At 51.6% G+C, this 70,102-nt stretch overlaps 1 protein-coding gene across 1 annotated transcript; it reads left to right on the top strand.

The window, feature by feature from the left end:
* Positions 1 to 843: 843 nt before the first annotated feature.
* Positions 844 to 34,184, top strand: TPCN2 (two pore segment channel 2). Its single transcript, XM_036765312.1, has 27 exons — positions 844 to 928; positions 1,665 to 1,787; positions 2,288 to 2,524; positions 6,948 to 7,012; positions 8,379 to 8,455; positions 9,646 to 9,823; positions 10,393 to 10,509; positions 11,939 to 12,045; positions 13,356 to 13,428; positions 14,802 to 14,901; positions 16,182 to 16,247; positions 17,466 to 17,530; positions 18,831 to 18,928; positions 20,045 to 20,126; positions 20,615 to 20,701; positions 21,246 to 21,365; positions 21,555 to 21,614; positions 22,690 to 22,818; positions 23,647 to 23,696; positions 26,097 to 26,196; positions 27,007 to 27,078; positions 28,157 to 28,233; positions 29,531 to 29,612; positions 29,711 to 29,793; positions 30,528 to 30,609; positions 31,974 to 32,068; positions 32,886 to 34,184. Exons 1-27 carry the CDS (start codon positions 844 to 846, stop codon positions 32,962 to 32,964), a joined length of 2,589 nt encoding a protein of 862 aa, XP_036621207.1. The 3' UTR covers positions 32,965 to 34,184.
* Positions 34,185 to 70,102: the final 35,918 nt, after the last annotated feature.

Below are 70,102 nucleotides of genomic sequence, written 5' to 3' on the forward strand. Positions count from 1 at the left end.
GACTTTGGATTGGGCTTCAGAGGACCTGGGTTCAAAGCCTGCCCTGATACTTGCTTCTTGGGTCAGTCAGAGTGGGTGAGTCCTTTGCCCTTCCTGGACCTGTGAAATGAGGCAGGAGGATTTGATATGTAAGGTGCCTTTCTGTTCTAGATCCATGAGCTTGTTATTATCCTATGAACCCCCCTCAGTGCAACCTGTATTTATTAAGAGCCTACTGTATATTCCTTACACTTGCTGAGTACTCCGTATAGGACCTCCTGTCTAATGGGCCCTGGCCATTGTCTTTGGCAGCTCGGTGGAGGATGGGTGCGAGAGGGGAGAGACTAGAGCCAGGGAGACCCACCAGAAGGTTATTGGAATAGTCTGACCTCAGGGGATGAGGGCCTGACATAGGTGGTGATGGGAATGCATACGGGATGTGTATGAGACTGAGGCTGGGAGTGTGCGCCACAGGGAGGGTGATGATGACCAAGATGGCAGCAGGGAAATTGGGAAGGGGGCATGGGCATGACTTCTGCCTTGGACCTGTTGGGTTGAAGTTGTTGGAGCTCAGGAGAGGGGTTAGGGCTGAATATATAGCTCTGCCTAGAGATGATGAGATGGTGATCCAATCTCTGGGGGCTGATGAAATCAGCACAGGAGATGGTATGGAGAAGAGGGGCCAGGGCAGAGGCTTGGGGGGCATCCAAGGTGAAGGGGCAGGACAAGGAGCCTGAGCGGGAGCGCCGTTTTATAGTTGAGGACATAGATTTGTCCAAGGTCACACACTGATCCCTTAGCCGGGTTTCTGAACTAGCCCAGGGTCTGTGGTTTTTCTTTCTTCCTGTACTCCTGGGCTTGTGCATGCTGAGTGGTTCCTCCGATGCTTCCTCAAGCAGAGAGGTGACCCTCAACCCCTGGAGGCTGTACCAGTGGGTCACCAGCCCTGGTCAGTGCTGCCAAGCTGGAATCGTGGGCCAGATTGGCCCAGCGATGGCCTGCGTCCCTGGGATTCAGACCGGCTGACTAACATGCCCCAAAGGCTGGCCACCAGGTGGGCAGGAACAAACCTCCTGGTCCAGGCACCTCCTTGTCTCCAGAGGCTTGGAGCTGCTGCCACCTCCAGGCTTCAGGAGCATTCATCCTGATGATATCATTGCTTTCTCAAAGGTCCAAGTCAAGGTGTCCAGCCTGGGATTCTTGGTGGAAACATCTGGCTGCTGGGTGCTATCCCAGACTTGTATTTTTAGAACCATCCCTTGTAGTCTTCCTCCCCCCCCCTTTTTTTTGAGGGGGTAGGCAGGGCAATTGGAGTTAAGTGACTTGCCCAAGGTCACACAGCTAGGAAGTGTGTCAAGTGTCTGAGGCTGCATTTGAACTCAGGTTCTCCTGACTCCAGGGCTGGGGCTCTACTCACTGTGCCACCCAGCTGCCCCCCTCCCTTGTAGCATTGACACGCCCTGTGTTGATCTAGCCTGGACCTCAGACCTGGAAAGGAAACAATCTAGTCTGACCTGTATTGGAGCAGGCTCTCCCTTCTTCACTGCTACCCAAATATGGGTCAGCTGGTCTCTCTTGAATACCCTGAATGAGTGGGAAACTCACTATCTCCCAAGGCAGCCCCATTCCTTCTTGGCTAGTTCTAATTGTCAGCAAATTCCCCTATCCTGAATCTGCCTCTGCAGCTTCTAGCCAGTGTTCAGAGTTCTCCCTCTGGGGCCAGGCAGAAGGCAGTGAATCCCACTTCATGTGGCACCCCCTGCCCCAACTGAGCAATCAGAAGAAGGGGCTGAAGGTGGGTGGAGAAGGTGACCTCTGTAGGAGCAGAGGTCTGGGGGCTGTTAGCCCTATCATGGATGTAGGGTCCGGGCAGAGCATTCTGGGAAGCCAGGAGGGCTTTCTGGAGCAGAGGAGATGGGACTCCGGCTGGAACTGAGAGGAAGGATTCGTGACTCACAGGACCACAGACTTCAAGCAGGAAGGAGCCTTGGCCTAACATCTCAGCTTACAGACAGATGCCCAGAGAGGCGAGGACACTTGTCCAAGGTCACACAGCAGCCGGCTGATAGGGCTGACTGTAGCACCTTGAGGGCAGGCTCCATGGATTTCTCTTCTGTCCCCCCATAGAGCCTACCCAAGTGCTGACCTCATAGTAAACCAGGGAGACGACATCCTAAACACCAAGGGTCAAGGTTCCCACCCTGGGAACCTTTTCTCTTTGGCCTTCTGGGTGGGAGGGCAGTGCTGATGTGTGCTGGTGTTGGGCTTAGACCTGGTGACCAGGTGGGGCCTGCTGCTGACCCTGCAGGCCAGGTGGCAGCTGCTGGGCCAAGGCAAGACCCCGCCTGGGTGCCCATGAAGTCCGTCTGCCTTGGGCTGCAGGTGCCAGAGCTCCCACCAGGTGCACGAGAAGGCCTCCTCATCACACAGGGATGGTGGCAGATAGCGGAAAGGGCACAGTGTGGCGTGCAGAGACACTGGGGCTTAAACCCTGGCTCGGGCACTTCCTGGCTGGGGGTGGGCCCTGTCGCAGCTTCAGTTTCCTGTGAGGACAGGAATGATCCCTGCACGGCCCACCTGCCAGCTTGTCACAAGAGAAGGTTGTTATTAATTTTCTGGGCCCAGCATAGTCAGGCGCTTGGTCTGTTTCTGTGGGTTGGAGTCGATTTGGACAGAGGCTCTCTGGTGATTAAGGACAGTGGCTGGTTGTGTGCTGGTTGGCAGACGATGCGGCCTTGGCCCTCAGGGTGGGGTAGGAGAGCCCTTCCTGTGCCGTGTGGGCAGAGGACAACGTCCTGCTGTGTAAGTGAATGGAAACCCATTTTTGAAATTCTTAGGATGTACCAAGAGTCATGTTGAACTCAGTATTATTGATGTCCAGGCTGTGTGACCTTGGGTAGGTCACTTCCTCTCTGCCTCAGCAATGGCCGATCCTTCCTGCTGCCTGTCTAGCGGCAGGCTCATCCCCTGTCCCACCAGTCCTGTCTTTCTGTTCATTCTTCTGTCTGTCGTTCTTTCCCACAATGCTTCTCAGGTGCCTGCTACAGGTGAGGCACATGCTGTTTGTGTTTCCAGTGGTGCAGTCTGTGCCATAGAGCAGAAGCCAGGCTGGCAGGGGCCCTGTGGGCATGACAGCCCGAGCCCGGCATCTCCACCCTGAGCTCATCTCCTCTCTTACTTTTGACCATTGATGGGTGCCTGGGCTCTCTATGCCCTTCCTTTGTCCACAGCGCACACAGCGCCAGGTCCCCCCTCCCCCAATGGCTTCTAGCCCTCACTCAGGCTCTCCCTCCACATCCTCCCTGCCCCCTCCCCCCAGGGGTATTGTGGGAAACAGCGTCCCTGCCTCCCACCCTTCACAGGACAGCCTTGTTCTAGGAGCCATAGTAGATGTGGGAGAGCAGACCAGCCTGCTCCCAGGGGCCCTCTGAGTGTCTCTAATCTGAATGGTTTGGTGAGATTCAGGCACAGAAAATGTGGGGTGTGTGGGGAGAAAGCAGGATTAAGGATGGGGTGGCAGGGTGCAGACAGGGGACCCTGGGAGTTTGGGGCAGGTAGTGTGTGTATGTGTGTGTGTATGTGTTGGGGGACTGGGAGCCCAATGTGGGGCTTGCCAGGGCCACAGCCTTGGGCAATTTGGACAAGACTGTCCCTGCCCATGCTGATGGTGCCATCTCTTCTGTTGGGCCCAGCAAACTGAAGGGGAACAGGTGGTTCATCCCCTGGACTGGGCCTCTGCCCGGGCAGGTGCTGGGACTGGCTCAAAAGGGCCGGAACCAAAACCACAAGGGGTGAGGGAGGGGCCAAGCAGCCCAACCGAGTCATCGCTGCCTCCCCTCTCCCACAACAGAAGAAGATGGTATTTGCCAGCTAACATGGATTTATATTCTCTCCCTCCTGCTCCCCTGCCCCCCAAAACAAATTTTAAAAAGAGGAAAAACCAAAGCCCTAGAACCCCCTAGTTTTCCTGCCAAGGACAGCCCCGGTGACCAGGGCTGGCAGTGTGGGCTTGTTCAGCTTTGGCAGGAAGTGAGTGGCCTGTTCGGTCTGCAGCCTCTGCATCCATGATTTAGCATTGCCATGGTCAGCATTCCAGTGGCTTTCAGAATTGTTTCTCTCTATGGGGCTATTGTTGTGGTGCAAACTGTTCCCCTAGTGCATAGGGCTCTTCTCCGTTTCCTCTAACATGGAACATTTCATCATCTCTTATGGCGCAACAGTATTCATCTACATTTAGATGCCACGGTTTGCATGGCGGTCCCCGCAGGGTGGGCACCCTCTTGTTTCCCATTTGGGACTCCCACAAAAGAGACGCTGCAGCTATTCTTGGCCTTATCTTTGGGCTTCTTTGGGGGTGCGGGCTGGGGGTCAGGCCAGGGCAGAGGCTGTGGGCAGTCTGGTAGCCTTCTGGTCAGTCCTGAGCGGCTTCCCAGAACAGCTGGGCCGGGTCACAGCTCCCCAGAAACAAGCACTCGGGGCACCTCTTCCCAAGCCCCTCTGGCATCTGGCATTTCCCTTTTCTCTTCTCTGTCAATCTCGTGTGTGTGACGTGGAACCCCAAAGTTGCTTTACTTTTCATTTCCCTAATTATTGGTCTTTTGGAACGCTTTTTTTTTTTTTACAAACCGTGGTTGAAATCTTGGATTTCTTCCTTTGAAAACTGCCTGTTTGCTGGGAATGGTGGTGCCTGCCTGGAGTCTGTGCTGCCGGGGAGGCTGAGGCTGCTGGAGCCCTGAGGTCAGGAGGCCTGTGTGGCAGCTGGGTGAATGCTGGTTGGGTGGTCACACACAGGTCAGCGCCAATATGGTCAGGCCTCTTGGGGTAGAGGGGAGAGCCAGCCCAGGTCAAAGCTTCTGGTCAGTAAGTAGGGGGATTGGGTCTGGGAATGGTCATGGTGCTTCCAGCCTGGGGGAGAGAGGGAGAGCCAGGCTCTGAAAAAAGGAAGGGAGGGAGGAAGGAAGGAAGGAAGGAAGGAAGGAAGGAAGGAAGGAAGGAAGGAAGGAAGGAAGGAAGGGTGAGAGAGGGAGGGAGGGAGGGGGAGGGGGAGGAAGCACTGTGGGTCGGGGGAAGAGGAATCCCGGGGCTGAGCCCATGGAGCCTGGGAGGTGGATGGAGACTCCCTGGGCAGAACCTCCCAGCCTCATGAGCTTTTTTTGTCCACATGGGCATTCCAGATCGCCCCACTCCAGAGACAGCTTCCTTTCTGGGCCAGGCTAGCCGCTAACCTTGGCCATATTCAGGAAACAGGGCTGGGAGCCCGGGAGTCGAGTTTCGGGGCCTCCCGGCCTCGCGAACCTTCGAACAGACTGGAGCAATGGGTTCTCCCAAGAACTGCAGCCCAGAAGCTCCCATTACCCAGGTCTCCAAAGTGAAGACTGTGGGGTTTTTTCCCAGTTCTGCCCAAATTGTCCGGCTCCTTCCCTGACTCCTCAGGGCTCTGACCCTTCCTGACATTAGACTATGGTTTTGTTCTCTTGCTCAGGTTTCACCCCTATCTTGTTCTTATATCTTTGAAGCTCCTGGTTGAAGGCTTCTTATATTTGTACCTAGGAGCTCGCTGAGCTGTACCTGGCATGGGACCATGGGGCTTTGGTTCAGCATGCTGCCACGAGCGTGGGGCAGGCCCTTCTTTCACTGCTGCCTGAACTTTGTGCTGTGCAGGGTGCTCCTTCACCCCCCAGGTCCCAGCCCTGGGACTCCCTTCTTACTTTCATGATCTGTTCTTATGGGGTCCCTCCTCACTCCCCTGACTGTCTCCAAGGGTCAGGGCATCCTGGGGGTTCAGGACCACTCGCCCTGCAGGGATGAGCTGTTTTGGTCTGGGCAGCACTGGGCAGTGTCAGGAGCTGCATGGCTGAGCGTTGGACCGCTGTGCCCTAGGCCAGCCCCATGGTTGTTCAGAGCTGGGAGGACTGCCCAGGGTCACACAAGCAGTAAGCAGCAGCACCTTCAGCTGGCACTGCCCTGGACTCTCAGGTTGGCAGCAGTACGGGCAGCCTCGCCACCCAGTGGGGGGAAGGCCATTCCTGAACAGGCTCTGCCAGGTAGTACAGTAAAGTTGACACTGCCCTGGAATGAATCATTCTGGTTTTGGGCAGAGCTGCTGGCCAAGGCTGTCTCCTGGGTGTTGGCCAGCCTGTGGCGTCAATGAGGCGCCTCATGGTCAAGCGTGCCTAGCCGGCTGAGCTGAGCCAAGAGACTCCTTTGGCCTGGTCTGAGGCCTCTGCTCTCTGAGAACCACCCGCCTCCCTTGGCCTGCCTCGAGTGACCTCCGAGCCCCTTCCCTGGGGTCTGTTAAGAGCTCGCCCTGATGAGCAAAGGCCTCTGGGCCCTGGCTTGTCTTTATTTCTTATGAAGGCAGGAAAGTTCCCATGAAAAAATCGTCATCAGCCTGGGCTGTGCGGAGCTTTGGAAAGAGGCTGGAGCTTGGAGTCAGGAGGCCTGAGTTCAAGTCTTGGCTCTCCCTCTTAGCAGCCCCATTAGCCACAGCAGCTTGTATTGCTAGGAGACACTGAGCCAGTGCAGTCAAAGGACCTGGATTCAAATCCTGCGGCAGATGCCTACTGTTTGTGTGACCTTGGGCAAGCTACTGGACCTTAGACCCAGCAGTTCCCTCATCCCTGCATGGAGGCCCAGGTGGCTCTAAGGTCATGTCTGGCTCTGCGTCCCTTCTTCTCTCTGAGGACTTGGTTTCCTCATCTGTAAAGGGGGCCTCCAAGGTCTCGCCCAGCTCCCGAATCTGTGATCCTCAGGAGGCACTTGGCCCACTTTACAGAGAGAGAAACTGAGCCCAGAGAGAGGAAGGGCGTTGTCCCAGGTCACCTGACATTCTTTCCATGATAATCCTTTGACTTCTCTCTCGGCCTCAGTTTCTCCCGCTGTAAGAACTCCTGGGGTGGTCCAGATGACCCCTCTCTCAGGATCTCGCTCTGATGTTCTGTGACTCGTTTTCTCCTCTCTGTGCCCAGTCGCTGACGCCCGCCGGGATCTTTGCATCAGCCAGGCCGCGGTGCTCATCGAGGATGCCATCCAGGTAAGGGCTGGCTTGCGGCTGCTCCTGCCCCTGCTGCTTGGAGCCTCTGACCGCCTCCCCACTGGAGGCGGTGGCGATGCCGGGAGCCCCAGAAGCCCCCGCCCCATGTTTGCCCTGTGCCTTTCCCTCAGCAGGGGGTGGTAGGAGTGTCCCCGGGGGCCTGGCTGAAGCAGCCAATTTCTGGTGAGTTGGGGATGTCGAGGCAGGGCAAGGTTCTCCCGGCCAGGCTGCCTTCCTTCCTGCCAGGGGTGGGCTGAGAGACCGTGGAGGGACCTGCCCCATGCCCAGGCATATGGGCACCCCTCGAGAAAGGACAGACGGTGGGCATCTTGGTGAGAGGAGAAGCCTGGCCCTTTAAGGGACTGTACTTCCAATAACTGTTTGCCATCTTAAAATTAAATTTGTATTAACATTAGTTAATTTTATTGAAAAGAGTTAACATTTTAATTTCTGTTACTGCCTTTTGTACTTCTCACCCCCATTCACTCCTGAATAGATCCCTGCCCCTCCCCCATGAGCCAGAGAGAAGAGAAGAAAAAAAGCAAAACTGTTAGCGGGACCTCAGAGGGTATGCAGCATTCTGCACCCATTGTCCCCCACCTGGCAATCCAGGGAGGGAGGGTTTTCTCTCCCTTCCCTGAATTGCAGCGTCCTTTTAATTTTTTTAATATGTATTATGTTTTATATATATGTGTGTGTGTGTGTATACGTATATAATATGCCTCCCAGTGCTAAACAGAATCTATCCGGAGTAATTTAATAATTTCTTACTGAGGCCTGTTGCATAGTTGGTGTAACTGATCCGTAATATTAACAGTAATTAATTCATTCTGCTAATCCTAACCGGTGAAGGCTGACTGCCAATGGCCTGGCGCTGCTGATGGTCGGCTCTCGCGGGCTGGGACCCGGGACTGCGGCGCTGCTGCTTGCGGGGTTTGGTCCTTTGCTTGCCAGACGTCTTGTCTGTCCCTTGTCCCTCCATGGCTGTCACCGTGCCCTTGTTTCTAATGCCTCGTTTTTTGCCTGTGAAGGCCCGAGTTTGACTTCGAGGATTAGCGTGTAGGGCGCAGCGGGACGGATCGGCTCAGTCTCTATTTTCTCAAGCCCCTGAGAGTTGAGCTGGTCAGGAGGCTGAGCCCCACCTGTGGGCTGTGTCACCCGGGCTCCCACCTGGGCTCCCACCTGGGCTTCTCCTGCAGGTGACCCAGGGTGAGCCAGCCCTGAAGGGGAGGGCGTAGACAGCCACGGGGAGGGGACCCTGAACCCCAGCTCTTCTCCCATCCTCTCCTCTGAGCCCTGTGTGTCAGAAGCTGTTTCCATCCCAGCGTGTGGGTGTCCCCTCACAGTGTCTGACTTCTCTTTCCAGTACCGGTCCATCAATCACCGCATGGACCCCACATCGCTGGCGCTGTACCGATGGCATTACTCACGCATCTGCCAGGGGTAAGAATTCCCTCGCTTCATTCGTGGTTTTCCCAGCAGGCTGTGCTGGGTTCTGTCAGGAGTCATAGTAACAGCCCCTGGTGGTCCCATAGGGGCTCCCCCTGTTTGCTGAGTGAATTTATTCCCCCGGAATGATCCTGGGAGGGCGGTCTGTGCTACAGGTGGGGGGATACCATTTTAGAGATAAAGAAACTGAGCCTGGGAGGTGTTGAATGAGTTGCCCCAGAGTGGAGATTCAAACCGGGGTCCCTGCTGCCTCCATCCTCGGGGCTCATCACGCCTCCTCAAATGACGGATGGCTATTGGCTCCTGCGGGCTGATGAGCCGAGCCAGGCGGGCTGGGAGCACCCAGCGAGGGGCCTCTGGTGCTCACCACCTGTGGGGCTTCCCTCGGCCTCATTCTCCCCATCTGGCCTCTGAGGCCTCTGTAGGGTCCCATGATGCTGTCAGGATGGGGGCGGGGGTGAGGTTGTGGGGCTGACTCTCTGCTCTAGGGCAGCCCAGGGACCCCCTGTCCGCCACCCTGCCCATGCTGGGGCTGGCCCTGGTGCTCTGAGGTGGGGAGCGTCCCAAGGCCTGGTGTTGGGGGGCAGAAGCATGTTCACACTGAGCGGGGGATTGGTGTGCAGTTAGATCTGCCCTGCCCGGGGATCCTGGCTCTGTCTTCCTTCCACACTTGTGGAGGCACAGGGCAGGGCAGGGCAGGGCAGGGCAGGGCAGAGCTCTGGTGGGGCTGGCTCTTGGCTGCCTCCTAGTCCCTGTCCAGGCAGTCTGTGGGCAGGACCCCAGGGCCTGGTCCTGGCTCTGGAGGGCAGCCATGCTGGACCATCCAGGGCGTCCTTGTGTGTTGTCTGAACTGGGCCAGTTCATCGAGGGTTTCAGAGTTTGGATCAGATCAGACCAGGATGACGGGGCCAGCCATAGACAAGCAGAGCAGGCCTTGCAGAGTCTTGCAGGGTCACTGGACGCAGGGCTGGGGTCGACCTTGGGCTGTCCTGCCCAAGGCCCAGAGAGGGTGACGGACTTACCCAAGGTCTCACAGCCAATAAGTTGTAGAGCAGGATTTGAATGTGATCTCTTGGGCTCCACAAGTGGGGCTTCTTCCCCTGCCCCACGACAGCCCGTGTGACGGTTGGCGGTGGCCGGGCTGCCCTCGTGGTGTTTTAATGGAGCCTCGTCTTCTGTCCAAGGGTTCTGACTTTCACCATTTTCCTGATCCTGTCTCTGGCCTTCATCGAGATCCCTTCTTCCCTCACGGTCACCTCAGACGTCCGCTACCGCCAGGCGCCCTGGGAGCCTCCGTGCGGTCTGACCGAGAGCATTGAGGCGCTCTGCTTTCTGGTGTTCATAGCCGATGTGTCCATGAAGGTGAGCCTGGGGTGGAGGCGGGGCCGCGCCAGGGCTCCTGGCCTCCCCCACTGCTGCCCTCCCCCATGGGGGACTTGGGAAATCATCTGTGCAGATGCCCTTGCTTTTGTCCTTTAAAAATGTGCTTGAGGTCTTTTGTCATGAAATGGACTTTGCTTCTGTCCTGCTCTGCACGTCCCACGTCCTGTAACAAAGAATAAAAAAGAGGAAAAAGCTGACGCGCCAGCCTTGTCTTGACAGCGTATATACCGTCCTGTACCTGCAGCCCACCACCTCTGCAGGAAGACATGCATTCTCCCTCCCTCTCTGTCTGTTCTCTGTCTCTACTTTCCCTCCCTCCTTTCTCTCTCTCTATCTCCATCCCTCCCTCCCTCTCTCTCCCCTTCCCCCCTCATCCCCTCTCTGTCCCCCCCTCCTTTCCCTCCTCTTCTTCTGCTTTCCCTGTCTCTGGGCCTCAGTATCCCCACCTATAATATAGGGCTGTGAGCCTCGTGGCCTCCTTCCCCTGCTGCCTCCCTGATCTCCATGGCGGCGTCGTGAGTGCCTCAGTGTGCACCTTGGTCTTCTAGAGCTATTTGATTGGCTGGAGAGAATTTCTGAAGAACCCCTGGCTGTTGGCTTACATCGTGGCCCTGGCGGTGTCTCTGGCCGACTGGACCGTGTCCCTGAGCTTCGGCTGTCGGGAGGTGAGGAGGCTGGGGGCCGCGGAGGATGTGGCCTGAGATGGGAACGACCTTTGGGGAGGGGTGGGGCGTGTGCGCCCGCACATGGTAAACGCCTACTGTGTGTAAGGCCCCCAAGGATGGGAGGTGAGAGGAGGTGGGGGTGGGGGAGGGGGAGGGGCTGCCCAGGGGCCTTCTAAAGGCTGGAGAATGAGCCACCTCTGGCAGTGAGGAGGTGAGGATCAGGGGCTCCCTGGGCCTTATGCAGTAGAGTCCTCATCAACCAGGTAACCAGGTAAGATTCTTTTATGGAGAGGCCACGCAGCCTCAGAGGCAGGAAGAGCTGGGTTTGAATCCTGCTTCTGGCATCTCCTGGCTGTGTGACCCTGGCAAATTTCTAACCCTTCTGTGTCCCCTGATGGGCCTGGCGCATAGTGGGTGCTTCATCAATGCTCGTGCCTGGGCCGTCGATTCAGCGTTCCCTTGAGCCGTAGGACCAGTCGGTCGGTAAAAGAAGTGTTATTCAGTGTGTGCAACGACTTCGTGTCCACTTAACCATGTGTATTGATTCTTTTCACAAATTCAGTTCACTTCAGCTCCAACATCTATAAAGCGCCTACTGTGTGCCAGGCACCGGGCTAAGCGCTGGGCTGTCGTTGGACTGTCAGCTCTTTGAGGGCAAGCTTTTGTCCAGTTTTTGTCTGTATTCCCAGGGCTTTGCTCAGTGCCGGGCCCATAGTAGGTGCTTTCTCAATGCTTGTCCCAGTGAATCGCACTGAATGGTGCTGCGGCCAGAGTAACCAAAGATGAGTGTCTGCTTCTGCTCGTCCGGTGGGCACGTTTTTGCCCTCCGTGCGCTGTTATTCATTCATTCGACAGCACTTGACGAGCATCTGCTGTTTCAGGGGCTGTGCTGACAGACCAGAAGGAGCTGAGTCCCTGCCCTCAGGGTGCTTCTGCTCTGTGCCCCTGGGTGGGTGGGGAGTGGGGCTGGCCATCATAGCCCTCTGCTTTCTTGAAGCTGCCCCTGGATTGGGAAGGGGTCTCACTCCCACAGGATCCGTCGAAGCCTTGGGGTGGATGGAAGTTCAGTGCATGATTTAGAGGGCGTGGGCCTTGCGGAACCATGGTCTCTTTCACACTAGAAGGGGCAGAGGCTGAACCGGGCCAAGATTCCCTCTTGCCACAGTCCAGGCAAATGGTCTTCTGGCTTCTGATGGGAAGCCTCTGGTGCTGGGGAGCTCACTACCTCTTGGGACAGTGTGTCCCAGCATGGGATGGCCGGCTCTTCGGGATGGAGCTTTCCTCTGTCCCCCCCTGCCCCTCCCCCATCCTGGTTCTGCCCCTGCAGCCACGCAGAACAAGGTGTGTCCCTGCAGGCAGCCCCTCCCTCCAGCTCTCACATGCCCATCTAGGAAGGGGCTTTAGCATCCATGACCCTCCTCTCTTTTAGACGGTTCGAATCCGCCGGCTTGTACGGCCCTTCTTCCTCCTCCAGAACTCCTCCATGATGAAGAAGACGCTGAAGTGCATCAAACGGACGCTGCCCGAGATGGCCAGGTCTGCAGGGGGGCTGGGGGTGGGGCGTTGGATACTTCAGTACAATGTGGGGGCACCATAGCATCCAGAATGCTGATCTGGGGTTGGGGGACCTGGGTTCCAATTCAGCCTTAGACACTTCCTAGCTGAATGACCCTGGGCAAGTCACTAAAAAAAATAAACAAAACCTCTGCCTCAGTTTCCCCATCTGTAAAATAGGAATAGAATAGCCCCTACCTCCCGTGTTGTTTTGAGGTCCAAATGAGGCCACATTGATAAGGCAGTGAGGCCATTGTTCTGTACGTGGAGATCAGAATGGGATGGAGGAACATCTGTGCTTGGGAATCGTGGTGACTCAGAACCTGGAGCTGGGCCTCCCAGCTGGGGAACAGGTGCCCAGCTGTGCAGGGTCCCCATGACCTCAGCTCCTTCCTGGCCATTCACTGGCCCCACCTTGCCTGGGGGGGCTCGGGCCTCCTTGGGGGGCTGGTGGTGCTGGCCTGCTGCCTGAGCATCCGGCTTAGGGATGGCGAGGCCCCCCGGTAGAGCCATCCTGTGGGGGCCACTCTGGATTCACTCCCAGGATGACTGCTTCCTCAGTCCCTTCCTCTTGTCACGACTGTCCTTTGACACCCGTGGGTGCAGAGCAGAAGGGACCCCAGAGGCCATCGAATTTTAGGGGTACTGAACCCCTTTTTTGCATCAGGCACTGGGGATACAGAGCCAAGCGTGAAAGGCACCCTGCCCTCCAGGAGGTTACAGTCCATAGGGGTCACGGGGGAAGGGGGATCATTAGAGGAAAGGAAGATTAGAAAAAAAACCAGAGGCATCTGAGGCTCACAACCATTAGATACGTAATAGAGAAAGGGGCAGGAGGAAAGAAATAAGCATTTATGTAGTGCCTACTGTATGCCAGGCACTGTGCAAAGTGCTTTAGAAATACTGTCTCATTTGATTTTCACAAGAGCTCTGGGAGGTACTGTTTTTATCTCTATCTTACAGAAAGGGAAGCTGAGGCAGGCAGAGGTTATGACTTGCCCAGGGTCACCCAGCTAGAAAGCATTGGTCAGATTTGAACTCAGGTCTCCCTGGCTCCAAGCGCAGCAGTCTCGTCCCTGGGCCCTGATCCCTCCCTGTTCTTTGGGGGGTCTCCAGCATCCTGGGGCAGCTGCCCCCTTCCCTGGAGGGTCCCTGAAGGGTGGCCCACGGTGGGGAGCGGTCCCTTTGGCCATCTCTGCCATTAGGACCCAGCTCCTGGAGGCAGGGCCTGAGCCGGGCAGGGCACGTGCGTCCCCTTGGCTGACGTGCCCCCTCCGGGCTGTCCCCCACAGCGTGGCGCTGCTGCTGGCCGCACACCTGTTCCTCTTCACGATGTTGGGGATGCTGCTCTTCATGCGGGAAAAGGTAAGGAAGGGGCAAGGGCCTGGCTGCCACTGGCGCCCTCCCCCACGAGTGGGATCCCAGGCCCAGAGAGGTCAGGAACCCACCTGAGGTCACAGAGCAGCCAGTGAGGCCTCTGAGCCCCAGGCCAGATCACATCAAGTCAGCAAGTGGTTACCGAGGGCCTCCCCCTCCCTCCTTCCACTTGTCCCTTGCCCGAAGCCCAGTTGGGTTCGAGGCAGCTTGGGGTAGGGAACTAAGCTCTGGCCCCTGGGTTCGAATCCTGCCTCTGACCCTTCCTAGCCTGGGACAGTAACCTCGGCCCCCTCAGCCCCCTCATTTAGAACCTCCAGCAGCCCCTGGATTGGGACAAGATGAGGAAACTGAGGCTTCCATAGAAGGTTGGGGGCTTGTCTGGGGCCCCCAGCGAGTGTCAGAAGTAGGATTTGAACCCGGGTCTCATGGTTCCAAATCCTAGCACCTGACACAGGGCCTGGCACGGAGCGGGCGTGTTTGCTGACCGGCCCTGCTGCTGCCTCTGAGACACTGACGATCCTAACAATGATGGCGAACGTGGCCAGTGTCTATATTGTCACTTAAGAGTCCTGGCTGGCTTTACGTGTAGCGTCTTCAGCCCTCACAGCTGCCCGGGCAGGGAGATGCTCTTACTAGCCCCACTTTACAGCTGGGGAGACTGAGTCAGGCTGTGGTGAAGGGGCTCACCCGGGGAGCCTCTCCAGCGGGCTTCCTCCCCGGGTGCAGCAATCAGATGTCCCCAGCCAGGGGACCGAGCCCCGGGCCTTCCCTCCTGGGACCGAGGCTCGCTGTGTGCCCAGGCATCTCGCTTGGTGACTCTGGGCATGACGAGGGCATCTTATCTGCCCCTGCCAGGCGAATGCCCTGCCTCTGTTGATGCTGGTTTGTGCCTGGCTGTTTGGGTGTTGTCTCTCTCCCTCCAACCCTGCCACCCCCCGTTAGATGGACAGGGACCGCCTGCTGGGAGACAGGGACAGATGGGGCAGGGACAGGGACAGAGGGACCTCAGAGGCCCAGGGAGCGACTCTTCCCGCATCACGCAGATAGCGAGAGGCAGGGCCTGGATCTGAACCCAGGCTGTCTTCCTGCACAGCCTTCTTCCCTACAGGGGACAGAGCTTGGTTGGGTCACAGTCCCTCATGCCTTGTTCCTTCCACTTCAGCCCCATGTGTCCTCAGCCCTGGGGGCTCCGTGAGGATGGGCCGGGTCCCAGGCTTTTTGCACCATCTCAGAGAACGTCAAACCCACCTTGTCCCTGATGCAGGATTCCCCCCGCTCCAATGGCTGTTTGGAGATCTCCAGGGAGGTGGGGGAGGGCCCATCCCTGCTCGCTTGTCTAAAGCCCCTTCCTCCATGCCCAGGACGACCAGAAGGACCGGGAGCGGCGGCTGTATTTTCGGAACTTGCCGGAGTCGCTGACTTCTCTTCTGGTGCTGCTGACCACGGCCAACAATCCTGATGGTGAGTGAGGTGCCTGCTGTCATGAGGGCATTTTTGGAGGACCTACTGAGGTTCATGGCCCTTCCCAGGTCTCTTCCCTGGGGGCTCTGACCCAGAGCCTAGAACAGGAGGGGCTCTAGGCCAGCCCATGACATCACCTCCAGCGGAGGCCTGCCCCAGCCTCCACTTAAGGAACTGTGGAGATAGAATGCTCACTGCCTCCAAGGCCCTGTCTTGAGAACATTTTATCTCCAAAATCGGCCTCCCCAGGGCCTCCCCAGCCCTAGTCCCGGGTCTCCTCAGACACTGAGCAGAACAGTCCTCCATGATGCTCTAGGCTTTCTATGGCCCGGCTAACGCCCAGCTGAGAAGTCTCCAGGGGCTCCCTCTTACCTTGACTGTTTCTGGGCCTGTGCCCCAAATCCTGCCACATCATACTGCAGCCTGTCTCCTGTCTCCCACCCCCACCATCCACTTGCAGCTCTGTGCACTCCTCCCTCCACGCCTTCATCCCATCTCCTGAATCCAGAACTCTCACCTCTTGTGTGTTGGATGCGAGGACTCTCTTGGGGCTGCCTAGACTCCATTAGCTCCCTGGCTTGCCATGTCCCACTGCGGAGCTGCAGAGAGCTCACAGTCTGTTTCAGCCCTTTTCCTACACCAACCCCTGTTGAGCCCTTGTGCAATTGATTTTTTGTGCCCCCCTGGAGGACTTTACATTGTGGGGGAGATTGGTTCTGTCTGATCAACCGTATCACTGTCCCCAGGAGGTGAGAAATCTCAACTTTTTCCCTTGGGCAGTAGAAAGTTAAAACCACCACTGGGTGGGTGGGGGGCAGAGTGGGAGGGAGAGGGAGGACGGATCCTTTGCTTGTCTTGCTCAGAACAAGCCTCTTGTCTCTCTCCTCTCCTTGTCCTGCCCCTTCAGAGATTCCCCGCCCCCTCCTGCCCTCAGTGTAATGTTTACCCACTAATCTGAACCAGCTCTAAGCTTTGGGGCATTTTTCTTTTTTTTTTTCTTTTTTTAAATTTAAATTTTAAATTTTTTTAATTTTTAATTTTTACTTTACAACACTGACTTCCACAAGCTTTTGAGTTCCAAATTTTCTCCCCCTCCCTCCCCCCAAGGCAGCATGGAATCTGGTATATCTTCTACATATACCTCGCATTAAACTTATTTACACACTAGTCAGGTTGTAAAGAAGAACTATGACCGATGGAATGAATCAGGAGAGAGAAGAAACAAGGGGTGTTTCTCTTTTGGATGGTTTTAATTCCTAATTGGCTGTCTCCCCACGTAGTGATGATTCCTGCCTATTCCAAGAACCGGGCCTATTCCATCTTCTTCATCGTCTTCACTGTGATAGGTGAGTCTGCGCCCCCCAGGAGCTCCTGAGATAAAGTCCCGGCCAAGCAGAGGGCAGCAGCCTTCCCGACCTTGACCCTGAGGTCAGGAAAGGGCCGGGGTCACTGCCTCTGACATTGCGCTTGGGTGAGCCCTGTGTCCCCAGTCACCTCCTGCTTCACCTTTATGGATTTACTGTGAAACGTGGCTGGGATCAGAGGGCTGGCCCCCAAGACTGGGAGACAAACTCCCTGACACTGTTCGTTATCAGATCCTTGGCTGCAATGGTGGGGAGAGTTTCCACGCTGGAAGTTTCTGACCCTGGTGAAATCCCAGGTCTGCTCCCCACTCTCCTCCCCTCCTCCCCAGTCTTAGGGTCATTCCAGAGTCAGAGATGAAGAGCTGGAGGGGCCTGAGACCATCCAGTCCAACAGCCTCATTTTACAGATAAGGAAGCAGGTTCACCGCGGGCCAGTGACGTGCCCACCTAGGTCCATCTGACCAATCCACATTTACTGAACAGCTGCCTTGTGCTGGCCCTGAGCTCAGCGCTAGGAGTAAAAAGACAAAAGTGGAATAGTCCGTGTCACACGGCTGCCACTCTAGCAGGGAAAGCAGAAATGCCTGTTGGCTAGGGCCGGGCTGGTTCATGGCAGAGGCCAGGCTGGTACCTGGGTCTCTGACTCTCCACATGGTCCACGTGACCCAGGCATCCTGGCAAGGGCCCAGCTGGCTAAGCGTTTGCACAGTTTGGAGACGTGGTGCTCCCGAAGCTGTGATTAATTAAGCAAAGGAGGGGAGTGTGCAGAGGGAAAGCCAAGAGGAGAGGTGGGCCAGAAAGTGCCCAGGACCTGTGTCCTGGCCTGCCCTGACTGCTGAGGCCTGACTGCTCGTGGCCTGACTGCCCATGTCCTGACTGCCTGTGTGCTGACTGCCTGCATCCTGACTGCCGCAGCCTGACTGCCTGCGGCCTGATTGCCCGTGCCCTGAGCACCATGGCCTGACTTCTCATTCCCTGACTGCCGCATCCTGACCGCCACACACTGACTGCCGCAGACTGACTGCCTGTGGCCTCACTGCCCAGTCCCTGACTGCTGCACGCTGACTGCCCATGTTCTGACACTGCCTGTGCCCTGACTGCCCATGGCCTGACTGCCCACACCCTGACCGCCTGCGGCCTGACTGCCCACACTCTGACTGCCTGTGGCCTGACCGCCATGCCCCACTTTCTCCCTCGCAGGAAGTTTGTTTCTGATGAACCTGCTGACCGCCATCATCTACAACCAGTTCAGGGGCTACCTCATGGTGAGTCGGGCCTGGCACCTTCCTCGGGATGCTTGAACTGGTCATGTGTGTTGGTGAAATGTGCTTAGAAGAAGGCCTCCCCCATGAGGCTGGATCAGAAAGTAGCAAGACTGATGGTGGCTTGGAAGCCAGGCTGGTTCTGCTGTCACCTTCCCTGGGCCTCTCTGTTGCATGGGTTTGGATGGGGCGACCTGCCCCGAGTGTCCACGATCCCAGGGTGGTCTTGGATGTTTTACAGAAATCGAGGCAGGAGGGGCTCCTCCAGGGTGTTTCCCAGGCCTGCTTTGGAGAGTGTGTGCTTTTTTTGGTAGTTTGAGGGACCTGGACATGATTGGGTGGGAGCTTCTGACCAGTGCACTCAGGAAGGAAGGAAGCAAGCATTTATTGAGCACCTACTGTGTGCCAGGAAGTAAGCACTTTACAAATACTATCTCATCTGATTCTCATACCAACCCTGGGAAGAAAGGGCCCCATATTACAGATGAAGAAACTGAGGCCGACTTATTTAGGGTCACACATCTAGTAAGTGTCTGAGGACAGATTTGAACTCAGGTCCTTTGGCCCCCAGACCTAGAGCTGTGGCCACTGGCTGCCTAGTTCCCTCTCTCTGCAGTTTGTAGTCTGAGGGTGCCAGGGGGCACTGAGAAATTAAGCCATTTGCCCAGGGTCACACAGCAGGGACATCCCATTGTCACTGAAGCTGCCCATGGCCTCTCCCTGCCCCTGTCCCATTTCTGGAGATGGGGCCTCCATCCTCCTGGTCACCCAGGCCCAGAATCCTGAGCTCAGCCATGGTGCAGAGATTAGCTTCCAGAAGAGACAGCCGAGGGTTGTTGGGGTTGTCAGGGAAATGGGCTGCTCCAGGGGCTGGGGCTCCCTCCTCCTCCCGAGGGAGGCTCAGGTAAAGACTAGATGACCAACGCCCATGGGTGTGGGATGAACAGGATGGCCCCGAGATCCTTCTATCCCTGAATGTCTGTGACATCCTGGCTTCTATTTCAGCTGGTGTCTCCCTCCATCCGGGCCTCGCTTAGAGCCTTGCACATAGTAGGCTCTTACCCAGCATCAGAATGGAATTGAGGGTCTCCTTTCCCCCTCCTCCCACATTCCTTCTCTCCCTTTCCTGGTCCTTCCCTCCTGGGGCAGCCTGCATTGCCAGGAGTGTATGTGTGTGTCTGTGTGTTTGTGTGTGGTATGTGTCTGTGTGTGTGTGTGTGGGGGGGGGGGGTGTCATGAGTTCAAGTCCAAGCAGAGCCCTTTGCTGACCTGGGGGCTGGATGTGGTCCCTTCTCCTTGGCAGGAATCAATCCAGGCCTCACTCTTTAGAAGGCGACTGGGGATCCGAGCAGCCTTCGAAGTCCTCTGCTCCCTGGAAGGAGCAGAAATCCATCCTCTGGTGTGAGTGTGGACAAAGTTGGCACTTCCTGGGGAGGCTGGGTGGGCAGGACAGGTGACACCCATTTCCTGTCCCACTGATGGCAGCGTAAATGACTCCCTCTCCTTTTGGCTCAGTCTGAGCCCATTCACTCAGTGAGATTTCACTCTTGTTCTGACTTCATGAGACTTCCTGGACTGGGCTTGGGGGAGACCCCCAAATCCATGGGGTCTGACCCTGTCCTTGGGGGGCTTCTACTCTGGTGGGGAGATAAGCCATGTCTGCACATGAATAGAGAACTAATGCACCCTGTGCCACCTTGGCCATTCACTTCATCTTTCTGGGCCTCAGTTTCCAAATTAGTAAGATGAAGGAGGACTTGGAGATCCCTTCAGGTGCCAGACAAAGGGTCCTCAGCCTGCCCCCATCCCCACCTTTGGCAGTCAACGGGGTGAACTGTGAGCCTTTCTCAGAATAATGTTTTTAAATGCACAAAACAAAATACATAGGATTAGGAAGGAAACCAATCATGTTGAAACACAATTTTCAAAATGCTAAAAAAAAAAAAAAAAAGTTAAAGGACCAAGGTTAAGAATTCTTGCTTCTGGGTCTGTGAGCCTACAAAATATAGCAGCAGCAGGAGCAGCAGCAGGCGGTTTAGCTGAGGGAAGCTCCCTCCCAGCTGGAGATCAGGGATGGCTTCCTGGAGGAGGGGGCCTTTGGCAGGGGCCTGGAGGCCAGGTAGTGGCAGGGCTCTGCTTTAGGGAGGGAGCTAGGGGAGTGTTTGGGGGAAGGAGCCTGGCTGGCTGCTGGAGGCCAGAAAGGAGAACCGTCTTCAGGTATTTCCCAGGACACTCTCTTAGAGGATTATGCTTGTTTTGTTTGACTTTGGGGAGGGGCTGGGGTGGACAGAACCTGCAGGTGTTAGAGCTCTGCCGTAGTGGCCTGGGCTGGCTCAGGAGGGAGTGAGCTCCCCATCCCTGGCGGGATCTCCAAGCTGAAGCTGGATGCCCACTCACTGGGGGTGTTGCAGAGAAGTTCCCAGCTTAGGAGTGGCTTGGATCAGAAACCTTGGAGTTGTCCTGACAAGCTTGGGCAGATGCTTCTCACTGGGGGTTCTGACCTTGGTCTCATTACAGAGTCGGAGTTAAGCCAGAAACGTTCCTCCAGGTGATACAGAAAGTGAAAATGGACCTTTACTGCAAGGAAGCAGTCATCCAGGTAAGGGTGGCTCATACCTGCCCATGCCAGGCTCTGTACTGATGGGGCATCTCTCTTGTGCAGGCTTGTCTCAGCCTCATGTCAGACCCAAAGGCTTCCTGGGGAGCCACAGGGAGAGACTCTTCCCCAGGACTGAGATCTCTTGGGGGCAGAAGTCTCCTTGGACCACAAGGGGCTGCCTCAAGTGGCTGTGAGCTTTGATGATAATAAGCCAGGATATTTTCCTTCCCATTAAGGGAGAAATCGGCCTCAACCTCGTGGTTTCTGGGGGTGGCTATTAAAATGCAAGATGAGGATCAGGTCTTCTGCCCAGTGGGTTGACTCCTGCCCACAGACACTTTTTGGGTCACTCATGGTGTTTATCTCAACCCTGGCCAGCTCTTTTCATATTTGCCCCATCTCTGGCCCTCACCCTGTGTCCTTGGAAACAGAGCCAGGCTCTGTGGCGTCGTAATAGATTTTCATCCAGCCTTTTCTCTCGTTTGTAGATTGTTGGATCCCATGCTGACGGATTGATGTCGGCTGATCAGTTCCAGAGTGTCTTCGATGAGCTGGACAAAGACGCGATTAAGGAGGTCCGTCACCCGCCGAAACCTGGGGCTGTTGGTGTTTGGAGGGATTTCTTTTAGTCTGTCTCGTCTCTGCTGACACATCCAGATGCCCCATAGACGGCCCAAACTCCTCAAGTACCAGCAGGATTTTTCCCAGCTCAGCTTTAACAAGCTGACATTGGTCCGTGGAGCCTTGGGTGGAGAGTAGTCAGGTCTTAAACCCGTCATCTGTTTGCTATTGTGACCGTGAACCCCAGTCTTAAGTCCTCAGTGGGGGCCTTTCACTTGGTTGATACAAGAGCACAGTGCTAAGTGATCTTTCTTTTGAGAAGTGTTTGTGGATGGAGGGGGCCTGTCCTTGACAGAGCTGGATGTGCTCCTGGGTGGGTGGATTGAGGGAACCCATCCAAAGAGTGACGTAGCTTTTCCGTTTTGTCCTTGCCCCATTAGTGGAGGGCTCGCTTTCCTTCGAATTTAAAAGTCAGACAAACCGAGGTCTAAAGAGGCTGGCTCCAGGCCCTCTGAAGTACATTCTTCACGCTCTTTCTCTGTTTTTGTTTTTTTACAGCATCCCCCGCGGCCTGAGTACGATTCCACTGTCCTGCAGCGGGCCCAGTCTATCTTTGGCCATCGCTATTTTGACTACTTGGGGAACTTAGTCGCCTTTGGAAACATCGTTTCCATCTGTGTGAGCATTGTTTCTTGATGTGTGGCTGCCGTCTTCTCTCTTTCTCCATCTGCCCTTTGGTTGTGGTCTTGTCGTCTTTCCTGGATTTTTAAAATCAGGGGCTGGGGTGAGAGGAGCTTGTGGGTGGCCTTTTTGTGTACGCGACTGGCAGCGGCACCAGGTGACATCCTCTCTGTTCTCGTCTCTCAGGTGTTCTTGGTGATAGACGCAGACAAGTTGCCCGGCGAGCGGGATGACTTCATTTTGGGGGTAAGCTTTGGGGTTGCCTCTTCTGCTTCTGTGTCTGCTGGCTAACGGCGGTCCATATCTTCTGACCATTTGTCCACCTCCCTTCCCAGGCCGAGTGGGAGACTCTTGACACCTGTATGGGGCTCATTAACATATTTGAACCCCTCTTTTGTTCTGTGACCTGCAACCTAGTCATCAAAAGGAGTGGGTGACGTTTGTTGTGTAGAAGCGAATGCTGTCATTCCCTGCTCTGCCATTCTCTTAATTAAACCCTTGGTATGCTCATCTTCTCGAGGGCTACATTTCACTGCTCTGAGAATTAATTCGTAATGGTGATGCTGAGGCCCCCAGAGCAGCCAGAGCGCAAATGATTACAGTACGAGGGTGCTAACTTCACTTTATTGGGTGAATCCTTAAAAACTGGTGATTCATCCGCGGTCTGTATACCTGCTTCCCACTCTGTTGACTCTGGACCTCGAGGGGCCCTAGGCTTATTGCAAGGAGCCTGCAGGGCATCCCAGGCGTGGACCTTCGTGAATCATGTTGTGTTTGTTGACTGTTTTATACATCGCAGACTTCAGCTGCCTCCTCTTAGGACAGAGGGTTTTTTGGGACGCTGGGGGAGGACCTGTGGAATGAAGTGGGATCCTTTCTTTTGCCATTTGAGATACAAAGTCATCCAAAAGTGTTTCACAGACTCCGAGAGCCTTTTGTCATTGTCACACATCTGAGGCTGAAGGAGACCTCAGGGCTTATCCAATCTAACCAGCTCAGTTTACATTTGCGGAAACTGAGGCCTAGGGCGGCCGGTTATGTGACCTGCCCAAGGTGGCACAGGCAGTAAGTCAGAGGTGAGATTTGAACTCACATCTTCTGACTCGAGGCTAGTGTTCTTGATGGATGCTGATCATACACTGACTCTTATGCAGGACACTGAGATGCTTCGTGGTGGCAGATAGGTTTGGTCTGTCTGAGCTCCCCTCGAGCCCCCGTGGCCAGCAGGAGCCCAGGCCGGCCATCCGGCGGTCTGTTCGAGTTGTCTCGGGATGTCTCCCTGTGGCTCCGCTGATGGGATTTTCCCATTTCACACTTCCAGGTCCTGAATTGTTTCTTCATTCTCTACTATGTGCTGGAGATGCTGCTGAAGGTGTTTGCGCTGGGCCTGAAAGGCTACGTCTGGTTTTTCAGCAACATCTTTGATGGAGTTCTCACTGTGATCCTGCTGGTAATGGTTACTGATGGTGGAATGGGGAGGGAGGGCAGGCCTGAGCCCCTGCAGTCCAGGGCCTCCTGGTAGTTGGCTTTGATCTTCCCCTAAGGACCAAGGAAGGGCACCCCACCTAATGAGGCCCTCCTCGATTTGCCTCCTTGGTGACCCCTGCGGCTCGTGGCTGAGTGGGGGGAGGGATGGCTCCTCTGGCAGAAGTTGGGGGGCTCCTTTTCCATAGGCCTGGGGGGAAGTTGTTGTGACAGCTGAACCCTTGAGGCAGGTGGGCAGGCCTGGGCATCCCACAGCTGTGGCAGACTGAGAGTCCTAACCCCCCAGAGCTGACTCCTAATTTGACTAGACTGCCTTCTCAGCCTGGGAGCAGGTACAACGGCCTTGGCTGCCCTGAAGGCTGGCCCCAGGAAGACTTGACAGCATTGTGTCCAGGGGAAAGAGCCATGCTCGGCTTAACCAAGGCAGCGTAAGCCCCTGCCTGCATGCCCCGATGCTTGGGCCCATGAGACAGTGACAGTCGATTCATTGAGCCACAGACTGCTCCATCTTTGGAACACCTTGCGGTCGTCGGGAGAGCAGGTCTGCCTCTGACCGTCCTGGCTTCCTGGGGCACTTCCCGAGCAAAGATCCCTCCTTGTCCTCTGCTGCCCTGTTTCCTTAATGACACCCTTCCCCAGCCTCCCCTAGGCCATGATTGGAGCCTGCTGGAGGCAGAAGCCTTCCTAGGAGGCCCCCCTTGGGGGCAGTTGATGGGATGCTGTGAATCTTTTCATCCCCCAGCCCCAGCTCAGCATTATTGTAACGGTGCCTTCTTCTCTTTCTTAACTGAAGGTTTTGGAGATCTCCAGTCTTGCCGTGTACCGGTTTCCTCATCCGGGCTGGTAGGTGACCCAAGTAGGATGCTGGCCCCTTCTTCCTTGGCCCTTTCCAGGGGCCTGCTAGGCCCTTCGGATAGCATGGGAGGACAGGATCGAGCTGGTGCCCGAGCCCCACTGCCATGGGTGTTCCTGGGCTTCGTGGCAGTGCCCCCTGCCCCCCGCTCCTCACCCTTGGTCAGGGCAGGGTCCCCGGCCTGCCTGCAGGACAGCAGGCCTCAGAACCGCTTGTGAGGAGCTTGCTTTGGGTAGATGGGCCTGCTCCCTGCCAGGAGCCATACGTGGCTCATCGCTCTTCCACTGAGGACTTGAAGCCTTGCTTAGTTTGCGTGCGTGGCCGGAGAGACAGATTCCGCCACCAGCCTGGGCGACCCACGTTGGGTGGCACAGGGCTCCCCTCGGGCTGGGGAGCTCTTAGCTGTGTAGGGGTTTGGCTCCTCCCCAGCTCTGGGACCCCAAGTCTCTCCCCAACCTGTGCCTCAGTTTCTACCTCTGTAAGAGGAGCTCCCAGGGCTCCTTTGATTCCATTTGATTAGACAGAGGATGATAATATTAATAATCGTAATGACAACAACAGTAATGCAGATGATTATAATGTGGCCACAGAAGTAACGATAAAGCCACAGCTTAGGTGGTAATGAAAAGCTGCGGTCTTAACCTAGCAGCACAAGCATCTGCAGCACATGCAACAGGAAAGAACCAAGGCCATAGGGCCTCAGCAGGAAAGCCTCAGGGCTGCGTCTGTCCGAGCTTCATTGAGCGAGGGGAGCAGACCACAAGCCGAAGAGCATTCAGAAGGACTGTGTCTGGAGCCCTCCAGGCTTGGAAAGCCCCACGTTGGCCTCGACAGCTCGTATACTTATCACACCCTCTTTAGGGATGGGGAGACTGAGGCTCTGAGTTTAAAATGACTTACCCAGGGTCATCGAGCTAGTAAGTGCCTGAGACGGGATTTGAATTCAAGTTTTCCTGACTGCAGGCCTGGCATTCTAGGCACTCTGCCTCTGAGGGGCTGGGTCGTAAGAGATGCTTCATTCTGTGTCTGGTTCTGAGTCTTGTCCTTGATCACATAGACCTCAAATTGACCTTAGAGGTTGGAGGTCAGACGTCACACTCCCCTGAGGAGGGGCCCCCACCTCCTGGCGAGCAGGCCATTGCCTTGGGTCTGGTGCTTCTGGCTCCTGCCACCAGAGTGCCTTCCTCTTGGCCAAGCACCCTGGGTTGGCATTGTAAGGTCCCCGGCGGGCGGTGAGTGGAAGTTCTGCTTCTTGGCCAAAGGTCCCCAGGCTGACCCGGGAGCTGGTGGAATGCCGGCATAATTCGAGGCTGCGTGTCCTCCGCCTCAGTCGGGCCCTGGCCCGAGTCCTGCATTCAGGGCTGGGCACCACCTTCTAGGAAGGGTGAACTGGGCAAAACCTAGAGGTCGCCCAGGCTGGTCAGAAGCCTCAGGCTTGTGCCATGGTCAAAGGAAGTGGGAATGGAGAAGGGGAGATTTAGGCATGGGCTGGCATGCAGGCATGATGCTCCAAGGACTCTCTCCACTGGTCTTGAGCTGCTTGGCCCCAGAGGGCAGAATGTGGGAGGAAGTTGCAGAGATGTGTTATTTCCTGATGTCAACAAACCCTCCAAAACAAAAAACTTCCTGAGAATTTGGGTTGTCTTAAAATGGAGCAGGCCTTCCTCTGATAGCAGTGAGCTCCCCGTCACTGGGAGTCTTCAGGTAGAGGCTGGATGGCTAATTATTGGGGGTACTGTGGAGGCTTGCTCATGTGTGGATTGGACTAGAAGGTTTTGAGATCCTGAAATTCTTTGGGATGGAGCCCAGCTCAGGCCCAGCTTTGGCTGGTGGTTGGTCCTTACCTGATAAAGAAGGCACTGATGACGCCGTCCATACGGGTAATCCAGCCCCTGAGTGCTGCCCCTTTAACGGGTCAACCAGCATTTATTAAGCACCTACTGTGTGCTGGGCACTGTGCTAAGTGCTAAGGCTAGAAATGTAAAAACAGTCCCTGCCTCCAGAACTTAGGATCTAATGGAAAATTGTAACAAGTGCCTTCCTGTTTCTTAATAGTCTTTGATGCCCGGGATAAAGTTATCATGATGGTGACATTCCCACTTCAGTTTGATTCAGTTGTACGAGCATTTGTGAGCACCTACTGTGTGCCAGGCACCCTCGGGAGCTCAGACTCTAGAGAGGATCATGCTTATGCAGCTTTAGCATGGCGCCTTGAGTTGAGGTCAGGGTCTGATGACCAGTTCTGTTTGACCAGTGGGTCAAGGATCCTGCCCTTGGCATTTCTGCTCTTGTGCCCGAGCTTCCTCATGCCTGGTATGTCTCTGCCCCTCCCTCCTCCCTCCCCTGAGCCTGGCCTCTGTCCTCAGCCTCTCCCTCCCTGTGCCTCATAGGAAGCCTGAGGTTCTGGGCCTCCTGTCTCTGTGGGACATGGCTAGGCTGGTGAATATGTTCATCGTGTTTCGGTTCTTAAGGATCATCCCGAATATGAAGGTCAGCGTGTGGGGCGGAGGGCATGGGGGGGGGTGGCGCGCGGGGCGGGGGCACGGGGGTGGGGGCGCTCGGGGCGTGGGGTGGGGGCACCGGGGGTGGGGGCACGGGGGTGGGGGCACGCGGGGCGGGGCCACGGGGGTGGGGGTGCGCGGGGCGGGGGGGCACGGGGGTGGGGGCGCGTGGGGCAGGGGCACCATGGGGGTGGGGGCGCGGGGGGTGGTTTGTTGACATTTCCGTTACTCTGCGCTAAACAACATTGAGAGCCCTGCTCTGGGCTGGGCAGACCAATGGCAGCGCCCCGGGAGGAGCGTGGATGGTGAAGTTGGATTGACCCTAGAAATGGGCCCCTCTCGTAGCCCAGCCCCAGCCTCTTGGGGGGCCCTGCTCGATCCAGCCTTCACTCATCTGACAGCTGGGGAGGGCTGTCAATGAGAGACACTACCGTTAGTGGTTTTTGTTAAGGTGTCATCAACATCTTTTGTTTTAAATAACAATCATTTTCCTATCTCATGCCAGTTCACCCCCCTCCCCTGCCCCATTTCCCATGTAACAAAGAAAGACCAGACGACCCGGCAGTCCTGTCTGCCTGTGGATGCCAGGTTCCACACCCATAGTCCCTGGGCACAGGAATCCCTTGGTGGCTAAGGATCTTCTCCTGAGGGTGGGCGGGCAGGTGCTTGGGGGCTGCAGACAGACAGGGCAGATCCCAGAGCCAGGAGGACCTGGGCATCCCTCCGGCCCAGCAGTGGCAGCCTTCAGCCTTCCTAGCTGCCGCAGGCCAGAGCAGGCAGCTGTGTCTCTTCTTTTCAGCTGATGTCCTTGGTGGCTGGAACCCTCCTGGACTTGGTCAGAAACATGAGGGCCTTTGCAGGGATCCTGGTGGTAAGTGAGGCCCTTCCTGTGGCTGCCATGCCATGTCCCCTTGGTGTCTGCAGCTGTGGTCTCTGGGAGGCTCCCTGGGGGTACGTGTGTTTGTTCCAAAGCCCCGGGCAGAGACCACATCAGCTCCTCAGCAGACCCTGAGGAAGGCCCGCTGGCCGACTGGAGAAGGGTCTCCCCTACTCAGCCTGGTCCTCTGGGGCTCCTTGTGACTTTGCTCCATTGAAAGCAGATCTTTCATTTTTAAAAATCCGATGATGGAAACCCACTTTGGGCTTAAACACTGAAAAAGTCTGGCGGCTTGGCCGTTTGGGGGGACATTTGGAACTTTAAGAGACCATCTGCCGAGATCATAGGCGCACCCATCTAGACCTGGGAGGTCCTCAGAGACCTTCAGTCCAATTTTTCTTCTTACAAAGGAGGAAACGGAGGCCCAGATCAAGTAGTTTGCCCAAGGTTACACAAATAGTAATCGTCCCAGGCGAGATTCGAACCCAGATCCTCTGACTCCTGAGTACCCTTTCCCTACATTACAAGCATCTCCAGGGATGGAAGAATTCCTCCACTGATGAAACAGTGGCTCCTTGTTGTATTGTGGTGGGTGGGCCCTGAAGAGGCAGGCGGGGCCAGCTCTCTTCCCAGGGCCAGGGCCAGCCTCGGTAGGGGACATTGGGCTCACATTGGCTCGACCCTCCTTTGTCACTCATCTGATGCCACCTAGTGGCTACTGGCTAAAAGGCTTGCTCAGGATGAGCAGGGTTCTTTTCTGGAGGGTCTGAGTTGGAAAGGAAATCTCGAGAATGCCCTCATCCCCTCCCTTCCACTACAGAGCGCGGCGGCCTTCCCCGAATCTCCCGGCTTGTCCCGCAGGCCCATTCGGTCACGTTTAACTCTTGGGGAAGAATTAAATCAACCGGCTGAAAATTCACGTGTTCCAGGACTGCTCTGGCTTGGGAGGCAGGAAACCTGCCCTTGAGCCCTCTTAATATGTGTGTGACCTTCACCCCTGGGCCTCAGCTTCTCCCTCTGTACAATGTGGGTCATGGCTGGCTGAAAGCCCTTTTGGCTTTTTCCTTTTCAGGTGGTTTACTATGTCTTTGCCATCGTTGGGATCAGCCTGTTCCAAGGAGCCTTTGGATCCCCTCCGGGAAACAACAGGTTAGCCTGGCGTGGAGAGGCAGGGAGAGGATTTGGGCCTTTCAGCCCAGATTGTGTGTGTGTGTGTGTGTGTGTGTGTGTGTGTGTACACTCCTCCTGGCCTGCACACTTGTCCCTGTCCCTGGTGTTGGCTCACTGGTGGCACTCTCCTATCTCCCTGGGCTGTTCCTTTCATGGCCCTCCCCAGAATCCCTGGAGCAGCCACTGCCAGTGTTTCTGGAGAGTTTGAGGCTCTCGGCCTCACTGTTGACTCTCTCTCTGGCAATGACCATCCAGGCCCAGACAGCCAGGGCAGTGATAGGCGCCTTGAGAAGTATGACATTAGGTCACCCCGGCTTGTGATGTGGCGTGTGCCAGTTTGTGCTTGATCTTGGGACTGCCTTGAGGGGCCAGTATCCTGGCCTAGGGAGGGGATAGTCCTGCTGTCCATTTTCTGCCCTGGCCCATCAGTCGGTCAACACAATTTATTAAGTAAATATGCCAAAGCACCACACTGAGCACCAGGGAGATGGAGAAAGTCAAAAGTTGGCTGGGCTCGAGTGTTCTAATTAGGGAAGCGGCGTGACTATGCCCACACAGCTCTATGCAGTGTAAATGGGAGGGAATCTCAGAGGGAAAGGCACTGGTGCCTGGACGGCAGGAGAGGCTCCTGCACAAGGTGGAGCTCAGGGCCTGGGTGCCACATTGTAAAGAAGGTTGTGGCTGACCTGGAAAGGGTGCAGAGGAGGGCGGCCAGCCTGAGGAAGGGCCTCAGGCTCCGGCTGTTAAGGAGGCTTATCCTGGGAAGAGAAGACTTGGGTGAGGAGGGTGGGGCAGGGCATGATCCCCACCTTTGAAGTACCTGAAGGGCTGGCCCCTCAGCTTCGTTCTGCTTGGTCGCAGGGGCAGACCCAGGAGCAAGAGGGGAATTGCCCTGTGAGAGGCCTGTTGAGGCTCCGTGTCAGGGCATAGCTCCTTACTGTCTGAGCAGCCCCAAAGTGGCCTGGGCGGCCTGGGGGGAGGGGGTGGGGCAGGAGCAGGGCCTCAGGCAGAGGTCTGGATCCCATGATGCATTCATGGCAGAGCCAGACCAGAGTCCTCATCAGTAACAGCTTCTGTGGCATTTTAATGACTGCACAAGCATTTGACCATGACAACAGGCCTGTTGAGACTTAGGCACTGCTGATGAAGATGTTGGCCAGGTCACAGTAAGGGCTGGTGGCAGAATTTGAATCCGGGTCTTCCTGGCTCCTGGTGATGCCCACTGAGCTACACTGCTCCGTGCCAGTCTCAGTGTTCATTCGTTGTGTTTCTCTAGCCTGGTCTATGCCAACAACACTGCGCCATGTGGTACCTTTGAGCAGCTGGAGTACTGGCCCAATAACTTTGATGACTTTGCGGTGAGTCCCACCTTGTCCCCTCCGCTATTCTCTTCTCCTCTGTCCCCTGCCCCCATGCCTCCCCTGCTTCATTGCTTCTGGTCACTGTCTGTCCGTAGGCCGCCCTGGTGACTCTCTGGGACGTGATGGTCGTCAATAACTGGCAGGTTTTCCTGGATGTGTACACGCGGTACTCCAGCCCGTAAGTGGTGGGTGCGGGGCTTGGGGTAGGCCGTCGGCCGTGGCGGGTCCCCATCGTCCAGGGAGTGTGGCATGGGAGGGGCGAATGGGGCTGTCCTCTGCATCCTATCGGCTTGAGTTCTTGCGTGGCTAGTTTTCTTCCTTGTCATCTTTTTAAAGCCTCTTTGTAGGGAGCTTGGTGTTAGGGTGGATTTGAACCCCACTGGAGCAGTTTGGGGACCATATTTTGGGAAGGACATTGACAAGTTGGAGGGGATCGTGAGGTGGGAGGGAACCAGAGACCAGGCCCCTTCCGAGTGGGCAGAAGGAAAGGAGGCTGGAGGAGGGGCCTGCTCAGGAGGACCTCAGACACACCTGGAGGGTCGGCCCTGGCTGATGGGTTGGCTTTGTTCTGCTCGGCCCCTGATGAGGGGTCAGAGCTTTGAGGTGTGGGGGTGTGGAAGCTGGAAGGACTCCCTGATACTCAGAGCTGTCCCACAGCAGGCTGGACCACCTGGGCAGGTGGAGAGCTCCCCTGGCTGGGGGTCTTCAAGCAGGTATTGAGGAGGGGGCTGGACTAGATGTCCCAGAGGACCCTTCTAGCCTTGGGCCAGCGTATCTAGACTAGAGTTGCTGCTGAGGTGGCAGAGGCATGACTGAGGACAGGGGCTGTGCTGGGCGTTTCTGGGGCAGTGCCTGGTGGAGGGTGGCATTGGGGGTGGGGTCACAGGAAGCACGTTGTCGCCCTCCCCACAGGTGGTCGAAGCTGTACTTTGTGGCCTGGTGGCTGGTGTCCTCCGTCATCTGGATGAACCTGTTCGTGGCTCTGATTCTGGAGGTAGGGGCGGTACCAGACCCCTCTGATTCCCAGCTCAGCCTCAGTCAGCACAGGCTGTTTTCCCCCACATCAGACCCTTGTCTGAACCTGAGTCAGCCCTGTAACTGACCTTTGCTGAGTCCCAGCATGCATCTAGATGTCTTTGCAAGTGTCTCCCTGGGATTGCCTCGGGGTGGGGAGCTCCCAGCGTGGGACCCCCTTTCCTTCAGGTAAATCTGACCTTAGGGAGCCAGCCTCCAGGGCACCGAGGAGTGAAGGCCCCACCCAGAGTCCCATAGCCAGAACACGTCAGGGGCGGGACTTCTTGATGCCCTGGGCAGCTCTCTGTCCACAAGGCCTCTACACACTCTGTGCTTTTCCTTACCACACAATGGCCCCTTAGTCTTTGAGCTTGTTGATTCAGGAAGAACCCCCAGGGATGCAGATAGCGACCCATCCCTACCCACCCTTCCTGGGTGACTCATCCAGACCCTCTCCTATTCATCCCCAATGAAGTCACAGGTCTAGGCTCCCCCTCCCCCAAATCTTTACTGTATTGACCCCAATATTGGCCCCATACCTCCCCTTCAGTGGCCCCAAAGCTGCCCCTTAATATTTACTGAGGAACAATTAAAGTGGGGGAACTGAGAAGAGCTGGGGTGATAAAGGGAGTGAGAGCTCAACTGGAATAAAATGTCAGAAAACCCCATCGCTTTTACATATGGGTCTGTATGCACACATGTATGCAGATATATGTATATAGCATGGCTTTGGGCAGCAGAGAAAGGAGCACTTGCCTTGGAGTCCAGAGCCCTGGGTTCTGATCCTGCCTCTGACATTTATGAGCTTTGTGACCCTGGGCAAGTCACTAAAACCGCTCAGGGTTTTGGTCGAGTCCTGGTGGTCTGAGGCGCAGAAGAAAGGCTGGGGGTGGGGGTGGGAGAGCTAGGTGGTGCAGTGGATAGAGCACAGGCCCTACAGTCAGGAGGACCTGAGTTCAAATCTGGCCTTAGACACTTGACAGTTGCTAGCCATGTGACCCTGGGCAAGTCACTTAACCTCAACTGCCTAACAAAAACCAAAACTTGGGAGATGGCAGTGCTGTGGGGGGAGGGGCCCCTCCTGCTTCCTCCTGGCTGGGTGAGCCCAGGGTTAGGATTACCACTGGGAGGGGAGAGGAAAGGGCCTCAGTTTCCCCATCTGTAATATGTAATATGAGGAGGTTGGGCTAGAAGGTTTTTCAAGTCCCTTCCTGTCCTTTTCACCAGAGAATTAAGTCAGCAGCCATGAGGGGCGGTGGGGGAGGTTGAGTCAGACAGGAAGACCGTTCCACTCACTTTTGGTCAGGTGTAGACCCCTCTGCTCTTTCTCCCCTCCCCCTCCAGAACTTCATTCACAAGTGGGACCGCCGAGGCCAGCAGCAGTCCATCCCTGGCACGTGCCAGGCTCCGTACCAGATGACGGTGGAGCTTATGTTCAGGTGAGCAGTGACGGGGTGTGAGGGTCTTGTGCGCTGGCGCCTGCTCCCTCCTGAGAGCCAGCACCTGGGTTTGGAGCATGTATGTGGGGAGAGATACCTTCCTTTGGGAGTCAGCAGGTGGTGGGCACAGTGGAAAGTCCCTCTGCCACGAGCCTGGAGGGGCTCTGACCACTGAGCTCACCTTCCCTTGTTGCCTCATCAGATCTGACCTTTGGGGCCAAGCTCAGGAACAAGGTTGCTCTGAGTGGCAATGGGAATTGTCCTTCTCTTTGGCTGGCCATGGGATCAGTCCACATTTATAAAGTGCCTACCATGTGCTAGGCACCGCTGGGAGTGGGGAATGCTCAGTCAAGGTCCCTGGGTTGGTTGCTTCTAGGGCTGTGATGTGCCCAGTGGAGAAGCCGGGTGGGACATCAGGGGACTCAGCTTCTGCCAGTGGAGAAGCCGGGTGGAACATCAGGGGACTCAGCTTCTGCTAAGATTATTGAACAGCCCAGGCTCCTGCTCTTCTGCAGCCAGAGGCTCTTCCGTGAGGACCCTTCAGTCTAATCCAACAAACATTCAGTAAGCACCTACTGTGTGCCAGGCTGGAGGATGTAGACTTGCTCCCAGGGACCTTACATTCTGTTGAAGAGCTGAGAACATAAGCTCTCTGAGGACAGGAACCATCACCCTTATGTTTTTATGGCCCCGCCCCGAACCCGGCCTGGCGCATAGTGGGAGCTCCTTCGATGATGGCTTGATGGATTGATTATCCATCTTGGAGAGGGGAGTGGGCTTCTGGGGGCCGGTGCTTCTCTCACTGTCCCTTCCACAGGGATGTCTTGGAGGAGCCGACGGAAGAAGAATTGGTGGAGAAGTTGACACAGCATCCTCACCTACACCTCTGTAGGTGACGGAGGTGTCCCGTGCCCACGTCCTCAGCCCGGGAATGGACGTACCAGGAAGACCTGCAGAGTGATGTCATGGTCTCCGATGTCACCTGTGGGGCCCTTGCAAGGGAGGGAGAGAGAGGACTGGGTTCCTTAGAATTGTTTTCATTTTGCAAACCACTCATGCCCATCTGTATGGAGGGAGGAGCAGCTGCCCTGTGCTGTGAGGACCACTGACAATGTGAATGTTGGTGTGGACTTTGGCTCCGGACCCCGACTGACCATGAGACCCTTTCCTTCTGCCGCTGGTGGGCTTCTAAGCTGTCAGAATGACACCGTGGAGTTTTACCTCACAGGCCCTTAGGAGGGCAAAGGGCTGGAGTAGCCAGAGGGTGAGAGGCCAGGACTGTGGCTGATCTCCCCCAGTGCCTTGGGGGGCTCTGGGGGGAGTCCTGGCTTTTTATATGCAGATGAACCAGATTTATTTTTTAGCCTGAATGATGATGCCAGCCGTGCTGTGCCTACTTTAAGGGAGGGAGGTGGCAATCTGCCCGCCTTTCTGGGGAGACCTGGCCCAGATGGGACAGTCCTTCCAAGGAAGGCATCTCCTGTGTGGACCTTGGCCCATGAGCTCAGGGGGAGCAGGGCATGGCTCAGCCTTGGCAGACAGGCCTGCCTGTCACATAGCTCAGTGTGACCGTGGATTGGGATTGGTGACTTATTTCAGTCTCCTCTCCCTCCACCCACTTCCCCACCCTGACATGTGCTAAGTGTAGGTCAAATCTATTATAGGAGAAAGTCGGATGTGTTCGTTGGCGTTTCTGTTGTAGCCTGTACAGGACCCTTCCTCTTCTTCCCCTCTTAGAAATAGTACGTGGAGTTTGAAGGTGTGAGAAACCCAGAGCGCTCCGGGTCCAGTGCCTAGGCTGAAGAGGCACACTGCTGGTGTGCGGGGTGGGATGCAGAAGGCTCCTAGGAAAGCTGTTCCTTCCCGTCCCCACAGAGCCGACATCCTGCAGCAGGTGCAAAGGGAGCAGGCTGTTTGCCGGGTGACCCGCATCGGGGGATGGAGGGCTTTGTCATCTGTTCTCTTCTCTGCAGGCACATCCCTTACTTCTTCCTTCTGCAGTGCCATTGCGTGGTGAGCGCTACGAACCATAGCCAGTGCTTTCTGGAAATTACTCTTCCCATTGAATGTGCCTTTCTAACAAAGAGCATTTAAGTAAAACCAACTGGGGCAGCCATTTTGTTCTACTGTGTGTGCCATTCTGCATCCATAGACCCTCACCTCTCCAACAAAGGCAGGTGGAAGAACTGTATGAATTTGAGTTCTATTAGCATCATATCTGTTTTGCTTCTGTTCCTCCCTGACCCCCGTCTTCCTCCTTTATGTGATCCGAGGAACATCCAACGTTTGGTAGCGCTGGCCAGCAGGGGAGGAAAGAGAAGAGAGGGAGGGGAGAATGATGGGTGAGGGTAGGAGAAGTCACTGGGGAGAGGAGAATTAGCAAGCGTGTTCTAGCCTGTCATTTAAGGAGGAATCTGTAAGGGAGCGGAGTCGTTGCCGTCCATTGGTAGGAGGTCCCTGGCTCATCGTAGAATGTGTCCCCACTTCTGCAGCAGGTGGGGGGAGCTCCTCATCATGCCACGGGGCTGCCCCCTGGGGGACAGAGACTTGACATGGATTTTAAGGAAAGTCTAAGAGAGAATCGGCGTTCACCACTAATACTAATCTGTCCAGTGTGGGCCGTGTCTGCCCCCCGCCCCCAACTCTCAGACTTGAGCTGTTTCCATTATGATTAATGGAAAAAAAAGTAATGCTCAATGAATCTGCCGTCCAGTCTCCTCTCCTATTTAATTCTGGGCCCAACTCGCTGTCCACACTGTCTGTTGTAAGGTGCATGTGTGTGTGTGTGTATAAACACATGCTCCTGGATGAGCTCTGGATGTTGGCCATTTGACTGGCCTCTTTCATTTTCCTGTGTGGGTGGCTGGCCAAGCTCCTCTGAGAGGTCACAGGTCACTCCCAGAGGCCCTGCAATGTGCCAGAGTTTGATGAAATGGGCACAATGTCATTTGTAAACAGGAGCATCTGGAGAACCTGCCCTGAATGCCAACACACTTATTAAGCACCTGCTGTGTGCCAGGCACCGTGTTAAGCACTAAGTATGCTTTAGACGGTGTAGTTTGGCGATAGAGGGGATACAGAAGGTTGCAGCGAGCCCTGGGGCTTCAAAGAAAGGCCAAAGACAGTCCCTGCCCTCAGTGAGCTCCCAGTCTAGTGGGGGAGGCCACATGGAGAGGTATGCAGGGCTTAAAGGGATAAAGAAGAACTAACGGGTGCCGGGATTAAGGGAGTGGGTCGGCTTCCTGTAGAAGGAAGGACTTTGGTGGCACTTACAGGAAGCCGGGGAGGTCAGCGGTCTGAGCAGAGGAGGAAGAGCCTGTCCAGGGATGGCCAGAGAGAATGCTTGGAGCCAAGAGATGGAAGGGCAGACAGCCGGGAGGCTGGGGGAGGTGGGGGTAGCTGGATAAAAAAGGATGTGTTGGGGAGGGAGGTGTACGGAGACTGGGGACGGAGGCAGGGGCAACTGATGGAGGGGTCTTAGAGCCAATTCTGGCCACACGTGGAAGTGCTCCTTTCTCATTCTGGCTTCGAAGTGTTCCCTCTGGCGGAGGGGTGGGGGGCAGGGGGTGCTGTGACTCCTCCAGACTCGGCTCTCCCTCGTTTCCAGTCTCTCCTCCTTCACCAGTTCCCTCAGATCTTCCCCCACCTCTGATCCTGCCGTCTCCCATCACATCTCACCTTCACAGTCAGGATGTCTGGGGCGGGGCGGCTTGTGCTCATCGCCTCACTGTCCTCGGAGTCTTGCGGGACCCTTCCAAAGCCTGTCCACCCTGTAGAGGAAATGTCCAGAGCTCGTGCTCCGCTGATGCGTTCGGTCATGTCTAGCCCTTTGTGACCCCGTTTGAGGTTTTCTTGGCAAAAATCTTAAAGTGGTTTGCCGTTTCCTCCTCCAGTTCATTTTGCAGATGAGGAAACTGAGGCAGAGCGAAGTGACTTGCTCAGGGTCACCCAGCTAGTGTGTGTCAGGCTGGATTTGAACTCAGGAAGTTCATGCCTTCTTGATTCCTGGCCCTGTGCTTTGTGCACTGTGGCGCCACCTAGCTGCCCAGCTTCGCCAACATAGTCTTTGAAAATCTGGGGTCACCTTCTGACGGTGTGGGAGGCATTGGCGTGGGGAGCACTATGTGGATTTGTATGAAGAAAGAATCAAACCCAGTGAGGGCATAAGTCCCAACTCATCCCCTTAAATGTATTCACATTTTGATTGCATTTTTTAGAAAAGGTCATAATACACATTTTACGCATTTTACACATGATACACATTTTAATTTAATTTAATTTAACAAGACTTCAAGCGGGAAGGATCTAAATTAAAGTGAAATTGTTAAAAAGTAAGAGAAATGCTGTTCTTTTTCCCTTCTATTCAATCAAAATGTAAAGCATTTGAATTGGGGGCCATTGACCGCCCCTCCCTTGACATCTGGTCTAGCCCCTTCATTTACAGATGGGGACCGGAGTCATGTGCTCAGGGTCCAGTGTTAAGGCAATGCACATTCGCCAGAATGAACCAAAGATTCCTAATCTTCCTGCTTTTCCAAGTCTCATTACGTCTCCCCCTCCTCCTCAAACTCCAGGGGCTCCCTATGGCCTCCAGCATCAAATACAAGATGCCATTTGGCATTCAAAGCTCTTCCCGTCCACTCTCCCACCTTCCCAGTCTTCCTACATCTCACTCCCCAACCTATGGTCTTCAAGCCAGTGACGCTGAGCTTCTGGCAGTCCCAGGAAGAGGGACACGCCGCCCCCCCCCCATCTCTTGGTTCTGGCCATTCTTTCTGGGCTCCCCCATGCCTGGAACACTCCCTCCTCTGCTCCGACTGCGGACACCCCCAGTTTCCTTTAAGTCTCAGCCTTCTCCAGGAAGCCTTCATAACCCCTCTCCACTCCAGTGCCTTCCTTCTGTTAATTGTTCCTTTTTATCCTGTAAAAAGCTTGCTTTGTATATGTGAGGTCCAAATGAAGTCTCCTCCTTTAGATCATAAGTTCCCTGAGGACAGGGATTGTCTTTTGCCTTTCTTTGAATCCCCAGGGTTTAGGTAGTGCCTGACACTTAGCAGGTGCTTAATAAATGTTTATTGATTCCTTCTGATCAGTGGGTGCAGACCACTCCGGCAACTTAGGAAAACCTTCTATGCATCAGCCGCTGTACTGCTGGGTTCTGTGCTAAATGTTGCTGTGCCTTGTGTACAGTAGATAAATGCTTAATTACCAAGACAAATACTTCCTGCCCTTGGGGAGGCTACATTCCTTGGAGAGGATAACTGTACAAGAGGAGATCCGTGTCTGCATTTTTATGTATTTTGCATTAGGGGCATAAGGATCTTACAAATTACTGGAGCAGCATGGGGGGGGCGGGGAGGGGAGAAGCATTTATTAAGTGCCTACTATTTGCCAGGCACTGTGCTAGATGCTTCACAAAGATGATATCGTTTGATCATGGCATGTAACCGATAAATGTAGACATGACAATTGGAAGGAGGGAGAAGAGAGCATTAGTTCCTGGAGTGTCTGGAGAGGCTTCTCTTAGGAAGGACTCTTGAGAGGAGCCTTGCAGGAAATACAGGATCTGAAAAGGGAGGGCATTCCAGGCATGGAGGTTGGCCTTGGGCAAAGGTGTAGAGTCAGGAAGGGGTTCAGCTGCTGGGCATTGGTCACCCACTGCTTTGGATGATGGCCGTGTCCCTGTTTGGAGCCCTCTGCAGACTGTCAGCTCCTGGAGGGCAGGGATTATGTCTGGGCCTCATGCATATTCTCATCCCTATGGTGGCCCACCCAGAGCTGGGCACCGGGTCTGCTTAGTGCTAAATGATAAATGCAAAAATTAGTTAGACTTTTCTCTCAAAGCTTTCTCCTGCTGTGTCCAGAAAGCTTGTGGCTGCTGGGATTAATGCATCCAGCAGTGCTTACATATCAAACAGGATTCACCTTGGATTCTGGAATAAACTGTTTTGAAGGCCAAACAAATACTGAGGTTCACTCTGGTTATTGACTCATCTTTCTCCTCCCCTCCCCCTCTCATTCTGATGGGTTTGGGTGCTGTGGCTAGAAATGTGTTTCCCCATGTCTGTCATCCAGGTTTCCTCCCTGGTGGTGGTGGGGAACAGGCTGGGAACAGTGTAGCAGTTTATTTTTGCTGTCTGATTCATAAAGCTAGAAATAACCTGGGGCTTTTAGCTGAACCCCAGAGGAAAGCCCCCTTCCCCCAGAGGTCACAGAATCTTTGAGCTGGAAGGGGCCTCAGAGGCATGCAGTCTGAGCCAACCCGAGCCAGGCTCTCCCAAACAACAATATTGTGCCAAGAGCTCACATTTGTATGTCACTTTAAGGTGTGCAAAACCTTTTTACAGCTCGTCTCATTTGGTCCTGACAACCTGGGGACCTAGGTGCTGTTAGGGCTCATGACACAAGGGCTCACAGTGGTTGAGAGGCTTATCTAGGGTCCCATGGCTAATGTGTCTGAGGTGGGATTTGAACCAGGTCTTCTGGACTCCAAGTCCTGGCTTTTATCCATTATGCCCCTCTACTTAAAGCCCTTCACTGACTCCCTTTTGTTCCCTGAGTAAAGGGCAGACCCCTTTCCCTAGTGTTCAAAGGCTCCCACAGTCTAGTTCTTCCCTGAGACCCAGGGGTGTGGACTAGGCAGGTGATCTGTATCCTGAGAACTTTGGAGCTTTGCTTGGCCCATTGGCCTGGGAGTCTGGGTTATCCTAGAACCCTTAGGGGCCTTAGAAATAAGTGCCTGGAACTCTAGAAGGCTCCAAGACCAGAACTGGTCATCTAGGGGTACCTGGGACGGGGGCTGGACTACATTCTTTGAAGTGGTCAGGGAGACTCCCCACCAGCTTCTCTATCTCCAGATCGAATCTGGCCTGGTCTGACACTGAACACCCGTCCTTGTTCCCCCTCCAGTCTGGCCAAGAGCAGCAGCCCGGAGCTCTCACCAGATCCCCATCTGCGGCTTGTTCTTTGACTCCCAGCTTGCTTGGAATTGGAGAATATGCCAGTGGCCACTCTCGAGGGTACTTGCCCATCTTGGTTGTTGGCAGGAGCTTCTGAAGTCAGACCTCATAGATTTGGCCTCGTTGGAAGGCACCTCAGAGGCCAACGAGAGTAATTCCCCATTAGATAGACAAGGAAACTGAGTCCCAGAAAAGAGACTTGTAGGACCCTAGCATTAGAGTGGGAAGGGCCAGAATCCCCAGGGTTTCTTAACTTGGGGTCCATGAGCTTAAAAAAAAGTTTTGATAACCACATATCAATATAATTTGTTTCTTTTATATTTCTAGGCATTTTATTTTATGCCTTTAAAAACATGATTCTGGGAAGGGTTCTCTAGGTTTCACCAGACCTAGAAAAACATTAAAAACACTCAAATCTTATTTTACATGTGGGGTTTTGAGGCCCAACTCAGATGAAGTGATTTCTGAGCTCATAGCATTAGAGTCAGAAGTTCCCTTAGAGATGATCTAATCCACGTAGAGCCATAGACCTGGAATCAGGGAGACCTGAGTTCAAATCCTGCCTCAGGCATTTGTCTGTGTGACTGGGGGCAAGTCATTTTCCCTGTCTGCCTCAGTTTCTTCATCTGGGAGATGGAAATGATAGCACTGGCCTCTCAAGGACATCATGAGGCTAATACAAGAGAATATTTGTAAAATATTTTACAAACCATAAAGGGGAAGGAAGAGGTGGGTGAAGTTTCAACCCTGAATAGACCATAATTTCCGATCACCAGATACACCAGAACGGTTGAAAGCTCCCCTTTGGCGATGCTTCCATGCCTGCTCTTTCAGCCCCTCCCCCTTCTCTGGAGGGAGATTGGCTTTGGATCAAGGAGAGGAGGTTTGGGGGCCTTCTAATGGGGGAAATGTTACTCTGCTCCCCTTCCCAAGATAGGGAGATGCCTGCCTGGTACCAGGCTGCCAGAGGGGCTGAGTGATAGTTGGGGAGCTGTGTTCAATGAGCATCATGGAGGGAAGTCCCCCCAGGAGGACAGATGGATGACGGTTATGGAGGGTGGGCCCATCCGGACCTCCATGTTCAGGAATCCCCTCTGAAGCAGCCTCAGAGTGTCCTGGCAGGGAATCCGTCAAACCAGCAGGGTTGGTTCTTTGTCGGTCCGGTTCCGAGGGCTGCGAATCGCCTCAGGACTAAGTCTTGCGATCGGGCCTCAGTCCGCCCTGAACCTCTGGCGTCCCTCAGCCCAATGTGCCCAACTGTTGGCAGTGCTCTCTTGTCCGGCTCCGGCAGGTCAATTATGAGCCTTTCATGTGGCCTGTGACCCTTCGGATGCAGCAGAGAATAATCTTCTCTTTCACCTGTATTTGGTTTCCTACGTGGATAATTGCTGGTTCCAGCAAGAGACTAGAACAATCCCAGGCTGTAAAAATGAAAAGCGGGCTGGGGGGCATGTGAAGAAAACCCAAGCCACAGACCTCAGGACTGAAAGGCGGAGGTGTGTGCCTCAGACAATGGCCCTCAGATCAAAGTGGCCACCAGACGGTCCGGCCGCCCAGCAGATTGGCCTCTGCGCTTGGCCACCTTCTGGGATGTGCCACCTCGCTCACTCTCTCCCTCATCAGATTTCAAGAAAATGGGGCTCTTCTGTCGGGAGGTAATTTGATCGGGGGGCCCTGGGCGGCGTGGGGATGAGCACACCTGCCAGCCCGGCTCTCTTGTTGGCAGGATGCTCGGTTCCAGCAGCAGTTGGCTAATCCAAGGCCGGACCAGGCCCCAGCAACACCTGTCAAACAGGTGAGATCGTCACTTTATTGCCTTCTCAAGTGGGACCAACAGTGTAGGCTTGCCTTTTCTTAAAGGAAAAAAAATCACGAGCAAAAGAAAGTGTCCATGGTGAGCGAAGATTGGCATGGGGCCCAGAAGGGCAAAACCATGTTTTGTTGGGCAAAAGCATCTGGTGTGGGACTGTGGTGGCTAAGTGGCTCCAGCCTGCCAGGATGGATTCAGGAGAAGCCCGGGGTCTCTGATGATGCCTCATTCTTCACATGTCCTGTCTAGTTAGGCACTGCTATCAGAACCTAGATTCGAGTCTTCTTTCTGTCTCTGAAAAATGAGAGCTCTGACATTCTGTTCCAAGTCTGCTCCCCAGTTCTGACATTCTCTGTTCTACTGGACCCCTGATACCTGACATTCTGTGTTCCATTGTAACTCTAGAACCCAGCATTCTGTGTTCTCTATTCTAAGATCCCTTCCCAGCTCTGACATTCTCTGTTCTAATGGACTCCTGAGACCTGACATTCTCTATTTGTCTTGTTTTTCCGAATGATTCACGGAACAATGCTGTCCCCACTCTGGCTGCTTGTGACATTTGGCTTAATAGTTCACTGGGTGAAAGGGGAGGACCCTAAAGTTCCCAAGCTTTATCCAACAGCTTCTCTGATTCCCTAGATGGCAGCATCCTGGGGAGGAGACAAGACCATGGGGAGCAGGTCCTTGTCTTCTGACTCTTCTATCCCCTCTGTGCCCCACTGTTTCCCACTGTTTGGGGCCCACCCTGGGCTTGCTGAAAGAATGCCTGGCTGATCCAGTGACTCTGGAGGTTTCGAAACAGACACTGGCAGGAAAATGCCCAGCTATTGCTGGTTTCAGCAACTCATCAGATGTTGTCTTTGGCAGTGAATAGTCAAGGTCGTGCCTTTGGGATTCTTGGTCGAGGGGGCTGGGGTGGGGTGGGGGAAGGGCTTGGAGAGCTCCTGAGCATATTGGGGGCTTTGCCCACTTGACTGCTAGCTGAAGGATTCTGCTGTGTGGGTATCATCTTGTCACCAAGCACTTTTCTCAAATGAGGTCATTCATTTTTGGTGATGTTGAGGGTTATGGACAACTTTAATATGAGATCTTCTGAGGAATGCCCACTTTGGGTTTCTCTGAAGACACTCAGAGGAGGATGCTCCTTGAAAAGTGAGTATGGGCAGCTAGGTGGCAAAGAGGATAGGGCGCTGGCCCTGGAGCCAGGGGGACCTGAGTTCAAATCTGGCCTCAGACACTTAACACTTATTAGCTGTGAGACCCTGGGCAAGTCACTTAACCCTGATTGCCTTGAAAAGAAAGATAAGTATGAGTATGCAACCTTTCTTAGAAAACTAGAGCTGGGAGGTACCCAGGAAGTCATCCTCTCCAAACTTCTGATTTCCCAGATGTGACCCTGGGTGAGTCGCTTAACCTCTGTATGAGATGACTCATAGAGAGTGCTTTGCAAACCCTGCTTAAATGTCAGTTATTAGTATTATTTAAGCAGTTGACCAGCACACACCTGGCAGTAGGGACCCAGCAATGTGCCCAGCACTCCTGGGGAGACCTGGGAATAGAAGACATCTCCCTTGCCCTCAAGGACCTCCCACCCTGGTGTTATATGAGATGTAAAATTTGTTTTTGGAAATGAAAAAGGAAGAGTTCTTTTTCCCTGGAGAATTTACTAGTGTGTTTTATAGCAGTGGTAGTAGCCAGAGATGCCATAGAAGCAGGATGACCTAGGTCATCTAAGTCCTCTTTCTGCCCTTTCTTTCTCCTGTGGACACGTCACTGATAATTGAAAAATTCTGAGGGTCCCTTGGTTGTAATAATATGTGTAAGTGCCCCACATCTCACCGCTCCCATTTTACGGATGAATGTACTGAGACTCCAAGAGGGGAAGTGATGTTCCCATGATTGCACAGCTAGTCAGTGCCTGAGGTGACATTTTAACCTGGTTCTCCTGAATCCACGTCCAGACTTAACCCATCATCCTTTGCTGCTTGTCATGGTTATAAGACCTAGGAAAGGGACCCTCTTTTGGAGAAAGTCCAAAGTCTCATCAGTTCCGCAGAGGACAGTCTCCCCACCTCTCAGTGCTGCCCTAGCCTCTCTCCTGAGCTCCTGGAACACATGGCCAGCTGCCTGCTGGCTGTCTCCACTTGCATGTCTCATCGAGTCTCAAGCCTGATGTGCCTTGGGCTGATCTCATCATCTCTTTCAAACATCCCTTGCTCCAAGCTTCCTTCTTTCTTAGGAGGGCATCTATGATCTAGGAACCCAGCCTGGGGACCTCAGAGCTAGCTTTAATACCTTCTTCTCCTTCAACCCTTACCCAGTCAGTTTCCAAGACTTCCCAATTCACATTCTTTGCGTCCTCTCCGGGATTGTACCTCTCCTTTTCACCAACCAGAAAACAGCCTTCTGATTGGCTTTTACTATTTCTCATCCTGTCTAATCAGTTGAATCCAGGGCTCAGTGAACTTGCTTCTTAAATATTTGGATCACAACATTTCCATAGAATTGCCTTTCTATGTGATCCACTGTATGTATTTTATTTTATGCATGTAAAAACACGTTTCTGAGAAGGGGGTCCACAGGCTTCACCAAACAGCCGAAGGGGCCCATGAAGAACCACTGCTTCAGTCATCTTTCAAAGTCATCTTTCTAATACTCAGATCTGACTAAGTCACTCCCCTGTTTAATGAGCTATCCCCCGATTGCCTCCAGGAAAGAATACAAATTCTTCAGCTTGGCTTTTAGATATCTCCACAACCTGGCTTCCCTCCCCTCACTGATAGTGTGGAGGTAAACTTCATTTTTGGTTCTTTCTAAAATTTATCACAATTTTAGCACTATAAGAGTGCTGTGGGACAGTAGGAAGGGCCCATTTGCTCTGGAGTCAGGACTTAGGTTTAGACCTTCCTTGGATACTTGTTAATTTTATTACTTTGGTAATTTGATTTCTCTGCATCAATCTAGTAAGTGGCAGTATGGTGGAGCTGGTGGGGACTTGGACCTGGACTCAGGTGACCTGGGTTTTAATTTCATCCACTGCACTTACTGGCTGAATGGTCCTGGATAAGTCAGTGATGTTCTCTGAGCCTCAGTTTCCTCATTTGCAAAATGGGGGTAATCATAACTGTCACCAAATCATAGGCATATAGTATCTTAGCTCCAGGGTTAGAAGAGACTACAGTTTAAGAAATTGAAGCCCAGGATGATTAAGTGAGATGCCTAATGTTACTCAGGTGATAAGTGTCAGGGAATGTTTGCAAGGCAGTGTGGGGACTGGTGTCTAGTGGGCTGGCCTTCTGATGCTTGCTAGCCTTACAACCCTGGAAAAGTTTCTTTCCATCCTCCGGGCAGCTCTTGGATACTATAAATTAAAAGCAAGTTACATTGGTGGAGGGATTTTCCATAATGGTAGTTCCCCACATTGATGACATCTCAGGTTAAAGGATCCTGGTCTGAATGGTGGGCATCAGGGCTTTCGCTTTCAAGAGACATCTTTTCTTCCTGTTTTGGTCAGATTTTTCTAGGGCTGATAGGGGTGAATTGTGGTCTCCCCATTATAGTCTTATTGTCTATTTCTACTTGTAATTAATTTAGTTTCTTCCTGTAAATATTTAGAGGTTATACCATTGGGTCTATATGGATGTTAAATATTAAAATAAAATTCATTATGTATGTTACCTTTCAGCAAAATATAATTTCTCCCTTAATCCCCTTTAATTAAATTTATTTATATGATTGCATTATCTGAAATAACAACTGATATATCCTTTTGTTGTGTGTTTAGTTGAGGCATGGCAGATTTTGCTCCCAACCCTTATATTAACTCTGTGTGAATCTTTATGTTTAAGCGTGTTTCCTGTATACAACATATTGTTGGATTTTGCTGTCTAATGCTAATCCATTCTGTTAACATCTTCATTTTATGGGTGAGTTCATTCCATTAATATTTTCAGTTATGCTACTTAATTGTTTATTTCCCTTCCTCCTATTTTCTTATACTTTTTCTTTTCTATAGCATTTGCTTACTGTTTAGTTCAATTTTTTTTTAATCTTTTCCTTTTTTTTTTTCTTTTTAGCATTCTTTCCACTATCCACTCTTCCAGCTTAGGGTTTGCTTTGCTTATGCCTAATCTCTCCCTGAATTTACCCTCCTTCTTATACTCCCATTTCCCCTTCTTTTCCTGTTCCTATTTGTATCCCTGTTGAATGCATTCCTACACCAAACTCTGTGTGTGTGCAACATGCCCCCTTTTGACCAATTTAGATCAAAGTGAAATTTGAGTGAACTCATGTTGCAACAATTTGGCTAGCAGCTGCTGTGGGGGTGAAAGACCAATGCAAGCCCAACAACAAGAATGCTGGCAGCACAGGTTCTTTTGATCTGCTTTACTGAGGAAAGCAATGTTAAGGGGTTAACAATCTTACTTTAATCCAACATATACATATAAACTCACTTAGTTCAGGAGGAAAAGCCAGCAACCTGAACTTCAGAGCAAATACAAACAAGTTACAAACATACACAATATAAACAGACCAGATCACAATTCACAATTACCAGGAAACCAGCAACATCTGGGTTGACAAGCTGGGCAGTTCTTAACAACAGCTGGCCCAGAGTCACATGCCACTCCTCCTGTGGCTGAACCCCTAGCAAACAACTCTGTTCTCTCTTTTTATACAGTCATTAGACATCATCACACATCATCTGAGTGACCAGAAGTTAGGTGCCTACTCTTGGCTCTGGTCTTAGCAACTCCCCTTAGGGCCCTGGGGACCTCCTACCTCTCTCAAACAAGCAAGCTAGTTTGCTAACCAGCCTGGGGCTTTGCACCTAGTAAGACTCAATCAAAGACAATTAATTTAGCATTCTAAACCAGTAAAAAAGTCCCAACTTCATTAATATTACACCTCACTCTTTCCACTGTATATCATTCTACTTGTTTCTTTTGTTCTATTTGTACAGTTCAATTATGCATGAACAAGTCACCCCATCATTCCTCTCATTTCTCCCTAAATGTATCCTACCCTTTTTCTTTATTTCTTATGGCATCTCCAAGATGTAACAAAAGTAGTTTTAGGTCTGTCTCACTTGACTACTATGAGCCCTTGAATCATTAGGGTTCTAAAAGAAACCCTTTAAACATCCCCCTCTTCCACTTAGAATGTAAACAGTTTATCATTATAAATTCCTTTGGATTGTTCTCTTGTATTTATCTTTTTCTCTCTTGCCTTCCATATTTATATTTCAAAGTTACTTTTCAGCTCCAGATTTTTCATCAGGATGTATATAAATCCTCTGTTTTTATTGAAGGTCCATACTTTCCCCTGTAGAGTGATACTTAGTTTTACTGGGTGAGTTATTCTTGGTTATAGAATTTTATCTTTTGTCATTTGGAATATCTTGCTCCATGTTCTCCTCTTCTTTAAAAAGTGACGTTCCTAAATCTTGTGTGATCTTGATTGTGGTTTCTTGGCATTTGAATTCTTTCTGTTTGTTCACAGTATTATTTATTTTGTTTTCGATTTTGCCAATGACATTCCTGGGAGTTTTCACTTGGGGCTTTCTTTTAGGAGGTGACCCGTGGGTTATTTCTATTTTCACTTTGTTCTCTTCTAGTATTTCTGGGCAACTTTGTTCAGTGATGCATTGAAAAATGATACCCAGGTTCTTTTTTTGATCATGGATTTCTGGTAATTCTATGACTCTTAAGTTATCTTTCCTTGATCTGTTTCTAGGTCAACTTTTTTTGACATGAAATATAGTTTTTTTAAGAAGGGCTTTTATTTATTTACCTTTTGCTATCTCTCTTCCCTAATTCTACCTCTTTTGCATTTGTCCTCATATCCCTGGGACTGGATTTGAGATAACCTGGACCCATGTGGCCCTTGGGAAGCTTTTCTTTGAAAATTTATTATGGACACATAAATGGGCTAATATGAGGGTGAGTGCAAGGTGTGCTAGGCTCTTTTTATCACGATGATGAGAGAGTCCTGAGGGGTCACATGTACCATCTCCCCATATTAAAATGCAAACTGTTTATCCTTGTTTATCCTTCAGTTGCTTATGGTTGTTCATGTGTGTTTACATTTTTATGGTTTTTTTTTCTGATTCCTGAGTTTGCACTTCAAAGTTTCTCTGCAATTCTGGGGGGCAAAGAGAGACCCCAGACAAAGTGCTGTAGGAAAATTGGAGGAAGAAGAGAAAGAATACTTTCATCTGGGGAGATGAGGGAAGTTTCCTTCCCCCCAGAGAAGGGAGCCTTTGAGCTGAGGTTTGAAGCAAGATGAGGAATGTGAAAGGCAGAGGTGAGGAGAGGGTTTTGTTGAAGAACTAAGTATTCTGAATTTTCTGACTTAGCCATACAATTTTCATTATTTCATTACTTGTTGTTACAAGAGAAGAGATGGTTTCTAGATACACTCATGGGGACGATAGCCAAACTCTTTACCTGAGCTAAGTGAACAATCCTCCTATTGAGCAGGCAGAAACATAAAGTGAGGGAGACATAAAGTTAGGAGATGCTGAGAGAGGGACTTACAAAGTTAGGAGACCGGTGAAGTCATGGCTAGTGAGGCTTTGAGGCCGAGATGGGATATTCTGAATGAGCATGCCAAGTAAGCCTTTGAGGGGTGGGGGGTTCCACCGTCCTGCCTAGAGGTGGCAGTTCCCAGTGGGAAAGGACATTTCTCCTAGTCCTTCATGGCCTAAGTCTGTGTCTGTCTTACCTATGGTACTTTGCTGTAATGTCAAGGTTTTGGTCAATGAGCCAATCACCAAGCAATGATTAAGCTCAGAGAGCCCTGACTCTACAAGGGCATTCCAGGCATGGAGAACAGCTTGTACAAAGACACAGGTGATGGCATTCCCTTCACTTCACAGGACTTCAGGAGCGTAAGTGTAGAGCTGGAAGGCATCTTAGTCCAAACTCTTCCTCTTACAGAGGAGGAAACAGGCCCAGAGAGGTTAAGTGACTTGGATTTCAACAAGCATTTATGAAGCCCCCACTAAGAGCCAGCCACTGTGCTAGGTACTGGAGATCCGAAGACAAAGTAAAAGGGTCCTTCCCCTTAGGGAGCTTTCATGCTGCTTGGAAGGGTTTACTGGAGAGACAGCAAGACTGGGAAGTCCTAGTAATTATGGTTAGTAGTTAAGACTGGTTTCAGTGGAGAATAAGGGGAATGATAATGTGACATACAGCTAGAAGCAATTCTTACTGATGGACCGTGTGCCATGCTGAGCAAAAAAGACAAAACAGAAAAAGATTTCTGCTCCATTTGGTAGCAAGCTTCCTAATTGAAATGCATGACTTCAACACTCATGGTAGGTGTTGGGGGGAAACAGGCCATGTCTACTGGACTAAAAATGGTAAGAATCTGAGGAAGGAAGGAAGGAAGGAAGGAAAAAGGGAAGGAAGGAAGGAAAGAAGGAAGGAAGGAAGAAAGGAAGGAAGGAAGAAAGGAAGGAAGGAAGAAAGGAAAGAAGGAAGGAGGGAAGGAAGGAAGGAAGGAAGGAAAGAAGGAAGGAAGAAAGGAAAGAAGGAAGGAAGGAGGGAGGGCGGGAGGAAGGAAGGAAGGAAGGAAGGAAGGAAGGAAGGAGGGAGGAAGGAAGGAAAATCTCCATGATGCTATGTGTGCTCATGCACACCCATGTGCAACTGTATGTTCATATGTGAGCATGTGTGTATGGATTGCCAACACACCATGCTGCTCATTCCCTTAGCTTTCTGTGCCCTTGCCAGGCCCTTCCTCTTCCCTCTCCAGCCATGCCCAGAAATCCTGGGCATATATCTTGTTTGCTATGCAGGCCAGTTGACATTTTCCTGGGCCATGTGCATGCAAATACCAACCAGGTCCCTGCCCCTTGACATTAACACTGACATTGATCTGTGACCATTCAGATAGATAAAACATTTGTTGGCAGGCTCCCAGACACCAGAGGAGATGATGTTCACATCAGGACCATGGCTGGGGCTGACATGAAGGCTTTTAAAGATTTTCACTGAAATTAAGGAGGAAGGCCAAATTGTGAGATGGGGAGGGTGGTGTCAGCAAAGAGTGGGGCTAACCCATTTCCTAGTCTTCAGGGTTGGTGATGAATCTGCAGTGCCAGCTTCATCTTAATGCATAACAATGATAGCTCATAAAATAACACATTTTTTTTTATCATGCTTTACAATTCAATTGAACCTTAGAAAGAATTTCAAGTATGGAGTAGCCACAGTAAGGATCGCACATATTTTAGCAGCCACCATTATAAAGGAGTGGGGAGCCTGGAATATGGGATTCTGAAGACAAAAAGGGTTTATAGGCTCCAATCAGTGCTTAGCCCAGTGCCTGGCACAAAACAGGCACTTCTTGAATGTTTACTGAATAACTGATAAGCAAGAATAACTTGCCTAGTGACTGAGTATAATTCTGCGGGGGAAAAAATGGATGTTTAATGAAATAAAAGACTTCCAACATTGCTTGATAAGAAGACTAGGACTGCCTAGAAACTTTGAAGTACAAATTCAAGAGTCAAGAGAAACATGTAAAGGTAAACATAGGTGAACAACCACAAGCAATTAAACAAGGATAAGTTGTTTGCATTCTAGTGTGGGGAGGTGATATATGTGACCCTATGGGATTCTATCATCATCACAGGTCTTAGAAGGAATCTAACAAGAGGGTCTAGGAGTGGACAAGAGGAAGAATATAGTAAGTGGGGGGAAGGAAGAAGAAAAATGGGAAAATTATCTCACATAATCAGGATGCACAAATAGAAGTCTTTACAAACAAGGAGGAAGGGGTTGGGGTGGTGGATGCCACTTGAACCTTATTTTCATAAGAATAAGTCAAAGTTTCTTCTCATAAGAAACTGGTCAAAGGAGGGAAAATACATACACACAGAGTTGAGTACATAATTACATTCCACTAAACAGGACAGAGGGTGGAAAAGGGAGAAGAGGGAGAGGAGAATCAGAAGGATGGTAACTTAAGAAAGGGATTAAACTTACCTAAGGATGTACAGAGTTTTATAGCAGTTTTTTGAAGTGGCAAAGGATTAGGAAGTGAAGAGTCCTCATCAATTGGGGAATTGTATAAATGTGATAGAATACTATTATGCCATAAGAAATGATGAAGGGGATGGTTTCAGAGAAACCTGGGAAGACTTGTATGAACTGATGCAGAGGGAAATGAACAGACCCAGGAGAAAGATTTATATGGTGCAAACAATATGGTAACAAACAACTTCAAAAAGAATCAGGAAATCTGATCAGTGAACGACCTGCTGTGATTCCAGAGGACTAATGAAGACATATGCTACCTACCTCTTGAGAGAGAGGTGAAGAATTCAAAGTGCAGAACAAGACATAATTTTTTGGACGTAGACAATAAAGAAATTCGTTTTGCTTGATTATAAGGTTTTTTTTTCTCATATGGGGGAGGTGGGAGAAAAAGAAGGCAGATTTTCGCTAATTGAAAAAATAATTTATTTTAAAAATAAATTGCAGTTCTGGACAAAAGAAAAAACAAACATAAAAATCGATTAGGCAAACAGACAAAGTAAACCAGAGGTCCTAACATAAGCAAATAATTTGACCTCAGAGGCATTGTTGGTATCTGACGGGATGAAAACCCATTCTGGAATGTGGATTTCAAAGTGCATCCCTTTTCCAGAAGAATCAGACTAGGTAAAAGGCAGTGGGGAAGGAGGAGGGGACAGAGCAGCATTGTATTTGTATGAACACGCATATACTTTTTATTGATACATTTTGTGTTTGTGTCACCTTTATTCCCCAATACCCTACCTCCTGAGATATATCTTATAGCAAACAATAAAAAATAAAGAAAAAAAAGATCAGTAAGACTGACCAACACATTGGCCAAATCCATTCTATGTTTGGTGTTCCATACACTTGGTTCGTCATCTCGGCAAAGAAAGGAGGGAGTGAATTCTCCTATTTTTTCTTCAGGACCAACCTTGGTCATTCTAATTATCCAGTTTTCAGTTAGATTATTTTGTTGGTGTTCTTTCCATTTCCTTTGTTGAGGTCAGCAGTTGTGTATCTTGTTTTCCTGGTTCTGCTTACTTTGCTCCTCATAAGTTTGTATAAATCTTTCCATGCTTCTCAGTATTTTTCATACTCATCACTTCTTACCGTCAAATAGTATCTTGTTACATTCATGTCCCCCTCTTTTTAGCTGTTCCCCTTTTGATGGCTAACTACTTTGTTCCCAGCTCTTTGTTATGCTGTCCTGAATATTTTTGGTGTGTAGGGAGCCCTTTTTTTTTTCCATCTTTGATCTCCTCAGGGTGTATGCCTAGCAGAATAGCATTGTGTATTTAGAAAAGATATTTCTTTGTGTGAGAACATCTAGACATCAGAATGGGAAAATGTGGTGGAGAGCATTTTGGTGAAGCTAAGTGGAGGCAGTGGATGAGGTGAAGTGACATCAGAGGATACTAGAGGTTACTTTGATAGAAAGAAGATGGGTGGGAAATTCAGGAAATTCGCAAGCCTGGCGCAGAATCAGCTCATCAACAAGCATTTACTGAACACTTACTGTGCACGCTAGTCACGTGGTAGGCACCAAAGTGTCTATGGGATGTAGGTAATGCACACAAGACTTGTGAAGGTAAAAATGACAGGTTTGGCAACAGATTAGATGTGGGGTGTGAGCGAGGGGGAGGATGGCATGGAAGTGGAGAGCCTGAGAGACTGGGAAAATAGTGGTGCCATAGGCACATGGTAGGCACCAGTAGACCAAAAATGAGACAGTCACTGTCCTCAGGACTTAGATTCTTTTGGAATGGCCAAAGTGAAGAATGAGTTGAACATGTTGAAGAAAGTCAAGGATGACAGAAAAGGTTTTTTGTTTTTTTTTTTCCTTTGACGATACTGTGAAAAAGAGGAAGATCAAAGAAAGGCTAGGACCACTGCCCATGGAAAATGGGACAATGCTACCAGAGGACTGTAAGAAGACAGAGCTGCTCATTTACCTTGGCTCTGTTCTATTTGTCAAGGGGAAAGAATCTTTGGATGGAAAAGGTCTGAAATAAAGGGGTGAGTAGGGTGAGACCTAATACGGACAGAGACTCCTGACCTCTCCAGCGGCTTATCTCCACTATTATCCCCCCCTTTGTCTTCAGTCTTTCTTTATTTTCTGGCTCCCTCCCTGCTGCCCACAAGGACAGCCGTGCCTCCTCCTTAAAGGACCCTTGCTTGATCCTACCACCTCCACTAGCTATCGCGGTCCTAGATCTCTCCATTTGGGGAAGCCCTCCACACTTGGTTCCTCTGATTCCTTTTCTCTCACTCTCTTCTGGTCTCTCTGCAGACTCATCATTCAGCTGCACCTACCTATGTGTTGACCTTTTCTCAGCACTCATCCTTCTTGGCCATGGAAGCATTCACCACTAATGATCCCCTTCTCCTTCCGGATACACTCTCCTCACCGGGTTTTTTCATGACGCTGCTCCTCTCCTTTTTCTCCTCATCTGTGTCTGACTTGTCCTTCCCAGTCTCCTTTGCTGGTCCTTTACCTGGGTCACACCTTGTGGGTGTCCCCAAGGTTCTATCCTGAGCCCTTTTCTCCTTTCCCTCTATACTATTTCACTTGATGATTTCATCAGCTCCTGTGGATTCATCCATGACAAGATGGTAGATGTATATGATTCCCATGTGGATTCATCAATGACCATCTCTAGGTAGAGGGTTCTTCTTTGATCACCAGTCCCATATCATCAACTACCTTTAGACATCTTGGAATGGATATGTCAGGTCTCTCAAGCACAGAACATTGGAATCAGGGCTCATCATCTTTTCCACCAACTCTTTCCTCTTTCCAACTTTCCTATCACTGTCAAGGGCACTCCCATCTTCCCAGTCACTCAGGATCACTGCTTTCATGCCATCCTCATCCTCACTCACCGCCCCCCCATCTAATCTGTTGCCAAACCTTTCATTTTTACCTTCACAACTCTTGTGTGCATTGCCTACATCTCATAGCCACAACCATTGTTCGGAGCTTCAACACCCCATCCCCTCTAATACAGTGGCCTTCTAACTGGTCTCCTGCATCTAGCCACTCTTCTCCAGTCCATCCTCCAGTTAGCTGGCAACGTGACCTTTCTCAAGTGTAGGTCTATCCCCTTGCTCACTGAGCTCCAATGGCTCCCTATCACCTCCAGGATCAAATAGAAAGTCTTTGGGATGGTATCTAAAACTCTTGACAATCTGGCTCCTTCCAGTCTTCTTCCACCTTTCCCTCTTCCATGACTCTTACTACTCTAGTCCTACTTGTAGTTCTTCAAACATGGTACTCTATCTCCCATTTTTGTACCTTGCATTAGTTCTTCATGTCTAGAATGTTCTGCTGACTCATCTCTACCTTTGAGTTTCCCTGGATTCCTTTAAGATTCAGTTCAAATTTCCCCTGTACTCAGAAAGCCCTTCCTAGTCCCTGCAGTGGCTAATGCTTTCCCCTCTCAGATTGCCTTCCATTTATGCTCTATACGTATCTTGTGTCTTCTCAGTTGCTTTGCTTAGTACTTAAGCTGAGCTTTGAAGAGAGCTAGGAGCTCTAAGAGCTGGAGATGAATAGGGAGTATGCTCCAGGCATGAGGAACAGCCTGGGCAAGGTCTTGGAAACAGGAGATAGAAGGTTGTGTTCAAGGGTCAGTAAACAGGTCAGGTTGGTGGATGTGTAGAGTGGGGGAGGAGGAGGAATATGTAATGATTTAGGAAATGCAGGCTTTATGAAGTTATAAAGGCTTTAAACACCAGAGAGAGGGGCCTTGTTTTATCTTATATACAAAATGGAACCACTGGAATTTTGTGAGCAGGGAAAGTGATATGGTCAGAACTAGGCTATTTTTTTTAATGAAAATTTTTTTTTCCCAAATGAAGATTTGCCTTCTCTACCCTGCCCACCCCCCACAAATAAAAAAAAAAAAACCTTGTCGTAAACAAGTATACTCTAGCAAGACATTTATTCCTTGGCCATATCTCCGCACCCCCCACCCCCCAAAAAAGTTTCAATTTGCTCTCTAAATCTTTCACCTCTCTGTCAGGAAGTCAGGAGCATGTCTGATCATGAGTCCTCTGGAACTGTATTTGGTCACTGTGTTGACCAGAGTTCCTAAGTCTTTCAGAGTTGTGTATCTTTATACTGTTGAGATAATTGTAGAAATTATTTTCCTGGTTCTTCTCACTTCCTTCCATATCAGTTCATACAAGTCTTCTCAGGTTTCTCTGAAACTGTCCCCTTCATCACTTTCTACAATGCAATAGTATTCCACCACAGTGGTATACCATGACTTATTAAGCCATTCTCCAAATCACAGGCCCCTCCTTTACTTGCCATTTCCTCCCCACTGCAAACAGAGCTTCTAGAAATATTTTTGCACATGAGAATTGTGCTGTTTCACTAAATGTCTTTGTTTTGAAGTCCTTGTATCCTCTGGCTGACTAGTAAAAGTAAACATACCAATGGGGGCACATGAGCAGCTGGAATCAGGGCAATGGTCAAGTGACTATGATTTATGCTTTCAGTATGGGCTAGTCTCTGTCCTACAAGATAAGGTGTAGGAGCTCAAGGAATGCTTATCTATAGTCCGGGTTTTCAGAGACAATAAAAACCTTAAAAACAACACCCTCCCCCACCCCCACCCCAACAAAGCAAAACTGAAAGATGGTCTTTCAAAGTGAGAGCCAAGAAGACAACAATATCCTGAAGAGTTAGAGGGAATAGCATAGAGGGAAGATACAATGTAGCTAAGTAAAGTCAACAAACATTTACTGTCCTGCTACTCTGTGTCTGTACCAAGTTCAGGAAAAAGATACAATCAATCAATCAATCTTTATTCAGTGTTTACTATGTGTCTGGCACTGTGCTAAGCATTGGGGGTACAAAGGAAAGAAAATAGCCCCTGCCCTCGAGGAGCTTACATTCTAATGGGGGAGCCAACATGCAAATGCCAACTTACAAACGAGAGACACATGGAGACAAACTTACAAACGAGAGACACATGGAGACAAACTTACAAACGAGAGACATACAGAATAAATTGAAGAGGGAGCCACTAGCATTGAGGAGGAGAGAGAAAGGCCCTTTGCAAGAAAGAATAGCCACTGAGACACCCAGAAGAGACAAAATCCAAGGAAGGAGACAGTAGTAGAATGTTTGGCCTCAAATGTCCATCTACAGATTGGCAAAGTTTAGGCAACAAGCAAGAGGTCCCGAGTCCATAGGAAGACCAATTATCCTGCAAAATATTACTGAGGGTGAGTGGAATGTGACCCATGACTGGAATGTGCTCCTGAAAGGGTATCTCTTGTTTAAAAGAGGCAGGAACAATGAAAGGAGTGGGTGGGGCAGCTCAGCAGTCGGACTGAGAAGGTAAGCAAAGCCAGGAACTTTCAAGGGGACTCATGGCAGGTACATTTGGAGAAAGATTAACGGAGGGACTTGGAGACAGGTTTGTCACCAGCATGTACTATAGACCACCTGGATGGAAAGAGGAAAGAGGCACAGAGTTCAATGGGTAGAGTGCTACAGACAAGAAGACTTGAGTTCAAATCCTGACTTACTAGCTGTGTGATTCTGGGCAAGTCATTTAACCTCTATTTGTTTCATTTCCTCATTTGTAAAATGAAGATGGTAATAACTGCCCCCTGCTCCCCCCGTCCCCAGGGTTGTTGTGAGAATCAATTGAGATAATGTTTGCAAGGTGCTTTGCGAACATTAGTGTACTATCCACATTATTATTATTAATTATTATTCCATTGCAAGCCTGAAACTGAGGCATGGTGTAGTTGTGATGGCAGATTTCACTTCTATGGACATTTCTCAAAGCTTTCTGAAGGAAAAACCATGCAGAGCAGCACTGATCTCTCACCTTGCTTTTATGATGGTTTCATCCTTCCGAAGATTGGAGGAAGCAACAAGCAGGGATTCTCTTCTGGATCTGACTCTCACCAAGCAAGGGGAGCACTGCTTGGGAAAAGTGTAGGGGTGAATGATCATTCCTTCCCAAAGTTCGTGATCGAGGAGAGGAAAGCCAGGCACAGCCTTAGGCATACCCTAGATTTAGGAAAGGATATTTTAGAGGATTTGGAGGAAGTAAGGATTAACATTCTGGGGAGAAACCAATAATACAGTTCTGAAGACACAACAACTCCAATGAGGAGGAAAAATGGGAATTGTTTGATCCAACTGTGTGGGGAACTCACTGACCAACCAAGCTTTTAAACAGCCACGTACAGAAGAGAGAAGGAAGGGAAGGGAACAGGATGAATGCAAAGTGTGTTCTGATACTCTCAGCACAGAGTTAGAAGGACCAACGTTAGAATGAGCCACAGCTGGTGAGGATGACTAAGAACCACAGAAAAGAGTCTTTTCATTCTATGGAGGAAAAAAAGAGGATCACAGATGGAAAAGGACTGGGATGGCACCTTGGCTTGAGAGGGATGGAGTGACTATAACTGATTCCAGGAAGAAAGAAGAAAATCTGTGTTTTGCTTCTGTTTTCTCTGATGAAGAAAATGACCTGGAGAGAATAGAACAAAGATGGCTCCGAAGTTGATCCTCAAGGCAAATGAGGAAAGACACAATAAGAACACCTGGAGGAGTTCAAGTCTCTGGGACCAGATGAACTATTCCATTGAGCCTGGAAAAACAAGGATGAGGTATGATTGCTGAATCACCAGCAGACTCTAGAGAACCTGAGAGGGGAATAGCAAATGTCGCCTCAGTTTTCTGAAAAGGGAAGGGAATGGAATCTGCAAAGTATAGGCAAGTCAGCCTGACTGTAATCTCTGGGAAGATTCTAGAATGGAATTCAAGAGATGTTTGGTGAGTGTCTAGAAAAGGAAGTAGTGATCGCAGAGAGTTAGACTGGCTGATAATAGTTTCTAATAAGCTACATATTAATAATATGAGCCAATAAGAGTTATTAATAAGATGAAATTCAGCAATGTTAACCCAACCTCAGACACTTACTAGATGTGTGTGACCCTGGGAAAATCACATGACATCTTGGTGCCCCAGTTTCTTTGCCTGTAAAATGAAAGGGTTGAACTTCCAACTCCGATTCTATGATTCCCCCGAAATGGAAATATTTGTCTGGAAAGGCAGGCCAGCTGACCAGCAGTACCTAGCAATGACCAGGAGATGGCAGCAAAGTGCCATCCCTGCCCAGCTCCTCCATCAGGGCCATGGGCTGAGAGAGGGGAGGGCAGGGGAGTCTTCCTTGTAGTGGGCTGGGGGCTGGTGTATGGGAAGGGGAGCTCAGCTCCCAGCTCCTCTCCAGGGCCCTTGGTTGGGGCAGTGTGGTGCGGGGGGAAGCGTGCTGTCTTTGGAGTTAGAGGACCTGGGTTCAAATCCAGATCCCCTCCTTCTGTAGGACCCCTGGACAAACCTTTCCCCTTTCTGGGCCTCAACTGTCCTCTCTGCAAAATGCAGGGCTCAGGTAAGCTGGCCTCCAAGGCCCCTTGAGATTTAAATCCATATTCCCAGTTTGCTCAGCAGCCCAGAGAATAAGAATGATCCCAAAGCACCCCAGGAATCATCCGGAGAAGGAAGGGATGTCCCAGGCCATCTGGTCCGACCCTGCAATTTTACACAGCAGGGGCCAGAGGGGAGATGACTTGTCCAAGGTCACAGAGACACTAAGAAGGAACCTTGGGGATCATTGAATCCACTCCTCTCCACCCCTTTAACAGATGAGGAAACTGAGTCTCTGACAATTGACGTGCTCAACTCTGTTAGTGACCAGCTCTCCTCATTCCCGGCCTGCTCCTCTCTCCACCACTGCTATTATCATAAAAGTGATGTAGGAAATGCCAAGTGGGGAAAAGCTGCAGGATAAGGGGGGGTGGGAAGGTGGAGGGAAGGGGGGTAGTGTGGAAAGGAGGAAGGGTGGTGGTGGGGAGGGGGAAGGGGGGTTGGGGAGGGAGGGGAAGGTTGGTGGGGAGCGGGAGGGGTGGTAGTAGGGAGGGGGAAGGGGGAGGGTAGTAGGGGAGAAAGAAAGTTGGTGGGGAGGGGGAAGGGTGGTGGTGGGGAGGGGGAAGGGGGGAAAGGTGGTGGGGGAGGGAGAAGGTTGGTGGGGAGGAGGAATGGGGGAAGGGTGGTGGGGGAGGGAGAAAGTTGGTGGGGAGGGGGAAGGGGGGTGGTGGTGGTGGGGAGGGGGAAGGGGAGGGGTGGTGGTGGGGAGGGGAAAGGTCTTTTCTATGGGGCCCTTATAATTTCAGATGGATAATCAGGATACCACATTTTTCTCATCCACATAAACTGTCCCAGCCCTGTTTGCACAAAACAGCACCTGGGAGAGTTTCAGGATTTACTGGGCTCTTACAATGATAAGGAAGAGGAGCATGGGGCAGCTGGTGGCCACAGCTGATATTTCTGTAACCATCCAAAGGTCATTAGGCCTTTTACTTGCTGTATCTCATTTAATTCTCCCAACAGCCTTGCAAGGCCCACTCTGTGGGTGTTATTTCCACTTTATGGAGAGGTCACCTTGGCATTGTCACATGGCTGGTAGGGGTAGGAGTCACGATTTGCACCTGGAGGTCTCCTGCTCCCAAGTCACCACTAAGCAGCCACCATTGGCCCCAGATTTTTTTTTTTTGAGTCCCTTTGATTCTTGCAAAGACAACATGGAATTTACCTCCCTCCACTCTAGGCAGGAGAGCAGCTCCAGTGACACATGGTCCCCCAGGCTGCCAGGCCCTCGTCTCTGGCTTTATAAGTGTGCACATGCCTTCATGCAGCCAGGTGAATCCATGCATGCATTAGGTTCTGCTTGGACATTTTAGTTCCACTTTGATGGCAAAGTTTGTGCAGGCAGGGATGGCTTAAGGATGATTTCTAAGCCTTGGCCTCTAGTTGGGACTCACCATTGTAAATATTTACAAAATACAATCACCTCTCAGTTATTTTCACCTGGATCAGGCAGGGACAGTTTGGAATCAGAGTTCAGCAACCCTTGTCTCTCTCTCCTTCCATAGAATCAGTTGCTGTGGCTCAGGGGGAGCAGATTCATTGTAACTATCTGCCTAAGCCAGGGATCTTTAGTGGAGCCAGAACTAGGGTGGGGCAACTAGAGTATTGGACCAGGACACTGAAGTATATAGGGTGCTGACAAGACTTGCAAGCCTTCTGCAGCAAAGAAAGAGCTCCATACCCCATGTGAGTTCATCCATGGCTAGTCTTGATTTCTCTGTAGTGACCTCCTATGTTTTGGGGTCTCTCTCCCCCACTGAGCTTTATTCTGCCTCTCTCCCCTCCAACAATTGAATTGTCCTAACTGGCAAAGTCTCCCATTGTGCTTCTAGTGTTTAGGATAGCAAAGGTGAACATACTTGACCCAGGTATGAGCTCACTAAGGGAGGATAAGAAGCAGCTGATCTTCCATTCAGATCTAGAAGGTAGCTCAGAGGCACAAACTGCTGTCCAGAGATGTGAAGGCACTCGTTGAGGGTCACACTGATAATTAGTGGAAGAGGCAGGGAGGCTCAGAATGGATTATCCAGCTTGGTCTCTGACATGGACAGACAGCCCTGCCTCTGGGGATCATTCTGTCTAGCCTGGCACACTGGCAAACGTACTGGCTTTGAATAGAGTCACAGTACCTGCCATCTGATTCGGATTCCTCCTCTGGTGAGATCAGAGGCTTTCTAAGGTTCCATTAAGTTCTAACCAAGAAGATCCTCTGGGAAGTCCCTAGAAGGAGATCGGAGCCCAGGGGGCATTTTGAGGTCAGCAAACCCATCTGCCATCTCTGCTGGAGCCCCACGTCCACTCCTGGTGCAAAGATGCCCTTCAAGTTGTCGGGAGAGATTGGAGATCGTCAAGGAGGGTAGAGATGGAAAAGTCTTTCCTCTATCTTCCTGAGCTATGCTTTTTCTCCTGGTCTCTGCCTCTGCCTCCCACCTGTGGGGTCATCCCACCCAGGATGCTGGCATCACAGAGCCTCACAGTTCTCAGGTGGTACAAGTGTCTTCTGGGCTCTGATCTGGGGCTTGGTGAAATCCTCTCCCAGGGCAAGTGAAGGCTTTTGGTGCCAGAGCCTGGTGATGGAACTTAGGGGCTGGTGCATTTATTGTACAGAGCATAGTAGACAAATGTCTTCAACTCCAGAGTAAGCCCAGCCCTCCAAAGTCCCAAGTAGCCATCCCAGCCAGTGCATAAGGAGATCAAGACACACAGGATGAGGGATCAAGGTGAACAATATGGGGAATGGGCTCATCCAGCTTTTCCTTCTTCTTGCCCTCATTGGAGGAAGATTATTCCTAATGAGTGCTAACCCAGCCCCACGTGCATGGTAGATACTTCATGCATGCATATCAAATGGAGTTCACCACCATTTGGATTCAATAGCAGTCTGGGCAGGCACTGTGTTGGATGCTGGGACTATAAAGTATTGGGTGCTGGGGCTATAAAGACAAAAAAATTATAAACCCTGCCCTCAAGGAGTTTATATTCTACATGGTCTGAGAGACCAGACTTCACAGCCCATCCACAGTCAAGATGCTCCCTGGACATCTTGCCATCCACCTGGCCATCATGTTAGTGCTACCCTCTCCCGCACTGTCTACCACTTCCTCTGGGAGCAGGTACCAAACTAATAATTCCACCACTTCAGGAAAGGGTAGAACAGCCAACTGTCCTTTGGCTGTTTATTACCCCTGTGACTCCCCAGATGAAGACACCCCTTCCTGGCTACCTTACCTATAAGAGGTGCTTTAAGTATAGAATGTAAGCCCCTTGAGGACATGAACTGTCTCTCTTTTGTGTGTGTATCCCCAGAGCTTAGGACAGCACTTAATACATGACTTTCCATTCATTCATTCAGTTTCAGGGGGATAGATAATGAATTCTGACTGGCCTATGTCAGGTTGGAGCTGTCTCTGAGGGATCCAGTTTGAAATGGCTGATAGGCAGGCAGTTAGTGATGAGAACAATACTATGAGTAGGTGTAGAGATTTGGGCGTCACCAGCCGAGAGATGGTCCTTGAACTCATGGAAGCTGATGGAATCACCAAATGAGAGAGAAGAGGGCCCAGGATAGAGTTCTGGGGTATATGCTTATAGATTTAATATTTATAATGAGCTGGGGAAGGAGGCTGAGAAGGAACAGTCAGAGAAGTAGGAATAGGAGAGAGAAATAGAGGGAGAGGGAGAGAGAGAGGGAGGGAGAGGGAGAGGGAGAGAGAGAGGGAGAGAGAGTGAGAGAGAGAGAGAAGGAGGGGGGGAAGGAGAGGGAGAGAGAGAGAGAGAGGGAGAGACAGAGAGAGAGAGAGAGAGAGAGAGAGAGAGTGAGAGTGAGGGAGAGGGAGAGAGGGAGAGAGAGGGAGAGACAGAGAGAGACAGAGACAGAGAGAGCAGTGTCATGAAAGCTGAGAAAGGAGAGTTTTCAGGAGGTGAGGGTGGTCTGAGGAGAGCAGATTCAGCAGAGTTGTGAGGTCAGAAGCCAGACTGCAGATGAGGCATCGAGGGTGGATGGTTTTTTCTTTCTGGGAGTTTCTGCCAATGATAGTTAATAGACATGGGTAACATCATCTAGGAAGAGGATTTTAAGGGTGGGAGATTTCAGGGTGGCCGTGTATAGGGGCAGTGGAGGGGGAGCTGGTAGACATGGAGAGATTGAAGGTGAGAGAGAGCAGAGGCACTGGGAAGACAAAGGGTGACCCTAACCTGTGTTTGGGGTCATGCATAGAGGGATAGGATGGTAGAGTGGGAGGGATCTTCTCTGACCCCAGGACTGAGTGTTTGTGGCACTAATAGCTGAGTAACAGAATTCCAAATGTATCTGTGGAGCACAGAGATGTTGGTCAGAATGGACCCGGGTTCAAATCATGGCTCAGACACTCACCAGCTGTGTGAGCAAGTCACTTTCCTCTTGCCTCAGTTTCCTTCTTTGCAAAATTGGAGAGCGGCTAGCATCCAGGAAGAACTTGGTTCAAATCCTGCCTGTGACAGAGACAAGGGCAGACCATTTAGACTCTCAGAGACTCAATTTTCTCCTCTGTAAAGTGAGAGGGCACCACCTTTCATTGAGTCAGGCAGGCTTGCATCTTTAGCATTACACTCATCTCCTCCTTCTTCCTCGTGCTCCTTCACTCTGCTTCATTGTCCGTCGCCTGGAATCAAGAGGCATCATCGCATTAGCCTAAGTTCTGACATTTGCTTCTGTAGTCTCATGCTCATAGTATACACAGGGTTCTCCAGGTTCTGGCGGCTTCCTTCCACATCAGTTGATACAAATCTTTCCAAGTTTTTGTGAATTCTCATGTGTGATCTTAAGGCACAATAATATTCCATTCTATCTAGGACCTGGCTTATCCATCCATTCACTAACTGGTGGGCATGGAAGTGACAGCATGATGTAGTGAACCGAATGCTAGAATGGAGTTAGGACAACCTGGGTTCGAATCCTGTCTCTGACATGTGAGACCCAGGCCAAATCCTCTAACCTCAGTTTTCATCTCTATCAAATGAGCATGAAAATCACTGTTCTGACTTCATGGGGTCGTTGTGCAGACTTTAGTATGCTAGAGAAATCTTAGCTATTATTTTTTTTCAGCTCTTTGCTGCCATGAAAAGGGCTGCTCTGAACATTTGGCTGCCCGCAGGGTTTTTCTTTATGTTTTTTGACCTTCTTGGAGTACACGCCATAGACTTTCAGACCTACCATAATTCTGTGATTTCCATGGACAGCTGCGGAGGGCTCCCTGCCAGCTAGGTTGGGCCGCCGGCCTCATTTGGGCCTATCAGATGTCTTGGGGGGAGACTCTAAAGCTGTAGAATTTTAGGCAGCCCTCTGCTCTAGCACCTCAGAGATCCTCTATCCACAAACCCTTCAGAATTCAGGGTTTCCTGAGCACAGAAGAGGTGGCTTTATTTGGGGACCCCAGTCATTAGATTTGGCAGGTAATGGTTATTCTAGCTGGACTGTGCTGGTTCTGCCCATCGAGGTCTTCCTCTACACCAATAAGATGTTTTTGAGGTTTGGTCGTATGTGCTAGCCTTGCGTGAGAGGCAGGAGAAGGACAAGGATGGATTTTCTTTCTGGGGGAGTGTCCAGCCCGGCTGGTGAGACAAAGGTGCCCATACGAAACCCTCTGAGAAGGATACAAGGGTCTCACTGGGCAGCAGGATGTGTAATGTGCTCTAGGCAGGAAATAACTAAGCCATAGTGATGGGGCTTTGTTGCAGGGCGCTGATATGTAAAAGTTTCTCACTTCTTCCCTCTCAGTCATATTAAAACAATTGAGTCCGTTACCCAATCAGCAAGAATAATTCATCAAAAGAGGAAGTTACCAGAGGCCCCATTCCTTCCCCCAAGGCCAGGTGAACCTTGGCCTGAATGTCGGAGGTGGCCTGTCTGCCAGCAGTCTTGCCATCATGTCCAAGGTGGTCTCAAGCTCTGAGGCCTTCTCCAGGTCTCCCCCACCCCAATCCTGGTGGGTTTTGGCCCAGGTGACTCTCATTGGCCCTGGCTCTCACAGGGCTGAGGGCCTATCTCCTTGGGGTGGAAGCAAAGGGCTAAGGATGAGCACCATGGTTAAGTGAAAAGAGAGCTGGACTCTGGTGGCCAGGGTTTGATTCCATCCTAGCTGTGTGATACTGGGGGAGTCAACTCCACTTTCCTATCCTCAGTGTTCTTATCTGTAAAATGAACATAATCATGTTTGCACAATTGACCTTTCACAAGAAAGCACTTTGTAAACCTTAGCCCCCTGACTGGATCTGCAGCTCTCTCCCCTGGCCAGCCCACTGGCCCTCAACTGCCAGGATAACGGTGCTAAAGGCCCAGCTCTGGCTCTGAAGACCGCCTGATGGGTCAGCCTCTGGCTTCTTGGCTCTGTTGGGCAGATCTCTGAGCAAAGGGAAGGAGAGGAGCCACCAAGAGGAAGATTTTGGTTTGATGACAAGGGAAACGTTAATCCTGAGGGCTGAACCCAAGTAGAATGGCTGCGGGGGAGGCGGACGCCAATGACTCTGTCCAGGGTATTGTAGGCTGATGCTGCACGATGCTGGGATCAGAGTAGCTGCTTTGTGAGCTCCCTTCTGGCTGGAGAGGCTGCCAAAGACAAAGGGGGCTTCTCAGGGCTGGAGAAGGTATCCCGCCCACCTCCCCCAGGCCTGGAGCTCCGTACAAATAGCCACTTCTCCTTGTCCAGACTCCAAGCAGCCTCCTCCGTCAGGAATTGTGTCTCCTGCACACATCTGCCTCCTAGGAGGTGGATGGTCAATGATATCAGACCATACAGAGCTCCCACCATTAGGGAACTGAGATGTATTGGTCAATGGGCTTGTGGCCAGGAAGTTCTGGGTTCAAATGTCACACTATGGTGTTTACAAGCTACAGGACCCTGAGCACTTCTTGTCATGGTGTCCAAGTTTCCTTGTTTGGAAAATGGAAGCAGGCAGGGGTGGGGGGATGGGGAAGGGTTGGCATTGGCCTCAGTGTTCTCTATAGAGCTTTATGGTTTTAAATCTATGAGCCTGTGATTGAGTTGAGAATCCTGCCCCACGATCCCATTTTCTGAGATTCTGGCTACTGTGAACTTCCCCCCTCTCCCATGCTCAGAGGCACTCAGCTTCTCCCCCAGCACCCAGAGGTGCCCAGCTTCTCCTCCAGCACCCAGAGGCACCCAGCTTCTCCCCCAGCACCCAGAGGCACCCAGCTTCTCCCCCAGCACCCAGAGGTGCCCAGCTTCTCTCCCAGTGCCCGGTGGTGTCTGGGTCAACTGACAGGACAGAGTTTCTGAACCTGCAGATGGCAGAGCTTAGGAGGTCCCAGATGAACACCAGCTTTTTTGTCTCCTTATAGTAAATGTCCATCTCTTAACAAGATGGGAAACAAACACTCTCCTCAGAGATCCAAGAAGGGACCCTCACATTCCAGATCAGGAGCTGGAAGGACCCTCAGAGGCCATTGAGTCACACTATCATTTTATAGTTGAGGAGGCTCCAGGTACGGGGATACACAGACAAAAAAAATAACAACAAAAAACCAGGAATTGCTTCAAAGAGCTGACATTCATTGTGAATTGTCTGGATAAATACACCAAAGCAGAGAGTGATGGAGGAAGGGGGTATCCAGGAGGAGCTGCTAATAAGACAAAAGACATCATGCAAGATCTGGGACCTCAGCTGAACCTAGAAGAAAATCAAGGCCCTAAGAGTGAAGGCAAAGAAGGAGGGTGCTCCAGGCATGGGGGACAGCCAGTACAAAGAGACAGAGGTGGGAGATGAAGGGTGGAGATGGCAGAACAGTGAGTAGTCTGGTTTGTTTGGAATACAGAACTCATGAAGGGTGGCAGTATGAAATACCCAACGAAGGTTGGGGAAGCATTGCTGTAGAGCACTTTAAATGACAGAATCCCAGAACTGAATTGGACCCAAGAACTCAGGGCTCAGAATCCCAGAGCTGGAATGAAACTCAGAGCTCAGAACTCAGAATCTCAGAGCTGGAATGGAACTCAGAGCTCGGAACTTAAGAATCCCAGAGCTGGAATGGACCCCAGAACTCAGAATGCAGAATCCCAGAACTGGAATGGATCCCAGAGCTTAGAACCAGAATCCCAAAGCTGGAATGGAACTCAGAGCTCAGGGCTCAGAATATCAGATCTGGAATGGACCCCAGAACTTAGAACCAGAATCCTAGAACTGGCATAGAAACAAGAGGTACCTTGTATCTGAGCAAGAACCCCTCAACAACAATCTCATCTAGGGGCCACCTGACTGTTTGCAGACCTCTCAAGAAGGGGAACCCACCACTCTCAGAGGCATTCTGTTCCACATTGGGACAGCTCGAATGGGTAGGAAGGTTTTCCTGCCTCTTTGCAACTCCCATGCTTGGCTCCTTGGGCCCAAAAGATCAAGTCTGATCTACCTTTCACACAGTACACCTTAAGATACTTGGAGACAGACATCACAATCCTCCCACATCTTTTCTTCTCTAGAAGTCTTCCTGCCTCCTTTCGTCAGGATTCATATGGAGTGATATCTCAGCCCTTGCCCAGCCCAGCCAGCTCCTTCTGGACACTCCTCAGTTTATCAATGTCCTTCTTAAACCGTGGTCCCCGAATGAGCTCACTCCTCTAACTGGGCAGGGGATGGTACAGAGGGTCTCTCCCCCCTCCCTTCCTGGAAGCTTTTCCGCTCCTGATGCTGCCCCAGATGGCGTGTGCTCATGGGGCTAACGTGTGACCTGGGATCCTGCAATGCCATCTCACCCCCTGCTGTATTCTGCCCTGACCCTGTGCAGGCCCCCTCTCCCTGGCCCCCATTGGACCTCTTTCTCTGAGAGCTGGATGCTTCCCTTTCCTGGCCACGTCTCCCCTCTACGTGACTTTATTATTGCTGGAGTGCTGGACCTCGAATCTAGAGACCTTGGGTCACATCTTGTCTCAGGCACAAACTAGCTGTGAGACCCTGGGCAAGTCAGCCAACCTCTGTTTCCCTCAGTTTTCTCATCTGTAAAGTGGGAAAATTAACAAGTGCTTTTGAAAGTGTAGAAATATGAGTTAGAATTCTTCTTTATGTCACCTTCCTCATGCCAAATGCCCAGTGAACTATGGGGTGAAATATACTTTGGGGAGCTGGCCTGAGGCTCCCCCTCCATGCTGAGGCCAGCTTCAGAGAGATGTCTGTTCTCCTGCCCACTGGCAGAGGTCCTAACGCTGGAGATGGGAGTTTCCTTGCCTGGGCCTCTCTCTAAACAAACACAGCCCTATACCAGGGAAGGGCTGTTTAAAGGGGCCCTGCTCGCCAGGCAGCTTCGACTGGAGCAACGATCCTCCTGGTGTGGGAGGGAGGCACACCTGTGATGGCCCGGGTTGGAGCCTTCCCTTCTGTTGTGTGAATGAAGTCCTGTGTGCCAGTCTCCATCTGCCCTATGCCAATGCGCCCTCCCTCCATGCTCCCCAGCCTTCCTCCACCGTGTGTGAAGCCAGCGGCTGCGACCTGGCAGCCCCCTTCACCTCACATAGATAAGCAGTGTACTCCAAGAAAGAAACTTTTGATCTCCTGGGATGGCATGCTCTTGCCAAGGGCCCCCAGACTTTCCTGTCTGGCTTGAGACCAAGTCAAACTCTGAAAGGGTGAGCCCTCAAGAAAAATGCCCAGAGAAACTCATTGAAAAATGGTCCTGTGGGGCGCCTCCCCCTCGGCCGGGCTGGGCTGGGAAGGCCCGGGCAGGCTCAGCCCCAGGACTCTTCTGTTGCTAGCGGTCTGGGGCAAACTGGAGCAGAGCGGGCCCCGGAGACATATGGCATGTCGGCAAGGACCCGTGCCAACTCTCCGCATTCTTCGGTGGCAGCCTCTGCCATCTGACGGGTAGGCCCCAGGGCTCAGTTTCCCCCTGTGGTCTCAGGCCCCTGAGGAGGGGGACCTTGGCATAGCTGAGACCAGCCCCACCTTGAGGCCCTCATTCCCCCATTGCCAATATTTGGGGGTTGAGGGAGGCCTGAAAACCGCCACCAGCTAGCAGGGCAGCTTTCCCAAGATGCCTGAGCCAAGCCAAACTCCTCAAGAGCTTATTTTGGGGTCTCCTCCATCATCAGAGCCTGGGGGACCCCCAAGCCTTGTCTCCCCCAGTTAGTAAGTGAGTCCACTTATCTTCAGTGTGGCGACCTCAGAGAATGTTTCCTTGTCCACTCCTTTGAAGGAAATGTTTGCGCATTAAGCATTTTCCCACAGCAGGGAGACAATATCACGGCCTTTGCCAAAGATCACATGCACTTGTCCTCATCGTTCCTGTCGTCTGAAGGTAAATTTGGAGGCTGGCCAGGGAGGGGCTGCCAAGTCTCCATCATTGATCATGATCAGGACCCTTTGATTAATATCTGGGGGATGGAGAGGCACGTTTGTGGCCCTGTGTGTGTGGGGGGCTGTCAGGGAACCGCAGGGGACACGGGGGACAGGGCGACCTCCCCTGTCCCGGCAGAGCCTGATCTCGGGAGTGACTGTGGGCCGAGCCCTGGGCTTGGCGGTGGCCATGTGAACGGGCGTCCCGGCTCCTGCTCATGATGGGTCCTTTGAAGTCCTTCCAGTTTGCCCAGGCAGACGGAGGCACTGTGTGCTCTCCTTTCTGTTTCCAGTTCGACAAGATTCATCAGGCAAAACCCAATGGCCCAGTCTCCCTGGTGGCCCTGGGAACATCCAGGGAGGAGGCGTTGGCTGCTGACAAGTCCCCTTGGGTCTGGTGTGAGCCTGTCTGGCTGTGTGATCCACCCTCCTGGAGGGAGCCTGGGGTCTCAGGACCCTTTCTTGTTCTTGGCTCCCAGCATCCCCTGGCCCTTCCCTCTTCTTCCTCTAACCTGGGTCCTAGCTGCCGCTCTTCATTCCCCTCTCCTCTTCCCCTAAACTGAGGTTGGGTATGCCACCAACTGGAATGTCCGGCTCTGGGGCACCATAACCATAGAAAACCCTGTTGAGGTGGACAATGTTATCTTTTGAAGTTCCCCAGGGCTGTAATTTCTGGGCTGGAATAGCTTCCTGGGCACAGAATGATCCTGACACGAATTGGGAAAACACCAGAGAAGGGGTGAGCAGAAGAGACAGTCTGAACTCCACCCCCAATAAAATGGGGGTGCCAGGGGAGGGGGCTCAGTGGGGATAGCGCAGTGCTCATTTAACTCAATTTTAAAAAACCCATGTGTATTTCTTGAGTCATTATCATACGCGAAATATCACTCTTGGTTTGGGGATATCACCCATCCCTTGGGCAGTCCCTGCCCTCAGGGAGCTCACACTTAGGGAGGGAAGAGAATCTCTTGAATAAATGGTATTTCTCCAACACTTGGAAGTGGACAAAGTCCTCTCCAGGCGCCACTGGGTTCGAGGCTAGTGCCGTAGCTATGAATGATTCCATTTTATGGATGAGGGGGTAGGGTGTGTGTGTATGTGTGTGTGCCCATATGCGTGTGTACATGTGTGTGCATGTGTGTATATGTGTGCCCACCCGTGTGTGTGTATATGTGTGTGCATGTGTTTATATATGTGCGTGTGTGTGTGCCCACCCATGTGTGTGTATATGTGTGTGCATGCGTATGTGTGTATATGTGTATGTGTGCATGTGTATATGTGTCTGCGTGTGTGTGTGTGAGTGTGTGTATGTGAGCGTGCATGAGTGATGGTCAAAGGGCTTAGGACTGTTTTATTTTTGGCTTTGTGTCCTTGGTGTCTAGAACACAGTAGGTGCTTAATTAGTGCTTACTGCGTGCATGACTGACTGACTCAGGGAAAGCTACGTATCCCAAGTGGCAGCTGAGCTGAGTTTTGGGGTTTTGTGTATTTATTTAGTATTTTATTTCCCCCAGTTACAGGTAAAAACCATATTCACCACCTGTTTTTTAAACTTTGAGTTCCAAATTCCTGAGCCGAGTCTTGAGGGGGGCCTGGGGTACTCCCTGGCCCAGGATGTTGGGACAAGTGCAGGACAGGAGATGGGTCTGAATGCTTTGGCATTCATGGTGGGGAGGTAGATGGATTTGGAGCTTCTTGAGAGCAGGAAGAGCTGTCTGAGTTCATCTCCTCCAATCTCCCCATCTCACAAATGGGGAAACTGAGGCCCAGAGCGGTGAATTGTTGATGAAGAAGTTGTGGGGCCAGCCAGACACGACTGTCTTGATTGGTCTTCACTTTCCAAATCTTTTCTGACTGCACAGAAGGATGTATTGGTGTCTTCAGATTTTGTAACTGCATGCACCTTCTTCTGCTGAGAGCTCATGTGGTCCAATCAGCCACAGTCAGACATACTGTACCTTGACCCCAACATGGTGGTGTCACTTGGGTCCTCTTCCAGAGTGAAGGACAACAACCAAACCAGACCAAACTATTCTTCCTCGGGTTGCTAGACAAACCTGCCTCCCCACACACATTGAGGAGCAGCTACAGTGCCAATAATGAGAGGCAGCATAGTATGACGTGGTCGATAGACAGCTGGCCTAAGACCAGGAAAACCTGGGTTCGAATCCTGCCTCTGACACATAGTAGGTGATGAAAAAGCCACAACCTCCCAGGGCTCCGGGCAACTCTCAGACTCTCGGTTACAAAGCAGGTGCCACCTGGATTGGTGGTGGGGGTTCCTCTCTGGGCTGATTAAATTCACAAACTCAGACAAAACTACTAATAATGAAAACTTTTCTCCCTCTGTTAGAGACTCTCTCTATTGGACATTCCCATGTGGAATCTTCAGGGAAAAGCTCCCTCTGAGGCCTTTGATGGTTCCTTGAGAACACAGCCCAAGACTGTTCTCCTAGC

Source organism: Trichosurus vulpecula, chromosome 6 (genome assembly GCF_011100635.1).
Source record: "Trichosurus vulpecula isolate mTriVul1 chromosome 6, mTriVul1.pri, whole genome shotgun sequence".
Taxonomy (NCBI): Eukaryota; Metazoa; Chordata; class Mammalia; order Diprotodontia; family Phalangeridae; genus Trichosurus; species Trichosurus vulpecula.

Bases quoted from the DNA above. Each gene is read 5' to 3' on its own strand.
- TPCN2 (XM_036765312.1), top strand. From the start codon at position 844: ATGCTGAGTGGTTCCTCCGATGCTTCCTCAAGCAGAGAGGTGACCCTC. The intron at 18,929-20,044 runs GTGAGTGTGGAC...GTCTCATTACAG, and splicing joins GCAGAAATCCATCCTCTGGT to AGTCGGAGTTAAGCCAGAAA. The intron at 27,079-28,156 runs GTAAGTGAGGCC...TTTCCTTTTCAG, and splicing joins CCTTTGCAGGGATCCTGGTG to GTGGTTTACTATGTCTTTGC.